Consider the following 72,089-nt stretch of genomic DNA (forward strand, 5'->3'; position numbering starts at 1 on the left):
GATTTTGTTTGAATGATGTGCTGTAATTTCATACACCAGCAGAGTGGAGCACAAATCCTGGCCTGCCAGCTTTCATTACTGGAACTCACTTTCTTGCCACCAAGTAACTTCTACCAAGCCACAAAATAAATCTGGATTTCTTAACTTACTGAAAATGAATCTCTTTAGCCCCAAGTAATTAATAGGAACTTCAGGACTATAGTAGATCTGCTTTGACGGGGAGAAGGGGCAAAAACCTGAATGCAGATCTGTTATTATTTCTCTAGTGTGCAATTATTCCCATAGCCAAAGATAAAGTAACATGCATGCAATTTCTAAATCTTTACTGTATCTGTTTGTCCCCTTGACATATTGTTTTTAATTCTTTCAACTGGTTTCACTGTACTAGTTTAAAAAATAGTAATAATAAAAGTAAAAAAAAAAAACACCAAAAACTGTACATCAAAACAAGAAATAAAAACCAGGTAAAATGTCAAAGTAGCCAGGTTTGAACACTGCATACATCATTTGGCTTCTGTTGTCACACATTCAGAGAGCAAAACCTGAAACCCAGATTAACTGTCTAACAGTTAAATTTTACTGACTTTAAAGGGGGAAATGTTTGGATGACAGTATAAAATCAACGTGCAAAGGGCATAACACGTCAGTTTATCCATGACAGAATCCTTATGTACAAAAAAAAAGTGCATTAGGAATCCATGTATAACTAAAGGTATATACTATGCAAGTGACAAACTGTCTCTGACTTACTTAAATGGCAAGAGTTTTGTAACACAAACAATACATACCAATGAAATTAGAATTTTACTCAATCTAAAGGAGTTGTGGATATAATTCCCCATAATGCTTATATAATTAAAGGGCATGTAATACTTAAAGTTTTATGCATTATAGTTTTTCTTCCTGCTCTGATGATATCTCTAAAGAATACATGTCTAAAGTATCAGAATTAACAATGACTAAAGATGGAGAGCTTACAGGGTTAGAGAAAACTGTAGAATTATATCACAAGATTCTGGATCTTTGGAAAATTTTATCAGAACTTGAGAAAGAGTGGTACATATGAAGACAAAAGTTACTAGTAGCTGAACAAATTAGGAATGTGCTTCTTTTACAGAACAGCAGGATGGCTCCTGTACTTTCAGGAACTGTCGTCCCTGAACTTGTCCCTGGAGAAAGCAGCCTCTATGAAACATTTATTCCTGTGGATGTAATTACTCAACAACCTGGAGAAAACCCGGCATATTAGAGGGAATTAGGAAAGACTTGTGATTAGAGAAAAATAACCAGAATGAAAAAAATCAGATATTTAGATTAAAACAGTTTTCGGAATGAGAAAATTTTTCATGGATATATTTTCTTTTCAAAGCATAAATTCCTCCCCCCACCTCACTCCCCAAAAAAGAAATCTTAGAAATTCTTAAAGAGATACATGGTATAAATTTATAGTCTTGGGGTAACAAAGGCATGGATAAATTATTTTATGTAAAATTCTTTATGGTAGAATAAATAATTATTAAAACTTTGAAGACCTTCCATAGTCTTTACACTGGTTATTTTTTTATTTCTTGTCTCTTCGCAGGACAGATTTATAATCTTGGCATTGCTTAAATACTGGGGGTGCCAAAAACTGTATACACATTTTAAGAGATGTTATCTCTGCTCAAGCAGTAGTTTGCCGTAATCAGAAGTGTCTGGATGCTGATGGTAACCATTTTGAGCACCTCTGATAACTGCAGAAGTCAAACGTGACTTGTATTCATCTTTTGCTATTGGCATATATTGAGTATTACAATTTTAATACTGTTTTTTCCTTTCTTAAAATATGTATACATATTTTTTTTTGGTAACCTCTGTAGAATAGAGAATAGAAAGTTATATGCTACTCTAATTTGGGCGTTAAGAACAATTTTAAAAATAGCATATTAGTTCTGAATTTGGAGCTGATAATGTCTCTTTTTTGCTATCACTTAAGTTTGTGTGAAAACTGGCACAACATAAAAGTAGATTAAAATACTTATAAGTACAACATGAGATAAGAAGAAGAGTAGTGAACCAACTTCTGATAAAATAGTACAAGATATAACTTAATGGATTAACCTTTCCACAAGACTAGAGCTTTCTGTGTCTTCAGACAAAAGGCCATGCCGAAAAGGAGTCCCGCAACAGGGAAGAGAGGTTTATCGTTAAAGCAGATGACTTACAACGTCCTCACCACCATGTGAGGTGCTGTATAAATCAGAGAAACCGCCATTTAATAAACATCAAACTAAGAGTTTGAGCTTTCTTTACCTACTAATATTCATGTAACGTGGCAGTTCAAATTGATGTTGTAGGCCAATATAATCTCAAGGTTTTGAAGGTACAAGAAACACAAGATGCAACAGTTTTTATGTGATATTTTATAACTAATATTGCTGAATGTTTTTTGAATTTCTATTTTTAGAATGAAATGGGAGTAATGGTGGTTCAAGTATTATATACATAAACTATTCATTAAGTATGCAGTATGTATTAATTGTGGATGGATCTGGAAATACAGACAAAGAAGATCCAGCCGCCAAGAAACTTAGCATGAGAAAGGAGAGGAAGAAAGTACTGAAATATTAACTATAATAAAAATATTACAGGTGCTTTAGCAGAGCCATGTGTAAAACTTTGTGAGCATGCAGATAAGGAAGTAGTTTTTCACTAAGATTTTTAACTTTCTATATGGCATTTTACATCTGATTTTTTTTTAAAAAAATTGTTTTATTGGGGAATGTTGGGGACAGTGTTTTTGTTTTTTTTTTATTGTGGGTTTTTTTCCAGGACCCATCAGCTCCAAGTCAAGTTGTTCTTTTCAATCTAGTTGTGGAGTGCGCAGCTCACTGGCCCATGTGGGAATTGAACCAGCGACCTTGGTGCTATGAGCTATGAGCATTGCACTCTAACCAACTGAGCCAACCAGCCGCCCCCTACATCTGATTTTTAAATGTATATTTCCATATACTTCTAGTATGTTACACAGTGAGTTAGTCACTTTCAGTTTGTGTTCCCAGTAGTTTCCATGAGTTGTACCAAGCAATCTACACATCTGTTCAATTAGTTCCCCTTGAGAAGAAGGTCATTAATATAAAACTACTGGCAAGCTGTGGACACATGGAGGTTCCTTTTTGAAAAACTGAGTGTCTCCATTTTTAAAACTAAACTGAATCATTATTTATAAAACCTCCCAAACTAGACATATCAGTCTTATCCTTGGCTTTCTCCATTTTCCTCTTTCTCCTCCTCCAAGTAATTAATTGGTCAATGGATTCTTGTCAATTTTACCTCAGAAATGTTGCTTTAAACTACGTATGTCCTCTCCATCCCTACTGCCATTACCTCAATCCATATTCCCAGCATACTTTCCTGCCTCCCTTCTCTCTTGTTCTTCCAGCCCCAGCAATCAAGATTTTCTTTCTAAAAAAACAAGGCCAATCGTATCATTTTCATGCATAAAAATTCTCTACTAGCTTTGTCTTCTGTAAGACGCGACTCAAACTTCTGAGCTTGCATACAAGGTCCTTTATACCTTAGATCCGATCTACCCTGCCAGGGTGCCACATGCCTTGACTCATCCAAGGTCCTATACTTATCTTCATTCCCCAGATACGCCATTCTCTTTCAAACACAGTGAAAGTGTTCTCGCTCTCTGGCATTTCCCTACTTTCTCCTCTGGTTGTTTCCCGGACATCCAGTTGTTTATCAGCTCCTAACTAAAACCTTTGGGGTCTCCTAGAGTTGGCAAAAGACTCTTTGCTGTCAGCACTCCCATAGTGCTTCGGTTCTTATCTTTTTAACCATCCTTACCATTTGGCTTAGTACTTTATCTGCTTGTGTCTGCTTCCTCTCATTTCTACCTTATTCTATGGACTCATAAAATCTCCAGATTCAATCCAATTCCTTGTACACAGTTGACTATATACGCAGTGATTTACATCCAGTAAATCAAAGTAAATAAAACTATGGCATTTGTCTCACTCAATAATAACACTAACAATATTACTATTAATAAATATTACCAATAGCAAATACTTAGCAAATATAACACAATATGACAGACACTGTTCTAGGTACTTTACATAGAGTAGCTCATTTAGTCCTCAAGCCAATAGGTATTATTATAACCTCCATTTATAGAAGAGGGAATTGAACTGTAGAGCAATAAAATAATTTGCCCTACGCTGTTCAAGCATCCCCTCCATTTCCATGAAAGATGTTCATTGGTTTTAAAAGAACAAACACATAAACAACCAAACAAAGATTTTACGTTCAAATTAGTTTTGGAAGTCCTGGATTAAATAGAGATAAAACATTTCTTTATTGCAGAACTTTACAGAGTCTTCACTCTGCCAACAAGTATTGTGACAATGTGAAACTTCACCTGGGGTTTACGAGTATATGCCCTGATTTTCTAGACAAGCATCTCGTGCAACCAGTGATCCATGAAACACACTTTCGGAGGGTATTTAATAAAATCTATTATCAGTTAATACTTGCATGCCACTTTCTTTTTCTTTCCTCCTCGTTCCTGAGATAGGGCAGTAAGTTCTGTGGTACTCCTGCCTAAGGCTAGAGGTGAACGAAGAGAGCAGCCGACACAGTAATTAATTTCCTTTCTTTCTTCTCTCTTTCTGATGTACAGATACTTTAAGTACATATTAATTCATACACATTCTTCATAACTTTTTTTTTACTGGTGTCGAATATAGTTTCTAATCTTAACCTACAACATAAAAGTTTTTATGTTATAGCTACAAAACTTCAGCAACTTTTTATGTCCAGCTGAGAAATGTACATTTGTATCAACCTTCAGGTGAGCTTCTGTGTGTGTCTAAAAGCAGCAAGCAGGATGTGTCCAGGTTAGAAATAACGAGATCTAGGTCTGCACCAATTTACTGTGAGGTCTTACTCTATGCGTCGGTTTCCCTATCTGTATACTGAGGATATTTAAGTAGCAACCGCTCAAGTACCATCTAATTCTAAAATTCAAATACATGCAAATTGCTCCTTCAAATTCACTGAAGCATAAAATAGAAAAATATTAACTATCTAAACTACATTGGTGGGAGTTTTTCCCCATATTATAAAGAAAGTTCTCTGATGAAATTAAATATAAATAGTAGGTTGTGGAAAGCATTATCAAGAGAAGTGAAGAACAGGAGGTAAAAGGAATAAAATTTTTACTGCTTCCTTGGTAAAGACAAGTTTTTTAGGCTACAGAAATGGCAGATTCTTATATTCTGGTGTACAGGAACTATATGAATAAAACATGGCTGTGCAAATGAACTCGCAACCTTATTCCAAAGCACCATTCGGGAATAGTACCTTTAATGTCTCATCAACTTCCCCAGAAAAGTGAGAGTAAACCTGTGCACACAGACAAAACAACCATCACAAAACCCAAGGTAGAAATAAATCTGCTATGGGGAACAGATTTGATCGACATTTGAAGGCTTTCAAAAACTCTAAGTAATATGCTAGTCACTTAAAAATATTCCCACATTTCTGTTTTCTCCCATCATTTTATGCCTTAAGATTCATCTGTCAACTTTGATGCATCTTTTTAAGTACCCCTCCAAGCCTAGAAATCCAGACCACAGAAGAGCCCTCTTTGCTTTGAAACTATCTGATCAATCCGTAGTTCATTTACCTGCAAGGATTATTTGGTGAAGCTAAAGCAGCACATCACCCAGCAGCATCTGAGGACCGAGGCGGCAGAACGTCAACAAATTGTCATTGGCATTCCATTTATGAACCTTCAAACGGCATCAGATCTTTTCCATGGGAAACCAGATCAGGTCAGACTAGAGCTGAATATTTCTTAACAAGCTAACCATCAAAAGAATTTTACGTTTTGAATAAAAAGGCTATCATTTGTTGATTTGAATATCAAAGGGATCCACTGCAAACTCCCAGTCTAGAAAAACCTCCCTAAGCTACACTAGACAGGTGTTTAATAATCTATTATTAAGGCACTATTTTAGGGTACTCGGAATTATAAAAAATAGCTGTGACTGTGAAGCTGCAAATGGGACTGCACAAAGAAATGAATGCTATTAACATACTATTAACAATTCAAAAGAATGAGTTGACATACCAATCAAACTTGTTAATTGACTGTCAATGGCCTGTCCCTGAATATACAACATGACTGCATTATAGATTTCAAATGCTGACAGGAAGACAGTTCCATTTGCATTAACTTCATAAACTGATCAACAACCAAACTGCCACATACATTTATAATGGGACGCTGAATCATTTCAATATTCATGGAGCTCTGTAATTGTAAATTAGGTACTGGCAAACAATACAATACGGTACATATGCTAAAATATCCTAAATTTCATTGACCTACTTTCACACTGATTTTGAAAGACACAGAAAAAAGTTTCATCTGGAAGTGATCATTACTTTAATTTATGGTTTGTGCCTTAAGCAAAATGTGTTCGCAACTCAATTTGCAACTGTGGTTTACAGTGGCCCTCTAGAAGCATCAATGGTCTAGAAAATAGGAGGTATAAAAGGTGATGCAAAAATGTTCATGCCTTACTTGGGGTTTTTGAAAACAGAAATATGAAACAAGATGGTATCATACGTCCTTAGATGACAGCCAAATGATCCATTATGACAAAATATTTAGCAAATAAACATTAACATAATAAAAAGGTTACACATTAGTATTGCACTGGAGCTCACGCAAATCTACTTAAATAGACCTGCTGCTCTGAAACCATACTTCAGAATCTTTAATCATCCATCAGTTTGGGAATCAATAGAGTAAAAGTGAAGATAAATGAGGGCTAAAGATTATGCTTAACAGAAGGCTTCATGAGAAATGGTCTGAAATTCAGCAGTTACCAGCATGGAAAGATTCCTTTCAAATGCTTCTATGACTTCTTCAAGAAGGAACACTGATTTTTTAAAAAAGTTCTTTGCCCCAGAGGTAAATGTGACTTTTGTCTCTGATGTTTCTCTATGATCATTATCTAGGCATCATTTCTCCAGCCACTAGAAATTTCTCAAACTTGGTAGAATAATCTTGGAAAATCTGAACGTGTCCTCACCAGTTTGGATGTGCCAACTGACTGTCATTAGCTTCAGAAACAATTGTTATTAAAATTTTTGTTGACTTTTCAAATCATTGTCTATTGTTAAATAGTTAACTAAATGAGTTTACCAATTGAGTGGGGGTACTCCTAAGTAATTTGAATGTTATCCTTAGAGTATTACTCATCTTGTCAGTTAGGATTTTTAAAAAAATTGTTGTCCAACTAAGCAATTATATATGCTCCATAAAAGTAAGTAATACACACGTGTGTGTGTACATAATATACATAAACATACACACGACTTTTATGGGGTATATACAATTGCTTAGTTGGACAGATATTTTTTGTATATATAATGTATATGAAATATGTAAGGTATATATATATATATTACATTTATATATGAATGTATATAATGCAAATAAATATGTCTGTGTATACATCCACACACAATATAGATATTTAATAAACTTTCTATTTTAGAATAGTTTTAGATTTAGAGAAAAGTTGCATATAGCACAGAGAGCCCTCGTATAACCCACATCTACTTTCCCTTGTTAACATCTAACAAGGTACATTTGTCACAGCCAGTGGACCAATATTGATACACTGTTATTAAGTCCACATTTTATTTGTATTCCCTTAGTTTTCACCTTGTATTCTTTTTCTGTTGCAGGATTCCATCCTGATCCCACATTACATCTAGTCACCATGTCACCATGCTGTTAGGCTCCTTTGACCATGACAGTTTCTCAGACTTTCCTTGCTGTTGATGATCTCGACAGTTTTGAGTAGTACACATCAGGTGTTTTATAAATTGTTCTTTGATTTGGGTTTGTCTGATGTTTTTCTCAGGGTGAGACTGGGGTTATGGATTTTGGGGAGACCACAGAAGTGAAGTGCCATTCTCACAAGTAATACAGTTTTATCTTTGAAGTTCTCAGGATACTCAATAGACTTAAATATATATTATTTGTTTATTTAGAAATAAAAGCAAATTAGTTAAGTCATCAGTAATAATCTACAAAAGACGCTGTGTGGCTCTAACAGTAAGGGAGGCTGTGTGCTCCCTTACTAATTAGTAGTGTAGCAGATGTTAAGATCTGTGTTCATTGGAGGATTTAGCCACGTCTGGGCGTGTCCGCAGGACCGGTAGTTTGGGTCCACCACGGTCCCATTTACAAGAGAGGGAGTCAGGAGGCAAGAGCTGCCAGTGGAATAATGACACACATTCTGACCAAAGGAAAAAGAAAGACATTTACGAGTTTGGTTTAGGGTCAAGGGGCAAGCTTGCCTATGGGCATGATGATGATTTTGACGCTATCATTTGTGAATTTTGGGAAAAGAAATGGGCAGAGACCATAAAGAAAAACTAAAAAGAGCCTGATGATAGACATTTGAGGCAGTGATGCCAGCTACTTCAGCACTGATAAAATATCAGTGGTTTGCTAGTGATACAGGAGGATGTTGATGACTTGGGGAAAGACTGAGTAGCATTACTATAAAATCTAGTGCCCTTATTTAGTGTCAGTAATGACACGGGCAGGTATCACCCCCTAAAGAGGACATCAGTATAGCAAACCAGGAAAGGAAGAGGAGAAAAATGGTAGAAGCCCCATAAATAGCTAAGGGTCCTAGTTTTTCATGTTTATGTAAGCTATTTCTTAGGAACATGTAACATCTTTAAGAAAAACTGATAGGGCTGGATATTTCTGAGAGGGTAAAAGATCTAGTCAGAGATATACCAGATTAGACAGTTGTTTACCGAGAGGCCCGAAAACTATAAGGTACAGGCAAAGGCCCTGGATGGTCACTTAGATTCTCTGAGGTTCCATAACCATGAAATGGGATCCAACCTACTTCAAAGGATTGTTGCAAGACTTCGTAGATGTGGGAGTGATTCAGAAAGTACAGCAACTTCTTAAGTAGGCTGTTTTGGGTTATATATAACTCAGGTTCAAGAAATGGGGATTTGTGTAAAGACACAAGCCACATTATAGGAAACAGAACTTCAGAAAATGTCTCATGAGTACTGGAACTAAATTCTTATTCTGGATTGAAGTTGGTTATAAGAACCTCAGCCAATAGTTGTTCAGGAATCTCCAATTCTAGCATTCATACAATGTAAGAGTTGTTTTCTAGGTCTCAGTTTTGTGTGTGTGTGTGTGTGTGTAATTGTGTTCTCATTTCTGCTATACTTACAGTGCATTTCTTGGTTGACTGGTGGTACACCTAAACAATTTAAATGTGTTCTCCTTAGAACATAAGTGCAAGCGATAAAGGGAACTCCACCAAATGACTACTTAATCCCCCATTCCATGTCTATCTGTTAGGTTCTGGTTTCTCATGAACTACAACTTCCAGATGTCCTTTGGACAATGGTCTTTTCTACTTTATCATCTCTTTCTTTTTATTCTTTTTCACCTTAGCAGTCAGACACTAGTCCAACCAATTTCTTTTTGGGCAGGATGTTATTCTTGTTGTCTTTAGTTTGTGCCCAGCCATTTAATAATGCCATTGGATTACTAAGGATTGTCTTTGAGCCTTTCTTGGAGAAAAAGCCACTGATGGTATGAGAGATGGGGGTGGGGGATGACACCCTGCACGAGGAGAGTCTGGAATCGTTTTCCTCTATAAAGCAGATGGGCAGGACAGTTTCTCTTAGAAGGGAAAGAAGGACAAGGCAGCTTCCAAAATAGTCAAGACTAGTGTAAGAAATGAAAAAAGACACTTTGATTGTGCTATTTGTTGGCCGTACGAATTCTAAACCAATACTCTAAAATTTGCTTCTCAGAAAGCCGTAGAATTTTAGAATTGGAAATGATATTAGAAATCATCTGGTCTAAACATTTCATTTCACAATTTTTCATCATATAAATATGTAATTAAGTATATGATTGTATAATATGTAAATTTTCATGATATGAGCTTTTTATTTCTTAATTTTCAGTGAGAAAACTAAAGTCTGGGTTAACTAAAGGTCAGAAGCCTCTTTAGAACAGAGTTAGGTTTAGAGCTTAATGTCCTTTCTTCTACCCAAGCTGTCTCAGGATGTTTAGAGGTATGTTAATGTAGCAATAAACCTTTACTGAGATAGGAACTCAATTTGCTTTGAAACATGTTCACTCTTTTTTTTGTCAGTACTTGGACATTTATCTTTTACATGGTTTCATAAGGACTCCCTTGTTTTCACTAGCTGGTGATATATACACCTATACTTTCTTTAGCTTCCAAATCCTTTCTCCTTTCCTTATATATTTATTGCCCCTAGTACTCCATATTCTTCTCCTTAAGATTCTTCTTATATGATCATCATTCCTTCCCTTTTCCCTCTTGAATTCTATTGTGTTCTAATTTCTATCGTATCATTGTAGAGGCAACCTTAAGCCTACACTTTTTGCTCCACTTCTCTCAAAACTCTATGAACAACCGAAAAAACAGTATTGGCTTAACTGTCAGTTATTCAAAGTGAAGATTTTGCTACAAATATAACTATGACTATGCATGTATACTACACTTCCCACGAGGAAAAGCTGTCTTTAAAACATAGCCTGTCATATAAAGAAAGGATATATTTCTGTAATTAATTGTAGTATTGATTCGCAAGTAATGTAAAATAGGTAATACAATTTCAATTATGAAGCCTGGCCCTATAGGATTCGCTTCTGAAACATGTTCTACAGCTCTCTTTTATATTTGCAATTGTGAAGACACTGCCAATTTCAAACAAGTTAGTTTATATACAGAAATAAGTCAGGTCACGATGTTTATTATCCAGCATGTAGTCAAGAGCCTGGCGGCACGGCCCTTCCCACCTTCTCCAAAATAAAGCCACTGAGCAGTCAAGCTCGGTCCAAAAAGAGACACATGTTTAAGCTCACACAGTTTCTCAGATGTTTCCTCAAAACTCACTTTAGTTATGGCTACACCAAGCTTCTTGTATGGTTTTTCTGCCTATAATAAATTGGATGCAACAAACTGAAAAGAGGCAGGGAGGGAGTCACGCTACACTCAAGCTCATGGATGAAACCAAGGTGACACCTAGTCAACTAGTAGCCAGAAAGGACACATAAGTACTACATAAAACAAGTACAAATAGAAAACCCAGCAAGGATAAATACTCCTATTAACCTCAATAGCCTTTGGGAGAATTACTACTTTAGAGTAAAATAATTAATGTTCACAAATCTTTAAGAACATGTAAAATGTTCAGTACATTCTTTATAATACTCAGGGTAAACTGAAATATGTTTTAGAAAAAACTTTTAAATTCAAAATATTTAAATAACATAAATAATTTGAATATTTCACTTATATAGAATATTTTTTTCCTCTGTGAATTTAGGATAAATGAAGTAGCTTTTTATACTGGTTCCTCAACTCACTAGCTGTGATGCAAATTCAGATACTAATTTTCATTTATTTTTTCCTCGTTCCTTTTTTTCTCCTTCCTGTCTCAAGAGCAGAATTCCTTTACAACAACTGTATTATCTCCTGGTGCTTACTTTTTAGCCTCTGACCTCAGGCAATCCATTTCAGAAAGCCTCTCAATTCCTTCACAGTATCCTTTTCTTTGTTTCCAGATGCACCAGGCCTAAGGACATCAATATAATCTACAGAGGATTCTAGCAAAATTGTTACTTAGTGATATTCATTCATTTTTGGGAAGAACCCTAAGTCATTCCTTTCACTTTATGTATTTTCCGTATAACATTTTAACACCTTCCAATCCTTTATTCATGCCTTGACTATTGATTTAAGAAAAGAAATTCCCAGAAGTCAAAGCCCACAATCTATTAAACCATTTCCTCTTGGAAGTCATTTCTGCATACCTCCATCCTTGCCCCATCTCCTACCCAGATGACTTAGTTTCCATCTTTAAAGGGATGTCCTGGATACGTTCCTCATGCAGTTTCCTGAGCTTTTTATAGAGAGATTTTTATCCTTCCTGACGCAGAGCACGACGCAGCATGGCTGAGAGCACGGCACCCATAATCACACCACTCTCTCTGCTCTCATGCAGACCTGGAAACATTCAGCTAATCTGAAATCCAGTATTATCTAGAGGTCTTCGTTGGCTTTAAGGATTTTTATTTTCCCTCCTCCTCTTGAAGATCTTTTTTGTTCTGTCTTTTAGTTCAAGTTGAACATAATTCTCTTTATGATGATTTTGCCTTATGTTGACTATCTTTTGAAGGTGCCACTTCATAATTTCTCTGTATTTAACGGTTCTACCTTGATCACTTATAGAGTCAAAAATATAGATTTGATTTCTCCAAATTGTTAAGCATAAACTTTATATATATAACATGGAAGTGCTTAGGTAAACTGATGTCTCAGGATATAGTAGGAAGGTAAATCTACAAAGTTAGTAGAAAAAGAAAACTTGTTCCTTTGAATTACAAAAAAAAACAAAAAAAAAAACCACAAAGGGATTCTTCAGTTAAAGTGACCCCAAACAGGGATTAAAATAGTTTTAACTGAATTTATAGTAGTGAAAGAGAGGTGAATACCATGTATATATAAAAGAGGATATAGGATGAAGTGATATAAAAGAGTGTCCTCTTGAGAGCTACCATGTAGGGCCCTTGTACTTTTCTCTGTGTTCACAATTTCTGGGAATTTTGCATCATACAGCTAAGGAATGTATTAGAAATACCATTTTTCACTCAAGATTCTATAACAGTCAAGAAGCTTATAGACATTTGTACCATTTTTTCCCATTTCATTAAAAATTTAAATTAGATTTATTACTAGAGCTCCTTCAAGTTTCCTATTTTAAAAGTGATATCAGGGCCGGCCCGGTGGCTCAGGCGGTTAGAGCTCCATGCTCTTAACTCCGAAGGCTGCTGGTTCGATTCCCACATGAGCCAGTGGGCTCTCAACCACAAGGTTGCCAGTTCAATTCCTCAAGTCCCATAAGGTATGGTGGGCAGTGCCCCCTGCAACTAAGATTGAACACAGCACCTTGAGCTGAGCTGCTGCTGAGCTTCTGGATGGCTCAGTTGGTTGGAGTGCATCCTCTCAACCACAAGATTGCTGGTTCGACTCCCACAAGGGATGGTGGGCTGTGCCTCCTGCAACTAGAAATGGCAACTGGACCTGGAGTTGAGCTGTGCCCTCCACAACTAAGACTGAAAGGACAACAACTTGACTTGGAAAAAAAGGCCTGGAAGTACACACCTTTCCCCAATAAAGTCCTGTTCCCCTTCCCCAATAAAAATCTTTTTTTAAAAAAGGAAGTGATATCAAACTTTTTCATGTAATCTCCAAAGTGCTTCAAAAATAAGATAAACACATTTCATAAAAATTGTCTAATTCTCTTTTGTTTGTCTTGTTCTTTTGTTGTTTTTGGTTTATATACCACACAAATGAGAAACAAAAACTCATAGACACAGACAATAGTTTAGTGGTTACCAGAGGGTAAGGGTAGAGGGGGGTGGTAGATGAGGGTAAAAGGGATTAAATATATGGTGATGGAAGGAGAACTGACTGTGGGTGGTGAACACACAATAGGATTTATAGATGATGTAATGCAGAATTGTACACCTGAAATCTATGTAACTTTACTAACAATTGTCACCCCAATAAACTTTAATTAAAAAAATACTATCTAATTCTAATAATGACTCAGAATACATTTAATCCACATTTAATTTAGAAAATTAAGAAACATTTTCTAAATGACTCTTTAGAAATCTTAATGCATAGCTTTTTATGCAAGATTTTCTTTACTTCCTAATTATATAAATATCTCTTTGTTTTTTTTCCAGACTCTGTCGAGATCTAGTACCAAGCTACCTTCTACGAGTCTGCCACTAGATTACTCTCATACTCACATGTCTTAAAGTGGAAAACTAAAATGGGAGAACCATTAAAAAATCTGCCCTCACAAATAATTAGAAAATTAAAATTTTACCCTTGAATAAAGAATACACATTTAAAATACTTAAGTCTTGGGGAATTTTATCTCGATGTGAATAATTAAGTGCCAAAGGTAAGATTTCTTTTGACCTGATAAGAAAAAAAGACATGAAAACTTTCTAACGAAGAGCGGCATCTCAATGGATTTGTACTTAACACTTTTTATAACCGAGGAAGATATTTTATTCACTAGTTTATCACACCAACTAATAATAATTATCGATATAGCACATTTCATGTAGCAATCTCAGACATTTTAATAAATATCTCATTAATCTTTATAAACCCTCAGTGAGACTATGGTACCTGGGAATATTATAGGTATAAATTAGCTCCAGAAAAATCCTTCCATATTGTCACTAAATTCATAAGAGAGTAATACCAAGAAATATTTTAAATGTAACAAAACAATGAGGAATATTTTATTGACCTTTTTTCTAGTCCATGCTGACCTTTCACTTATTTTTAAATTCAGGATAAAAGGAAGAACACAAATATTAAATAAGTATTTCTTAAATGTCATAATTATTATTTTCCTTTTAGAGCAAGGAGTAAACACTATTTCAAGAATTTATGTAGTGTGTTTCGCAAATGCCTTATCTAAACAAAGAATAAAGTTTTGGTTGTTTGCTTCAGTACTATCTACTCATTAAAAATTAGATCCCATTTGACATTCATTTCACCTAAATTTTTCTTTTTTCTACTACAGGCAATGTCACACTTTCCCTTAAGTATTTTCAAAGCTTTGCTTAAAATAGCACTTAAAATTTTTTCTCTGATCTGACCGAACACTTTAATATCTCTTAACACTCTTAATATCTCTACATTATTATGTGACCATACATAAACAAGAATGGACTGTCTTTGAATTTTAGACCTCTCTTTTACAAGTGTGGTTTGAAAAACAAAGAGGCTCACTATTTAAAATTTCAACTGTGGTTAATAAAGCCATTCTTTAAGTAGCTCCTGAATTTCCAAATCGTGTTGCTAAACTTACCATCAGACTCAGTGGGTGGGAACCGAGTAGTAGGCATGTGGAACTGCCTTTAAATGAGGTCAAAGAACAACACATATATTCATTTAACAAACATTTACTGAGTTCAGTACCGAGAATACAGAGATAAGTACAATGTAGGCAGATGTAATGCAATCCCCAATAAAATGTGCAAGGTGTTCTAGGAGCAGAAAGGCAGAGTACCAAACTTTTTTCGGGGTCTGGAAGACTTTATTGATGAAACATTTGGCCTCCATAGGCTGATTATGAGCATAGCATGAAAAGCAGTGTTTGGAGAATCCTCCTGGACATTCAGAAAGGATTAAATGAAAGTATAGTATACCTCCTTATCAGATGTATCATTGACTATCTTCTCCCATTCAGTAGGTTGCCTTTTTGTTTTACTGATGGTTTCCTTTTCTATTAAAAAACTTTTTAGTTTGATATAATCCCCTATGTTTATTTTTTCTTTTACTTCCCTTGCCTGAGGGGATATATCAGTAAAAATATTACTCAGAGTAATGTCTGCAAATTTACTTCCTATATTTTCTTCTATGAGTATTATGGTTTCAGGTCTTATATTTAAGTCTTTAATCCATTTTGAATTTGTTCTTTATATGGCAGAAGGAGGTGGTCCAGTTTCATTTTGTTGCATGTGTCAGTACAGTTTTCCCAGCACCATTTATTAAATAGACTGTCTTTACCCCAGTGTAAATTCTTGCTTCCATTGTCATAGATTAAATGACCATATATGCATGATTTATTTCTGGGCTCTCTATTCTGTTCCATTGATTTATGTGTCTATTTTTATGCCAGTACCATACTGTTTTCACTACTATAGCTTTGTAGTATGATTTGATGAAAGGTAGTGTGATACCTCCAACTTTGTTCTTATTTCTCAAGATTGCCATGACTATTTGGGGTCTTTTATGGTTCCAAAATTTATAAAACACTCACTCAGCTCAACACCAAAAAAAACAAGCAACCCAATTAAAAAATGGGAAGAGACATTTCTCTAAAGAGGACATTCAGATGGCCAACAGACATATGAAGAAATGCTCAACTTCACAAATCATTAGAGAAATGCAAATAAAAACCACAGTGAGATACCACCTCACTCCAGTCAGAATGACTATCATCAATAAATCAACAAAAAGCAAGTGCTGGCGAGAATGTAGAGAAAAGGGAACCCTTGTGCACTGTTGGTGGGATCGCAGATTGGTGCAGCCACTATGGAAATCAGTATGGAGGTATCTCAAAAAACTGGAAATGGAACTATTTTGTGATCCAGCAATTCCACTCTTAGGTATCTATCCAGAGAAATCCAAGATGCTAATTTGAAAAAATATATGCATCCCTATGATTATTGCAGTGCTATTTACAATAGCCAAAACTTGGAAATAACCGAAATGCCCATCAGTAGACAACTGGATTAAGAAGCTGTGGTACATTTATACAATGGAGTATTACTCAGCCATAAAGAAGAATGAAATCTTACCATTTGCAACGATATGGATGGACCTAGAGCACTCTCTGCTAAGTGAAATAAGTCAGTCGGAGAAAGACAAAAATCATATGATCTCACTTATATGTGGAACCTAAAAATCTGAATAAATGAGCAAAGTAAACAGAAATAGTCTCAGAGATATAGAGGAAAAATAGATGGTTGCTAGAAGGTTGGGGGTGGGGATGAGGAAGAAAGGGAAGTGATTAGACAGCATAAATTGGTAGCTACAATATTGTCACAGGGATATGAAAGACAGTTTGGGGAATATAATCAATAATGTTGTAAAGATTTTGTAGGGTGTCAGATGGGCACATGTCTTATTAGGGAGACCACTTCATGGACGGTGTAGATGCCTGACCACTGCACTGCACACCTGAAGCTGAAGTTGAATAATATTGAATGTCAAATATACATATGTATGTATATATATAGTCAAGGGATATGGAGTATAGCATTGGGAATAGAGTCAAGGGAATTGTAAGAGATATGTACAATGTCAGAGGGACAATAGATTGGAGAGAGGGGTTACCACTTTGTGAGGGGTGAACTATCTAACTATTGCATTGTTTTGTACACCTGAAACTAATAAAAACAAAAAAAGAAAGTATAGTATATTCCAATGTTCCTACTTATTATTGAAAGAAATAATTATGGTCTTCTAGATTGGAGCATGGTTTCTGTAGACCACACAGTCAAAAATAATCCATTTGGCTACTAAAAAAATAACCAAACATAAAAATAACCAAACTTATGTAAACATAAGTTACAGGCTCTAGTGGTCAGAAAACACAAAACAACAGTATTGCTTTTGACCATAAACATAGTAAGATAACATTAAATTACGTGTAGAATGTAAAGAGAATCAGGTAGGATATTTAATCCTAAAGTGCTTGAAAAGGAAAAAGGACAATACAAATGTAAGAAACCATCTTATGAAAAAGGCGTAAACTTTCAACCTAGTCATAGAAAGCCAAAAAATTCCCTTTTGATAATCCTTGAATTAAATTACATTTTTCAGAATGTGTCTCTTTTTGTTGAAGGCATCCACAATCTTCCACATGATGCTTAAGTGTAGCCAGACTGGAGTGACATTCTTTCGGCATTTCTTCAAAGAAAGCAGTAAGATCTGACAGATTCCACTGCACGGAGGGGAAAAGTCATAGAAGGACAAGGTCTGGTGGGAATCATAACATCACTCTCTCCATCTGCAAAATAGTCCTCTGCTACACTGTGATACTCACTTCTGAAGGTGTTAGCAGCCAGCAAGACATCTCTCTGAATTCCAAAAAAAAATTACGTAGCTTTTCCTTTAGGATTGAGACTAATCTATTATCTTTAAGCACATATACACTTAGCCTCATAATATGTTAGACTTCAATTTGGAAATACAAATCTTCACCACTTGACAGGTAAAATATGGAACCAATTCAAAAATAAACTAAAAAAAAGTAAATTGACAAGTTAAAAAAACAACAGCATCATCTCTTTTATATTGCAGTCATATGATAGTTGTGGCATTATTAGTATTTTGTAGGAACATTAAAGTGTGACTGACTTGATGTAAAAAAACACCTAAATTCCCTTGTTAATGTGGAAGAGTGAACATGGCTACTTCTATATCAAACAATTTGATTTACAGTTTTAGCAGGTTGACTCAATACAAGTACTTCAGGACACATGTAAGGAATATGTTTTTGTAAAAGCATTTGTGATATAAAAATATCTAGGCCCAAAGTAAGTTCTCCATAAGAAGTAATACAAAAGGATTTCATTATATCATGAAAGGCATGGACTGCTTATTTAATGGTGCTTGCACTATATCAACCGCACAGTTGTGGGAGCAGCCAAGGGAGATACTTATTATATACTGTGGATGGTGATATTCCAAATATAATGCTTATAGGTCAAAAAAAGTTTGAAACAGACAGTGTATGGAAAAGGCAATATCCTATAGTATATGCACATAGGAGAGCTATGGTAGCAGGAGGAGGAAGGAAAGCGTGGTCAGATTAAGTATTAAATTACTTAGATTGGCTTTATAGGGAGACCTAATTTTAAAAAATTGTAAAGGTATTAAGATATGGCTACAGACCAACTGTTAACCTTTGGCAAAGCAAGGATTAAACTTTTAGTTTACTTTAGATCTGAAGTAGTTGGAGTTTGCACTCTTAGTTGATTAATATAAATTTGGTACTGTACCAGTCAGAATCCATTCTGGTTGGTCAGTGCCTGTTCAGTAATGATCAATAAATATTTTGAATACTATTCTTTGTTGGTATCAAATATCTAAAGGTGGTAGAGCAGGCTACCTACTTTCATCATATATTTATTTAATATACACACACACACACACACACATATATATATATACACATAACTATATACACATAACGTAAGAATCAAAAACAATATTTCATCAACCAACAGTCCTTGGTAATTGTTCTCTATGGTCTTTTCTAGCTCTGTGTTTCTGCAATGTAATAGGTACTGTACTAGGAACTTTCTCTGAAAGAAAAGAAAGATACAGTTCACGCACTCAAGGAGTCTACCAAGATACATAAAATGATTAGAACACAGTTAAGTGCCAAACATGGTAGAAATCATTGTAAAAACCATAGTTAATCAGAAAAATTTATAAGCAATAGTAGATTTCAATGAAGAGGACAGTCATAAATGGGTCTTGAAAGAACATAAAGACTTGGATAAATGAAAGATGAGATGAAGGAACTGTTACAATCCAGGAAGTGGAAATGTGCATGGAGAGTATAAAGTACAGTGAAAAACAAAAACCTGAGAGCAGTGAAAAATAACGCTGCTGGGAGCTTTGCTTCCAAAGAGCCTTGTAAACTATAGAGAATGGGCGCGGGGGGCTGGGGGCTGCTAATCAGATTGGTTAAAATGCCTTGACCTGGACTGGGCCACTTTTAGTTATGTGTACCCAAAAGTCACATATAGGGGTACACGCTCTGTCCTGCTTTTTTTTTCTACCCTTGAAACTAGATCTGAGAAAAGAAGGAAGTCCTTCTTCTTGGGTCAGCTAGCTTGCTCTCTCTGCTGCTGCTGCTATTTTCTCACCTATGTGGCTTAGGGATAAGTCCTTCTCAAGGCAGGTACTTACTCTTACCTACTTATTGCCTGTCTTTCAGTCTGTCTGTCTTCATTTATCTTCCCCCAAAACCAAACAGTATTTAGCTTCCCAGGAGTTCTTATTATCTCAGACTTAGTGCTTTGTTTATGGCAATATCTGGCCTTTGCAGAATGGAGAAGCTGTGTTTAGGCCCAAATCTCGAATTGCCCCTCAGTTTTCTAGAAACATCTGAAGGTTTCAGACACCTTGCTATATTACATATAACTCATATTTTCATTTGCCTTTGCTTTTTGTGTGTCTTTATTTCCTGTGAGAACCTCATGAGGACAGGGGCTGGATGGTAGGACAGGATATGGGAACTCCTGCGTCTCAGCCCAAAGATTTAAGAGGATTCTAATGCTACTAATGTAATCTAACAGAAGCCAGACAAAATAATTTGAACTTGATTTAAGATATTAAAGGAAATCGAAGAATTTTGAACAATACAGTAGCGGTAACAGTGTTGTAACCATATTTTCTGTATACAGAGGGTTCCAAAAAATGTATATAGATTTTCACAAAGGAAAAACCTATTATAATGGTAATACTCAACATATACCGATAACAAAAGATGAATACAAGTCACGTTTGATTTCTGCAATTATAAGAGGTGCTCAAAGTGGTTATCATCAGCATCCAGCCACTTCTGATTATGGCAAACTATTGCATGAGCAACATTTACCAAAGTCTACTTGTGTACATTTTTTTGGCACCCCCAGTATATACAAATTAGTAGTCACAATATTGTCACGGGGATGTGAAATACAGTTTGAGGAATATAATCAATAATGTTGTAAAGATTATGTCGGGTGCCAGGTGGGCACTGGACTTAATACTCTTTCCCTTTTTTTTTTTTTTAATTTGTAACATTAGAAAGCAGGAAGTCATAAATGAAGTCATGCTATAGAACTGTAAGGACAGACAGATGAAGTAATAGAAGATATAAAAAACAATAAAGGTCTAAAAAAGAACAAAGGGCCAGAAACTGGGAGTAACCATTGCTAGCACAATGGGGACAAAAAGATAGAAAAAATATGGGGCTGGCAATATAGGAGGAGAGCCTGGAAAGGCCATTAGGTAAAGGAGAAGAATATAGAATTAAAATAAGGAATAATAAGTAGGTTACATATAAAACAATGTCACGATGGATAATATCAACATAAAAACTACTTTCGATTACATACATCTCTGAGCAAATAATTATATTAATGGATCATTTAAAATAACTCTTCAATATCAATCCCCAAGTCCTTTGCTGCTATTGAGACTCATTACCTGTATCCTATAAAAGTAGAAAACTCACTGCGAGGACCATCTAAATAAAGTCCTTTAATATGTTTGAAGACCATTAATTTTTCTTGAAGTCACTCCTTTCTAAGTTAAATGATGTCAATTCCTTAAGACCTATACTCTTTTCTTTTCACTGCTGTCCTATGAACTCCCCCATATTTATTAGCTATTGATTATGCTTAGGATAAAATATTTGATTATAGGACCTGTCTAAATCTATAGGCATAGGATGAACTTATAAAACCCCTAAAATCTTTGAATACAGTGAGATGTTTAGACTTATTAGAGGTTTTAGTCAGTAAGAATAAAGGCATTTCAATGAATTTCGGGACCTCATTTTTTTCTGTATTTTTTTCACATTATTAAGGCTGTGTTTCCAAATTGTTAAAAACATGAAATGAAATACAAGATGCAATCCATAGACCTGGAATTGCTATCTGTTAGCAACCAAAAGAATGATATTCATTGGCACCAACTAGGAAAATAAGAAATATGAAATAAAATCAAACAATGAAAATGAAAGCACTAGCTATAATCCTCAGTCTGTGCTATATTGATGTAGAAAGTCATTTTCAGAGAAACAACATTATGAACAGAGTATATCCAGTTCTGCTAATCTTGTTAGCTATTTTGTTATTTGTATTGTAAGTTACAGGTCAGATAATTTCAATGGTGAACAGAAATACCTGGGGCTTTGGTTCCCAAATCTTGAAAAGAATTATACAAGGTTGAATGTTACAGATTTTTTTTTTCAGGCTTCACAAATTGTCCCTCAAGTAGTACTATGCTGATAATACAGTTATGGCTATTTTTCAATAGTTATTGCTATACAGATTTTGGAGTTAATGCATTTAGTCCACAGTAGTGGAAACTTTGTCTATTTTATTTCTTTAAGGCCATCTGGGATAAATCTAAGTTATTGCTCCAATACCCTCTGATATCCTGAAGCACTACATGCTTCTTCAAAATGCTCTTGTATATGTAGGGAATGGCAACAGACTAGAAGGATCCAGCCCACCACATATTTTTATGATGGTCATATTTTCTTAATTAAGAAACTGGGAAACAAAACCAATATTGTGGAACGTTTAACACAGAGAAAATACTTAGATATATTTTCACTTAATGCTCATAGCAGTTTGATGATAGAAAGGATCACTTCCATTTTTACAGCTCAGTAAACAGACTCAGGGAAGTTCGGTAACTTGCCAAAGGTCCCCTCACTTGTAAAATGGCAGAAGTGGAAGCTGAAGCCAAGATTCTCTTCCCGCAAAATCTTTATTTATTGGTCTAATCAGATAGACAGAAGGAGCAAAACTTAAGGTAGAGTACCAACATGCCTGACACCACGGGCAGCCAAATGTAAGGCTTTGAAGGGGATTCAAGTTTTGCCTTTTGGGATATTGATTTTCAGTATGAAGAAACAAACCCTCCCCCTTTCCTGTCTGAGAGATTCAAAGGTAAAGGCCTGCTCCAGGCAGGAAATCTTAGGCTATTCGTCTGAGCTTACTTTTAATGAAGATAGGAAGGAAGGTGGCAAGAAGGGTCCTTGTCGCTAGATCGCCTGCACTGCGTGCCACTGAAGCAAGAATTTACTTGCCAGGGATGCTCTGCTCTTTCTCAACTACTAGTGAGTTCTACCAAACCATCAAAGAGGATCTAATGCCACTCCTGCTCAAACTCTTCCAAAACATTGAAGAAGAGACAGTACTCCCTAACTCATTTTATCAGGCCAACATGACCCTGATACCAAAACCTGGAAAGGACAACACAAAAAAAGAAAACTACAGACCAATATCACTGATGAATACAGATGCAAAAATCCTAAAAAAAATTCTAGCAAATCGAATGCAACAATGCATTAAAAAGATTATTCATCACGACCAAGTGGGGTTCATCCCCGGGGCACAAGGATGGTTCAACATCCGCAAATCCATCAATGTGATACATCACATAAACAAAATAAAGGACAAAAATCATATGATTATATCAATTGATGCAGAAAAAGCATTTGGCAAGATACAACATCCATTTATGATTAAAACACTTAATAAAATAGGTATAAAAGGAAAATATCTTAACATAATAAAGGCCACATGTGACAAACCCTCAGCTAATCTAGTAAGTAATGGTGAAAAACTGAAGCCCTTTGCTCTATGTTCAGGAACACGACAGGGCTGTCCCCTATCACCTCTGCTTTTCAACATAGTGTTGGAAGTCCTTGCCAGAGCAATTAGGCAAGAGAAAGAAATAAAAGGCATCCAAATTGCGAATGAAGAAGTTAAATTGTCACTCTTTGCAGATGACATGATGCTATATATAGAAAACCCTAAAGACTCCACCGAAAAGCTATTAGAAACAATAAATGAATACAGTAAAGTTGCTGGCTACAAAATCAACGTATGAAAGTCCATTGCATTCCTATATAACAACAATGAAATCTCAGAAAAAGAAATATAAAAACAATTCCTTTTGCAATTGCAGCAAAAGAAATAAAATACCTAGGAATAAACTTAACCAAGGATGTGAAAGACCTATATGCTGAAAACTGTAAGACATTTTTAAAAGAAATTTAAGAAGACACAAAGAAATGGAAAGACATTCCATGCTCATGGATTGGAAGAATCAGCATAGTTAAGATGGCCATATTACCCCAAGCAATGTACAGATTTAATGCAATCCCCAATAAAATTCCAATGGCATTTTTTAAAGAAATAGAACAGAAAATCATCAGATTTGTTTGGAACCACAAAAGACCCCAAATAGCCAAAGCAATCTTAAGAAAAAAGAACAATACTGGAGGTATCACACTCCCTGACTTTAGCTTGTACTATAGGGCTACAATAATCAAAACAGCATGGTTTTGGCAGAAAAACAGACACATAGACCAATGGAATAGAACTGAGAACCCAGAAATAAAACCACATAAATATGGACAGACAATTTTTGCAAAGAAGCAAAAAACATACAATGGAGAAAAGACAGCCTCTTCAAGAAATGGTGCTGGGAGAACTGGATAACCACGTGCAAAAGAATGAAACTAGACTGCTATCTATCACCATGTACCAAAATTAATTCAAAATGGATCAAAGACTTAAGCATAAGACCTGACACAATAAACTGCATAGAAGAAAACATAGATACTAAACTTATGGACCGTGGGCTCAAAGAGCATTTTATGAATTTGACTCCAAAGGCAAGGGAAATAAAAGCTAAAATAAACGAATGGGACTATATCAAAGTTAAAAGCTTCTGCAAAAGAAACCATTGACAAAATAAAGAGGCAACCAACCGAATGGGAGAAGGTTGTTGCAAACAGTGCCTCTGATAATGGGCTAATATCCAAAATATACAAGGAACTCTTGAAACTCAACAACAAAAAAACAAACAACCCAATTGAAAAATGGGCAGACGACCTGAAGAGACATTTCTCCAAAGAGGACATACAAATGGCAAATAGACATATGAAAAAATGCTCAACATCACTAATCATCAGAGAAACGCAAATGAAAACCACAATGAGATATCACCTCACCCCAGTCAGAATGGCTATCATCAATAAGACAAATAGTAACAAGTGTTGGAGAGGCTGTGGAGAAAAAGGAACCCTCATACACTGTTGGTGGGAATGCAGACTGGTGTATCCATTATGGAAAGCAGTGTGGAGGTTCCTCAAAAAATTACGAATAGAATTACCATATGACCCAGCAATCCCTCTCTTGGGTATCTACCCAAAAAATCTGAAAACATTTATCCATAAAGACACGTGTGCTCTAACGTTCAATGCAGCTTTATTTATGGTGGCCAAGACAGAAACAACCAAAATGTCCTTCGATAGATGAATAGATAAAGAAGTTGTGGTACATATACACAATGGAATACTATTTGATGGTAAGAAAAGATGATATAGGAACATTTGTGACAACATGGATGGATCTTGAGAGTATAATGCTAAGCGAAATAAGTCAGACAGGAAAAGCAGAGAACTATATGATTTCACTGATATGTGGTATATAAACCAAAAACAACAAAAGAACAAGACAAACAAATGAGAAACAAAAACTCATAGACGCAGACAATAGTGGTTACCAGAGGGTAAGGGGGGTGGGGGGTGGTAGACGAGGGTAAGGGGGATCAAATATATGGTGATGGAAGGAGAATTGACTCTGGGTGGTGAACACACAACGGGATTTATAGATGATGTAATACAGAATTGTACACCTGAAATCTATGTAATTTTACTAACAATTGTCACCCCAATAAATTAAAAAAATTTTTTAAAAGACAAAAAAAAAGATATACATGTGTCATATAAGAAGAAAAAAAATATATATGTAAACTTATAAGAAGTCCTATCTAGGAAGTATGGTGCTATGGACTGACTTGTGTTCCCCCAAAATTAATATGGTGAGTGAGGCCTTTACTTTCACTGCAACAGTATTTGGAGTTAAGGCTTTTAGCAGGTGATTAAGGTTAGATGAAGCCATTAAGGGTGGAGTCCTAGTCTGATAGAATTGGTGGCCTCACATGCACTGCGGAAAGGCCATGTGAGGACCCAGTGAGAAAGCAGCTGCCTGCAAGCCAGGAAGAGAGACTTCACCAGAAACCAAATAGGCTGGCACCAAGATCTTGGACTTCTCAGCCTCCAGAACTCTGAGAAATAAATTTCTATTTTTTTTTAAGTCACCAGTCTATGGTAGTTTGTTATAGCAGCCTGAATAGACAAATATAGATGACATAAACCTTTGTTATCATTATTATTCTGATTTTAGTTCCTGGTTCTAGTTCTAGTTCCTAGAAACTTTCTGAGAGCTAGTCAATTCCTACCTTGAGGTTCTAGGATCATAATAATTTATCTGTCTGTTTAAATAGCTAATATAGGCGTCTATAATTAATAACCAAAGAGTCTCCTTACCAATAAATGACATTGGAGGTTGGGGTCAACAAAGGTCACTTGCAGCTCATAGCTAGGATGCAAGTGTCATGGAAGACATGGGACTTAAGCTGGAACTTAAAAGACCTTTAAAAGGCTAGACTTTTAAGAGGAAGAGAGAGAGAGAGAGAGAGAGAGAGAGAGAGAGAGAGAGAGAGAGAGAGAGAGAGAGAGAGAGAGAGAGAGAGAGAATGCACTAATAACTGAGACCAAGGCATAGAGTTAAATGTGTTGTACATGTCACAATAGTACGCATCAGGCTCAATGTAATAATCCACATACGAAATCTGGATTATTCTATGTTAAGTTTTCATAGCTATAGAGGACTATTTACCAACGTATCTTAAATATATTAAATAGAGGAATAAATTCCAAATTTAAATATCTAGATGCTTTAATAAATCCTAAAGCATTGTCAAAATAGGTAAGGGAAAATTATTTTTCTCTCTTATGTTCAGTGAGGATGCAAATCCTATGAATTCCCTCAATTTTATTCATAATTCTCATAGCAAAGAATCAGTTTTTAAAAGTTCAATTTCTCTCAGATACTATAGCAAATTTGTTAGCTCTTCTAGGTCTTTGTTGGACAGATAATTCTATGCTTTTTACTAATAAATGCTTCTTCGAATGTAATACGAAAATAGACAGGTAACTGCTTGTCTATCTTTCAGTACCACTTCATTTATAATTCTGAGTAAACCATCCTGTAAAAATTAAAAGGGCATCTAACGTCTTGCTCCTTTAGGCAAACTATTGTTTACAGGAGCTCTCAAAGATGAATTTCATCACTACTTCCTTTCAAAACTTTAAAGATAACCCATTCTAAAACAAAATTATCAGGTCTATTCCCCTATATAGCTCATAAAATAAAGACTCAAGAAAGGCGTTGTCGGAAAACTGTTATTTAAATATTGTCATGTAAATATGCATTGACATGTCTTGACCCCAAATAATTTTTTTAATTCAGAAAACATGTGCTAATAACACATTTTTTAGTGTCACTTAAAATGATGGAGAAGAGACATGCCTTCTGACCTGAGCAGGCAGCTGGAAGGCAGGAAACTCATTTTCTTTTTTATGGCTTTTAACAAAGTCATGACCTCTCAATATCCATTCCTCTTTCCAAAAAATTGGCCCACTGTTCAGGTGTCATCTCTTTTAGAAAGGGCTTTTATGAATTCTCAGACTAGGTAGGAAAAGTACTCCTTCGGTCAGTCATTTGTTTATTCCTAAGACATTTACTGACTATCTTAAACTATGTTTCCCTGAAAATAAGACCTAGCCGGACAATCAAGTCTAATGCATCTTTGGAGCAAAAATTAATATAACATCGGGTCTATTCCCTTACCTATTTTAACTTATATAAGACCCGGTATTTATTATATTATATTATAGTATAGTATAGTATAGTATAGTATATATAGTATAGTATATTAATTATATTATATTATATTACATTACATTACATTATATTATATTATATATTATACTATACTATATTATAATTATATTATATTATAGACCCAGTTTTATTTTACTGTAAGACTGGGTCTTATATTAATTTTTGCTCCAAAAGATGCATCAGAGCTGATTGTCCAGTTAAGTCTTATTTTCGGGGAAACACAGTCTGTGTCAGGCAAAGATTCTAAGCAAAGACTCTCACAAAGCCAATACAGGAAGCATGGGCCGTGGAGACATTCTTTGTAGAATTCTCGGGTGGCCTATGTTGGCCTCTCAAAGTCCTTTGGTCAGGATAGTCTCACAGAAAAATTAGTTATTTATTGTTTGTTTGTTTTCACTTAAATTCATTTCCTTGTGTATCGTCTTCAATTAATAAAACAACGTTGACATTGTTCTCATGAAGACACTTCATGATTTTGAAATTAACAATATTCAAGAGAGTAATAATATTCAACTCATGTTTTTAGCCCTTGCTTCTCTAAGACAATCCCAAATTTTTCTGTTCTGTCCTCATTAAAAAACCTAACACTCTAGATCTTTACTTGCTTTTGTTACTAGTAAGGCATGATTCAGTGTCTGCCCTTTGTTTAAAAAAGCTTAGTCTTTATTTTTTTACTGGGTTTCTCCCTTCCCAAACTTGAGAAATAATGTATGATTAGAACATAGGTTTGAAGTCAGATAGAACTGAGGTTCATACCCTGTTTTATCAGTTACTAGCTGTGTGCTCTAGTCATGTTATGTGACCTCTCTGAGGCTGAATTTCCATACCTAAAAATGGGAATAATGATATTTATCTAAAAGGACGGCTGTAAGGATTAAGTGACACACACTTAGCTTAGTATGTGTCATATATTGAGTCTCCATGGCTTTTTCCCTTGCCCTCAGCCAGTTTATTAGGTCTGAACTCACAGTTAAGAACAGTGCTGCTATTCAGTAGAGCCAAGCATCTTTACTTCTTGTTCTCATTTACATTCAGGGTGTTCTCTGACAGCAGTCATACAGCCTTGGAAAGGAATGTCATCTTTCCCTGCCCCTCGACTCTATCACATTAGCTTCCTTTCCTGGCCGGAAGCAAGCTTTATGTGCCTTCCTTGTTATCAAGTAGCCCTGCTTTTTTTGGTGCTACTAAATGACTCATTACTCATCCGATCCTTCTATCTGCTCCCATTCCAGGGGAAGTTCCTATAGAATCCCATTATCAACACTAAAATCCTTTCAACCTAAAGTCAAAACCATGGCTATCATTTCTAGCAAGAAAGATGGTTTACCTTTACTCATTGGGCAGATAATGCGCATGTACAGAGTCTTAAACAACTTCTGAATACCTTGGAAAAGCTAGTTTTATCATCCTAATTTAAGATATATGCCATAGCAATAGAAATTCAGGGTGGGGAGAACTGGTTCATTAGTGATGCTTTTGGCTGTCTTTATCTTTGCTGTGGTAATTTCAGATGTTTTATTCTTTCATTAGGCATACATTTCAGAATCCATTAGTTTGAATCCAGTTCCCAGGGGCCAATAGGACATAGGAACACTATCAGAAACTTTAAGAGCTTGATAACATCTTACCCTAATAAGTGTACAGTATGATCTTAACACATGTTTACAAATAATACATTTCCCATATTATATATGCAAAAAGAAATCCTCTGAATCATCTACGAGGAATAAAATTACTGTGTCTGTGACAGGAATATAGTGATGCTTTTTTTTTTCCCTAAAGTAAAATGAGCTATTATTTGGCTCAGTTGTTATGTTGAAATTCTCCAAGGAGCCTTGTCTACGTCATGGACTAATAGACTTCCAAACTTTTCTGGGCAATAAAAATAGTGGTTTAAAAATTAATAAAGAGGAAAAACGTGAGAGAACTCATTTTATCTATTTATTTTATAACTTTAGAAATATTTTATAATATAAATTATAACATGTAAACTATTTTATAACAGCCAATGAACCACTGCTTATTTGGGGAGGTGGGGATGGGGAGGTTGGAAAAGTAAGAATGGATGAGGAAAGAAACAATTTATTTTTCTAACAGTCCTAGTAAAAGAATTTCAGGGCTTATATGGCAAGTTTGAGCCAGAAACAAGTACAATGACTTTTGCATTAGAAGAAATCAACCTATGGCAGATATAAAATAAAAATTCATGTGTGAACCTCCAAAATGTATGTACACTGAGGGGTATTAGAGACATCTACCCTGGAGTGGGGAAAAAAAAACCTACAAAACTGTATTTAAAATAAGTAGATTCTTTTCCTTGCCTTGATTTCTTTTTAGTTATTTTCCATTATCAACAACTTTTCAAAGACTTTATGGTAACCAAATATTTTTCCATTATTTTCCAATGTTTTACGTTAACTTTTAAAATAAAATGTCAATAAACATTAAGTAATTACTCAATTTGCTTCCTTTATAATTAGAAATAAATACTTAGTATTAAAGTCTGAGCATAATGGTTTAGCTAACATTCTCATTTACTCAAGGAACTTACCTGTTTACCCCAAAATAGTTACAATAGCTATCTAGATCCCATTCTTCCTTAAGCTATCCTGGCTCTGTGGCAAGCTCGGTTGATGCAATCATCATTTAATCTTTGACTTTCTTCCTGGAGACTACTTTTCCACCATCAAGAATCCTAAAGAACAACTCTACAACGATAGAATGAACAGAGGAAGCTATTGAAGCCAGGGCAAAATGGAAAAAGCATCCTAACACCGTTCATGATCCTTGAGGCATTAAGTTTATTAAAGAAGACAGGTTAATGAAAGAGAATGGCAAATAAGTATAGTTTGCTTCCAAGTCACCTGTACTGGACCAAAAAAAAAAAAAAATCACTTTATTCTCGAATGAATTGGTGATTTGGCTTGCATCACAGAATAGGTGGACAAAGAACCACAGATTAGATATCCTGCTGTTAACATGAAGAGTATCAAGTACTTTGACAATGTAATAAATTTTCCAGGCAAGTACCAAGCACTGGATCCAGGCTAGATGTGATGATAGCACGTTAATAAGCTAATTCCTATAGCTGCTTCTTAATTTTTTAGGTTCATTCACAGAGTGGCAATGCCATTAACTCTGGATGAGGTGCTTTGCCCAATAAATACTTCCTGATTAAAATCGCTGATTAAGCCTTCTTTGCTCATTTCACTGTCTATACCTATGGGAAATAAAGTCTCACACAGTATCCTTCACAGGACACAGAAATGGCACCATAAACAGTAGGAGTATAGAATGACTAAGTGAACAAATGACTAAATAAATAGTTCATAAGACATTGAGAGTTAAACTAGAATTGTTAGGTTAGCGGTCACCAGATAGAGTAATGGACTAATAAGGCTTAAAGACATTGCAAAATGGATCTATCTACTACCTTACCCTGTTTATTCAATTCAGAAAACTTTGTAGGAAAATATAATTTGAATTTTTATTTTATTAAAAAACTTGGGGAGGTAGGTAGTGAGATGTACACTTACTTGAAAATAATTTTTATCATTTATCATAATTTTCTACAAAGAAAGCTAACAAAATTTTTGTTGGTTCATTGGTTGGTTGGTTTCTCCCCTGAAGATTATCTAAGATTAATATGGCTTTGCCATTCAGGAGAAAAATGCTAAGAAAAGTTGTAACTAAGGCAAACCGTCTGGCACTGCAAGCACATTTCCTGTGAGGAAAGAAATTTCACAGGAGCAACAGGTGCCTTTTCTTTTTCTCCCACAGCAGTATTCATTGAAAAGAAGACAGTGGAAAAAATAGTTAAAATGTGGCACAGACAATAAACATGGAGTTTACAATTTCAACTCTTTTTTTAAACTTTTTTTTTTTAATTGGGGAAGGGGAACAGCAATATATTGGGGAACAGTGTGTACTTCCAGGCCTTTTTTCCAAGTCAAGTTGTTGTCCTTTCAGTCTTAGTTGTGGAGGGCGCAGCTCAGCTCCAGGTCCAGCTGCCATTTCTAGTTGCAGGGGGCACAGCCCACCATCCCTTGTGGGACTCGAGGAGTTGAACTGGCACCCTTGTGGTTGAGAGCCTGTGCTCCAACCAACTGAGCCATCAGGGAGGCAGCTCAGCTCAAGGTGCCTTGTTCAATCTTAGTTGCAGGAGGCGGAGCCCACCATCCCTTGTGGGACTCGAGGAATTGAACTGGCAACCTTGTGGTTGAGAGCCCACTGGCCCATGTGGGAATCGAACCAGCAGCCTTCGGAGTTAGGAGCATGGAGCTCTAATTGGCTGAGCCACCGGGCCGGCCCCCAATTTCAACTCTTAATGCAACAGATATTATACAGGAGATCCACTCATAGCCACAATGCTAAAATTGGGCTGAAATGTTACAACCCAGCAAACAGAGTTCATTGAAAAAAAAAGTCTTTTTAAGAGTCAAGAGATGATATAGTAAAGAAATAATGATGATAAAAAACCTAGTTTTTGACAATTGGCACCATAAAGCAGTTATTATCTCTGATTAGTAAAACAGTTTGTTTGAAAGCAATCAGGTTTGAAGAATACAGACAGGAGGGCAAGCTTAAAAACATATGAGGTTTATATAGAGGGCTATTATTTTACAAACAACAAATGATTTAAAATGGTCTGAACCAACAATTATTCGGAGTCACTTTCATGTTATAGAACTCAATAAATAATACTTTTTAAAAACTTCACACAGTTTTTCTTGATCTACTTGTAATTGTAGGGCATTATTAGTTTCATGTGTATCATGTTTCCAGATACTGGGTGTTGAAAGATTTATTCACCTTGAGCTGTGCCCGAAGGTAATTTTAGTTTTCATAAAACCTAATTCCACAATTATAACCATCTGAGAAAATGAGTATTCTTCCTATCTAACACTGTAGTACGAAGAAACATTTTTATTACAAGCTAGATCCTCGAAAGTGATTATTTTTTCATTTTCCTTAGACTACTTACTTAAATTATTTTTTTCTCATTAGACCCTCAACCCACAAATGTTCAACTGTCATAAAAGATCAGTGTTACTGAACTGCCAGCATTAATCTTTTGTTTGAAATGTATAAAGAAAGACAAATAAAGGGGACATTGCCAAACGTCTTTGTGAAGTAGAAGCAGATATTGAAATGACAAATAACATAACCTGCAAAGGCTAGTTATAATGTTCTTGGGTAAAAGAAATTCCTAAATATCAAAGACAGCGGCATCACTGTCAGGTTCTCCATAAATAAACCATGGACAATTCCTGACATTGGACCTTTCATTCTTGCAATGCTATGCTAAATAAGCATGATCTCCTTGCCTGTCTGAATTCTACATGCCCATTTCCAGAAATGCTGCTGCAGATAAGTAACACTGTCATGTTCGTTTTGTCAACTACATGCCGATTATCTTTTCCTCTTTCCAGTTTGGGAACATTGTTAAGGTCAGAAGCAATCTATCAGAAAACCTTTTCTAATGTAGCTGTATTTGCTAATTTCTGTAAGGGGCTCCCATCACTAAACTTTGCAGAAACACGTATGTGTTTCCCACGATTTGAGTCTTAGACCATGAGAAAAGGAGACTTACTAGTAAGGTTTTGGGAATTTAACACCAAAAAGGAGAATGAAGTCATTCATTCTGTGTATTTTCATTTACTCACTGAAAATGCGGTACTGGAGGATGACATATCCAATGCTTTGAGATGTTTCTGCAAAGACCCTACTTTCTCCAGCTTCCTCTAACCTCTTCCTATTTATTTTATTTTACTTTGACAAATTGTTTATGAAGCATTTGCATCTGATGCACATATCACAAAATTATTTCTGCCAAGCTTCCTCTGTGACCTGCCCGTGGGACATGACATGCTCCAAGATGCGTCGTTCTATCAACCCACATTTTTCCAGGACAATGCAAATTATGACAAATTCCATCATCCTGCATTATGTACTTCATGCTAATCTCACTAATTCTAAAGAATCAGGAAGTCCTGCTGTTCTGCTGAAGGGCATACTGTCTGATTGAATGACAGGAAAACCACATTTGCCACCCCCTTCTCACAATCTCAGCTGCCCCACTTCTGCCAGACAACTGCTCTTGCTGTGTAACTTCCAGAATTAACTTTACATCAACTAAGCTGTCTGACAAGAAACTACACGTCACCAATCAAGATAGTTCTTAAGTCCAGAAAATGAAAGCCATTTGGTGGCAAAATGAAACGAGGAAACAATATTTTTACTAACTGTTGGATACCCATACCTATTTTCAGCTATTTAAAAGGAAGAGTTAAGATCAAACTTAACAGGTACATGATAAAAACCAGAGAATTTCTAGATGCGAATACTTTGGATTGGTTTGTTGCTGCATCACTGCAAATGGCCACCCGAGAAGCTATGAGAGAGCTAAGCTTGTGACAATCCCTCTGTGCTTCAGAAGGTGGCAGTATGACTACATGAAAAAAGCCTGGAGTCTATATGCTCTTCAACGGCCACATTGCTGAAATAAACATGTTTAATTCCCAAAGAAACATATATTTTATCCGGTGGCATAATTTACTTATAACATTAAAACTCAAACATGGAGCAATTTGTAGCAATAACCATGATTATGCTGTTAGTGGTCCAAATGTCACTGTCTAGATTAGGCTAAATGATACCTAGTACCGAAGAGCTTCTATGATTTATTTTTTATGATCACGGGTAGAACTTGCATGCTTAAAAGGCTCACCAGAAAACTGCCTTCAATAAATAAAAATGGATGAAAAGATGGAAAGAATCTCGTAATATTGTTCAGAGATGTGATTGTAAAAAATTGTCACAGGAATGAGGTAAATTTTAAATCTCAGAGACAGTTCCCTGAGTCCTCATCCCCCCCCCACACCAAAGAGGTAAATATCTTGAGCATTTCTAATGTTATGTTTTAGATTTTAAAATATTTTGCTGTAAGCAAATAACTCGTCTTATAAAATAGTAAATTAAAATACATCTAAACCCCTCTTGTCCTTTATGTCTTCTGAAACTGTCAGAAATAAAGACTTTTAAATACATGTAATGCACTAAAATTGATTATTTTAACGACTTCTAGAAAATGCAGTAAATATAAATCTGTTGATAAGTGTTGGGAGTAAAATGTACCATTCCAAACCTTTGATAATTTACTTTTGGGGACTTCTGGTCTAATGCATCCTTTTACCTGAAAACCACATACTATTGGAGACTTTTTTGGTCCATTACCATACATCAAATTGAAATTGTTAAGCTTAATCAAGGGAAAAAAGGACGTAAACCATACTAAAGTTGAAAAGGGATTTTACAATAAACACATTTTACTAGTTACTGAAATAAGGGCAAATGTAAGTCAGCATTTACATCATCTGTGCTTTAATGTAATGTTAGTGCATACCTAGTTTCGTGTTTTAGTGAGCCCTCAGAGAAGCGTCATAACTACACCATACCAATCGACATTCAAGTACTACTAAGAAGAGACAGGAAGATCTTTAGCTTTCTCCGTTGCTCCCAGTGAGACCCAAGCCCTCAGAGGCTGCGACAATGTGAGCCAGGCTTCAGCAAAGGCACTGGGCACTCCCTGTGCGCGCTGTGGCTTGTTGACATGAACCAGGGCAGGCAGACACCAATAATACATGAAGTGCGGTTCAGAGGCAATTAGGATCAGTTGTCAAGGCCAGGCCATTAATGAAAGAACATGTCAGAGGAGCTGGAGACTTCAATGGTGGAGGGCAAGAAGGCGATTTAGTGTGACAGATCGAGTCCTTCCAATGTCCTCAGTGGTACATGCTAATACCAGCCTTAACAACCTTTTGTGGCAGTGTATAATGCGACTAACACAGACTTTGATTCAGCAAAATGACTGCTGCCACTGTTAGTCTGTCTCATTCGAATAACAGTAAAAGCATTGCTACAAATAATTATCCACGTCTGTCCCTCGCTTCTCCATGTAATGCATCCACCGTCTGCGCACGCCATAGTGTTTGTAGCTAGGTTAGGGTGTTTTCCACTTTTGGCTTATGGGATACCCCTCCCCCCTTTTTTTGGCAGCCCATGTAATAATCCCAACTAATTAATTACAATGGATTTTAGAAGGCAACGTAAACCATTAAACTCATCCCATTCTTATGTAGTTAACATGAAAAGTTCTCAGCACCAGTCGCATTTGTCTACAAGAAACAATGTCGTCCGCCATGTGAGTGACTCACACAGGCCATAAGGGAAGGTGCTGACCTAGGCTCTGAAACCAGTTGCAGGAAATTAACCTAATCCTCAAACAAATGAAATCAGGGGCAATTCAGAAAAATCACCTCATTGCCTTTTTTTCACTACAATTTGATAGTAATTTAAAATAAAAACCTATGTGCCCATAACCTGACATTCAACAATTAAGTAGAAAAAATATATTAAACACTGGTTAGCAATCCAGGTAAATGATAACAAGCTATTTTAACACAGTTCAATTTTTAGATTTTTTTTTTAATGTTATGATAAAAATTCCATAGTAGTATCACACTCTTAATTCTTTTTAATGTATAAACCCTTTAATGTGTCAATTTTTGGCTCTTCTTTCATAGTTTTGACTTATTTGGATAAGATAGTCTTATGAAGGGGAAACTGACTTAATAGAGGGTAAATGGCATACATTTTCTTATAATCTGTTAATGTCCGCACACCTTCTTAATTTTCAGGATTCACTTCCAGCATCCTAACTACCAACGTTGATATTGTGATATACTGGAGATTAAGGCAGATAGCTTGGCCTTGTCTGTTTATGAATGACCACATAGATGTGAAGAAAGGTGTCCAGGTAGCGATTAAAAGGAATCATGTTGGTAGCGTGGTAATTTCTTACGATATATAAAAAATTTTTTTCTGGATCTTAATTTTCCTTCTCTGCTGCAAATAGTTTTGACTTCTTTATTTCCTATATCATACACCACTGTTCTCTCTCTCTCTCTCTCTTTTTTTTTTTGTAAATTTGTTCAATTTTTTTTGCTCTTTCCTTTTTTCCTGACCTTAGCCAGTGTCACTCCTTTCCCCTAATAGTTTATTCATTATCAGCTTTCTTCCATCTTCATATGAACACCTTTTTCCTTTCTCAGGACAGCTTTCAGAACTGAGCCCCCAAGGAGTACTAGTATTAAAAGAATTGTCAGTACAAACATCTAAATGTTCATGCAGCCCCAAAACACATTTTCATAAACACTTTTTTGATAAAAAATGTATTTAGGGAAAAAGGTTATCGTGCTAGAGATATATAGATTCCTTAGAGTTGTATCCAAAGTAAACATGCTTTCCAAACACCAGGCAGTGTTATTAAATTACTATTACATTAAAAATACACTACAAATGTAAATTTTCTTCCTGGTCTTAACTGATAGTGAATATATTCCCTTCTAGAGAGAAGTTCAATAGACCAATGATCAGTCTGCAAGACATCGAGCTTAAGATCAGCCTTCCAACTCTGGGTCTCCGTCATGAGACGTGCTGTTTCTTCCTCTTAACTTGAGAATATTTGATACCTGTTTTTCCCCTGAACTGTTAGGATTAATATGATAATGCTACTGGTTCAGCTGGTGATGGGGACGTTTCCACTGTTTTTTTGTTTTTTTAGGTTTCTAGACTTCATGTCACACAAATAGACTTACTGGGCAAAAAGTTAATAGCACAAAATTAGCAATGATACTACCTGCTGGTAGGACTTCAGAGTTTGCTAAAATAATATGATCTTATGTTTATTCATGTGAGCAATAAAATTTTTTAAGTATATCAAAAGGAAATTTTGGGTAACTTCCTATTAAACAAAAAATACAGTTTTTGAAGTGAGCAACTTTTTTGAGATGGCCTTTGATACTGTGTTCAGTCTCTCTCCCTCTTTGTTTGAAAACCTGGCATTTGTCATCTGTCATAATGTGCTTACTTTGAGTATAACATTTTAAAGATATTATTTTGCTTTCTAAAAACTCCTAGAAGGTTTGTTTTCCTTTACAAGCATAATTATACCTGGTTTCTTCAATCAGTGCCTCATATTTTAATAATATGTTGCCATTTGGGTATAGCCATAACCATAATAATGAACACAGGGTTCAAAGATCACCAGATGTATAGATGGCATGAACCATTAGCTAGAAATATTCTACATCATAGAAATCACACATTAGTAAAACCTAAAATTCACTGTAGAATTTGCTATTCTGACTAAGGCATCGTCTGTGTAATTCACATAAATCTCTTTACAAAACATGCTAGTTTTAATAACAAATAGGGACATTTTACAGGAAAAATAAGGAATAGAATACAAATAAAATTATAATATGGATAATTTAGTTATCTCCTTCTCATATTTCATAATGACATTGTGTAGCTATAATGGACCTAAACCAGAATTATTTCCCTTAAAAAATAGGCTAGTCTCCTTTTTCTACACACCATTGAAATTCATATCATCACTTCTACACAAAAACACATAATTAATCCTAATTGTTTCCAACACTCTCAAGAGGAGAAATGGAATTCGTGGTTTCTCTCTTTTATGTATGTTAAGCCTTTCTGGCCACAAGGGCACCGTTTAGTAAATTACTTCCTTCAAAACTCTGACCAGTGGCCTCTTGGCCTGAAAGAGTCAATGCAGTTGAAAGAGGTGAGTCACTACATTCCTCTGTGCCAGAAAGATGAAAGTTGGTGATTGTTTAGAGGTGTCCTACTCTGCCGTTGAATGATGACCCACTAAGGAAAAAAAATCACTTCTCACATGCAGGTCCTAACAAGACAAATGAAGGGTATGCACTGTAAGTGCAACAGAGGGGTGGGTGTGAAAGGAATGGAATGATGCCCCTGACTGGTACAAAGTTAAAATGGAAACAAAATGAAATCTTCCCCAGAGGTGATTCGTCAACTTTGTTAGGACTTTTGATCAAGATGACCTAACTCTATAGTACTGTCTTATGATAGTTTTCCTGGGTGACTTGGTAGCATAAGGGAAGATCTCAGTTCCCATAAAACCTTTGGCATTCCAGCCTCTGGACTCGAAGTCCTTCTCAGTTGGGAGAGAACTCCATATCCCAGCTAATTGTCATTTGCTTCAAATGTGACTGTTTTTGGCATAGCCACATTCCCCAAAGTGCTCCAGTTCCTGAATCTACTTTAAATATCACCAGTTGCTTTCCTGTTTTAAAATGTTGCAATGCTACTTTCTATCCTCTTCTCCTCTCATACTCCCCACCCCACCTCCAAAGCATCTCTTCTTTCTTAGGTCCACCCCACTCCTTCAGACACAGAACTGTAGCAGTAGTTATTTCCTTAGTCAGGTCTAGGTTCTTGCAGGAGTTTTCTTTGAAGTTGCCTCCAGATCTTTGCTGTCCCTCAAAATTTACATCTGACACCCCTCTAGTGATTTCTGTAGCAATTAATATAGTCTTTCAATAGTTCTTGGCTTTCAAGTGTTAGGTTCACAAGAACCTCTCAAGAACAGCTAGGTCATGTCCAGGACGACTGAGCTGTAGACCTTCAAAAGGAACCCCACTAATTGTAGCAAGATGTCCTCCTTGCAAATTCAAATTATCTGCTGCTGGTTCTCTTTACCACCCTTTGCACTGTGGCAAACCTCCCCGACCCTGGCTTTTGGGGTCACCAACATCTGCTAGCTCTGATTTCATTAATTCATTGAAGTTATCATTGCACAGAAACTACTATATGCCATACACTGTGCTTGAGATGCAGGAGTGAAAAAAAGCAGGTATAGTCATCCCTTTTGTATGGTTCTTAGCCTAATAAAAGAGTCAAATTTGATTAAAAAAAAAAAAAGCAATCCCACAGATAGGTGTAAAACTGCAACTATGACATATAGATGAATAGATTTTGCAGGTGAAGTGCAAGCTGCTACAAGAGCCTGGTCAGGGAGGCCAGGGAGTCTGGGAAGGCTTTTCTGAGGATGTGAGGCTTGTGCGGAGATCTGAGAGAAGACAGTCAGCTAGCTTCCAGGCAGGGGATGAGATATGTGCAAAAGCCCTCTTGCAGGAAGAAGCATGGTGGGTTCAAGGGTCTCAGTGAAACTCCGTCTTCTCACAGCCCCAACCCCTTCCTATTGCTGCATCAGCTACCTCAGGGTTGAAAGGAAATCCCTGGGATTCCCCTGCTCCCACTGAGGTCACTCTTCCTCAACTGAAACACCACCCTCTCATCTTTACAAACTAGCTGCGAAATCAAACCTGTGAAGAAGGCTCATATGGACTGGCCACTCACCTTTCCCTGTGTTACCATCAAGATTAATCAGACCCATGTTAATCTTAGTCCAAGCCTCCGAAGTCATTTTCATTTGACCCTATCTCCAACCCATCTCTGACATCCCAAACCCTTTCCCTGGGCCGACAGAAGGCCCAAAGTCAAAACAATCCCACAGCCATGAAATCCCCCATATACACAATCCCTTCTCTCAACTTTCTCTTCGTCTTTTTGATCAGACTGAAACCAGGTTATATTCCAAATCCACACCTTCTCATGAAGCCTTTAAAATAGAGGCTCTTTTTTTTTATTTTTCTTTTTTCTTTCCTACCCTGGGTCTTTCCCAGGACCGGGGGATGGTGTGCCCTCTCTAGTTCCTTAAAACCTATGGTCTCTTAGAAGCACAAATCATCACCAGAATGTACCAATACTTCCCCGATATGGTATCGCCACTCACCTAGCTCCTTGGCACCGTACTTATTCATGCGCTAAGTTAGCATGCATTTCACTGTCTTCCACTATACCATTACTTGTGCCATCCATGGTGGCTTCCACATCTAGACAGATAAACTATCTGACCCTGTGGACTTTCAGGTGTTTGAATTCTACATTTCCAATTACCATTTTCCTCATTCCATTTCAATTACCCATTCCCGTAGTCATTAGAGCTGTTTTCAAATTGCAAGTTTTAGTCCTTTAGTAATCATAAAAATCAGCGAGTTTTGATTTGATTTAATGAACTATAACCAGGTTTTTTTTTCTTTTCAGTAAATAGGATAGATTTAAAGATATCATTTTATTACATTAAGTAAGTAAACATTATTTCAAGAAAACTCGATTCGATTACCAGATATGATAGACATACTAAGTTGTTTTGAAAATCGTATTATTTACTGTGTTCAGTATAGTAAGTGTGAGAAACACTAACCGACTTTGTCATCACCAGTAACCACCTTATTTCCAAAATCTGGATTTTAAACATCCCGTTTGCTAACTACCACCTTCTAATTTTATAGCCTACTTGTTGTAACCTTTTCCTTCTGAAATGTTTTAACCTCATTCGGACTTCAATTCATTGACTTCACCACATTTTCCTCTCCTCCCAGCTCCCCCATCGCCTACTTGGTACTATGGAGCCTCTATATACTCACATTGCCTCCTAACCTGGCTTAGGTTCCAGGCCCTATCACCTTAACCATACCTTTAACCCCTTTTCCGCTTGTTATTTTATTTTCTTGTCAAAATCCCCAAAGCTACACCCAATTCTCCAACTACTTTGTGCCACCATCCAAGCTGCTGAATGTTGCTGGAGAAAAACAACTGTGCAGACAGACATGACATGAAATTTCTGATCACAAATTTCAAGTAGGCCTTTATGGATGCCCAAACCTACTACATTACCCTAGCATTTTAACTTTCTCATTCTCCCGACAGTCATTTTATACCTCATCTTCTCCAAGCTGATGACCTGGCTTCTCATTTCATATTCCCAGTACTAACTCTACAAACAGATGAGCCCATAGGCTAGATCACAATGGAACAGCCTTGCTCCTATTTAAGGGTAACTACCCGATTAAAAGTTCCCATCCTTTTCTCCAACACAAAGACCTGGATTCTGAAATTACTGTTTCGTTGTCCTATGTGTTTAGTTTCATCATCTCATTTGGATTATACCCATTAACATAAAAATGTGCTGTGGTAACTTCCATCTTAAAAGCAATAATCTCTTGACCCCAATTGGCAACTACCCTATCTCTGCTCCCCTATACAGCAAAACTCTTTGGAAGTGTACTTTGTACCCACTGTCTATTCTCTTATGTGCACTTTATTTATTTATTTATTTTAATTTATTAGTTTCAGGTGTACAAGACAAGGTAATACTTAGACGTTCATCATTTATATCCCTCACACTGTGAACCCCCCTCCCCCCATCCACTATCCCTCCGACCTCACACTGAGCCATCACATTATATATATAAAATTATAGTTGGCATTCATTAATGTTTAGCTTCTGGTGTACAATGCCATGATCAGGCATTCACAGTATCCCTGAGGTGGTCTCCCAAATAGGACGCATGTCCATCAGATACCCAACAAAATCTTTACAACATTATTGAATACCTTCCCCAAATTAATTTTCAAAAAACCCTGAGGCCATCTTGTGTTTACCAGCTGCTTCCTAATCCCTTCACCTTTCCCCTTATCCCCAACCCCCCACCCCCGCCCATCTAACAACTCTCGGTTTTTTCTTTGTGTCCCCAAAACTGTTTCTGATTAGTTCATTCACATATTCTTTTCTTTAGATTCCGCATATAAGTGAGATCATATGGTACTTGTCTTTCTCTTTCTGACTTATTTCACTTAACATAATGTTCTCTAGGTCCATCCATGTTGTTGCAAATGATAAGATTTCTTTCTCTTATGTGCACTTTAAATGATAACTATCAGGTTTTTATCTCCACCAGTCTGTGGAACTCAGTCTTATCTAAGTTCTCCACAACCTCCATTTTGCCAAATCCAGAGGTCAGTTCCCTGTCATTATCTTATTCTACTCAGAGTAGCATTTGTCTCACTACCTAATTCTTCCATTTTCCCCCTTCTTTATTACTTTTTCCCACTCCCTTAGTACTTTCTTCACTTCTGAGATGCCACACTTCCTTGGTTTTCTTTGTATATCTAACAGGTCGAGATTAACAAAAGGAGATTAACTGAACCTATTAAGAGTGTTGCAGGACTTGCTCTATCTCTTCTTCACTTCTCTGTCTTTTCTCTACAGGTGACTTTATTCAGTTCCTAGATTTTAATCCCCAACTATGTTCCATGACTTTCAAATTTTTATCTGCAGTCCTGATCTCTCTCGTGAGTTCCAATTTCATATAATCACCTACCTGCTTTATACAGCCACTGGATACACTGTAAATCTAACCTACTCCAGACAAAACGAAAACTCGATTTTCCCCCACCTCCATCTCCACCCCACTGCTCCTTCCCTACTCTTCCCCATCTCCATTTATGGGACTAATGTTCACTTGATGGTCAAGCAGACATCTAGGCATCATCCTTAACTCCTACTTTTCTTTTACCCACCATTTGTAAATTCTGTTAGGTCTACCTCCAGACTAGGTTCCAAAGCATCCCATATTCTTTATCTGCTATCGTCATCTCCTATGTCCAACCTTATCTCTGACTATTTTCTTTTTTACTTACTATGCTTCTCCCCTCCACCCTCCCACCTCTTTTCCCAAATTTTCACATAGCTAATCCTTGGGGGAAGGACTTCCCTGACTCTCTAATCTAAAAGTGAACACCTTGCTTAATTATTCTCTATTTCTGTGTCCTAATTTCTTTTCCTCATAGTACTTAGCAGAATTGTAAGTTATTCTACTTGTTTATTTATTTAGTGTCTACTTTTTCACTAAAAGATAAACTCTGTAAAGCCAAGGGCTGTATGTTCAGCTCCTAGAATGCAGCTGAATTAATGAATGGAATCTGAAAGTGTGGTCAAGGTGGAAAGAGTAGTGATGGAGAAGGAGTCAATACAATCAAATATGCACTTTTAAGAAACTATCACTTTGACTAGAGAGTCACAGTTGATACCAAGAGCAGTGAGGAAGCTGCTAGGATGGTAAGAGTGAGTGATAATGGGAGCTTGTACTGTGGGGGCGAGAGATGGTGAGAAGTGAAGATTCCAGAGATATTTAGGAAGATCACTTGCTGTGCTATCACACTCGAATAAGAAAAATGAGGGTAAGGGAAAGGGAGCTTTGAAGGATGTCACCAAGATTTTGTGTTTGAGTCACTGACTTAGTGACATTGGGTGAGGCCAAAGTTCAAGGGACAAATCATGAATTGTGGTTTGGGCATGCTAAGTTGCATTCCTCTTGACACGTTTATGATAAGATAACAAAATGACAGTTAGATATAAAAGTCTGGAGCTCTAAGGAATAATCTAGATTAAGGATATAAATTTGTGAGTCACGTGTACACACGTAGGTGGTGACTGAGGTCATATGGGTGGATGAGGAAGGAATTCCAGCATGGAAAGAGAGCCTAAAGCTGAACTCACAGAAGGTAGAAAGGATAAGCCTGCAAAGCAGGCAGAGAAGAAATGGCCAATGAGATGAAAGAACACAAACAAACAAGAGCTCAGTGTGCCCGGCAGCCTGCATGCCGACCTCTGCTTTCACCCTCCTCCCGGTACCTGAAGACTCACCAGTTGACTCAGCTTTGCACTTGGCTGGTGCCAGTTCCTGCATTTGCTCTGTCCATATAGAATAGTGGCGATTCATGTATGTTATTTCTAGTCTTTTGTCTTTGACTCTTTACCTGTTTTTATCTTTTCTGTATACATGTTGGCCTTCAAACTCCCAAAAGACTCTCCTGACTACATGGCATGTTTCACCCCATTACATAGAAAGCAGCACAGTGTGGCGGTGAAAAGCCAGACGATCTGGGTTCAAATTTTGGTTCTGCCACTTCCTAGTGTGTTATTTACCCTTTCTGTGCTTTGGTTTTCTCATCTATAAAAACAGAATAATAATAGCATCTGTCTTATAGAATTGTTGTCAGAACAGAATTCACGTACAACTCTTGGAATAGTTCTGGAACAGATAGAGTAAGTGCTCAATAAATGTTAGCTGCTCTAATGATATTTACCAAGGCCACTGACCAAGGTAGCTTCAAAGTCATCATCACTGGTCTAGAACTAGAGAGGGTAAGATAGGGGCTGGAGTGAGGGGTAAATTGAATAATACTTAATAGGTTAGTCAGGGAAGGCCTCATGAAAGATAATCTGATGATGAAGAGGAACCAGACATACAGAGGCAACATCAAGCAAGATGAGCCTGGCATGCTGGGTGACCATAAATAAAAGATAGTGTGGCTGGATTAAGGTGAAAAGAGAGTGGTAGGAGATGGGGGAGACAGTGGTTATATCATATAGTGCTCATAGGCCACATTGAAGAGCTTGGGTTTTATCCTAAAATTAATGTAAACTACTGAATTCTATGATCAGATTTAAATTCTTTTTTTTAAAAAATAATTGTATTGTACTGTAGTAAGACCACTTAACACGAGATCAACACTCTTAATAGATTTTTAAGTGTACAATACAATATTGTTATCTATAGGCACAACATAGTGCAGCAGATCTCTAAAACATTCATTTTGCAAAACTAAAACTTTATATCCATTGAATAGCAACACCACTTCTTCCTCTCCCCAGGCCCTGGCAACAAACATTCTACTCTCTGCTTCTGTCACTTTGATTATTTTACATTCTTCATATAAGTAAAATCCTGAAGCATTTGTCCTTCTGTGAGTGACTTATTTAATTTAGTATAATGTCATCAAGGTTCATCCATGTTGTTGCATATTTTAGGATTCCCTTCCTTTGTTAAGGCTGAATAATATTCGATTATATGTATACACCACATTGTCATTATCCATTCACTCCCTGATGGACATTTAGGTTGATTCCACATCTTGGCTATTGTAAATAGTGTTGCAATGAACATAGGAGTACTCTCTTCAAGATTCTGATTTCCATAGGAGATTCAACATGGTGGAGTAGATAAACAATGTGCCTGCTTCTTTCCATAAACACATTAAACTTACAATGAAATTATAGAACAATCAACCTTGAGAACCATCTGAAGTCTAGCTGAACATAAGTTTTATATGTAAGGAAATAAAGAAGAAGCCACATGGAGACTGGTAGGAGGGGCAAAGACGCGAAACGGGCCAGCCCCAAACCTCTGTGCAGTGATTGAGAATCAGGAGGGATTTCTCAGCCATGGAGTTTCCTCCTTGGAGGAGTGAGGGACCCCAGCCTCATACCGGCTTCCCCAGCCAGGAGTACTGGTGCCCGGGAAGAGGTGCCCCCACATCTGACTCTGAAAAGCAGAGGGGATTCTGACCTACCAGGCGGGAGGGAAGGCAGCAGGAAGCCCAGTCATCCTCTTAAAGGGTCTGCACACATATTCACTCGCTCACAAGCACTTACCCTGGGCCCTGGAGGAGGGACGGTGACTTCAGGTGCGTTGAAGGCATGTGGGAGGGCAGACTGAGGTGTGTGACTTCCAGGCCAGGGCTGGAGGACAGTCGGCATTTTAGCATTTTCACTGTGTGAGGTCCTCCTCCCAAGCAGCCAGCAGGTGAGCTCCATCTTTCTTGTGTTGAACCCGCCCCCACAGGTCAAATCTGAATCTGATTGGTCTGGTGAGCTCCGCTACTCAGCCCTGCTGACTCAGGTGGGACCCTGCCATCTCCCCTAGTGCCAGAGGCACTGTCTCACAAGCAGCCGGCCCCACCTTCATTGCATTCTTTCTTGGAAAACTATCAGAGTCCACAGGCCCCAGGCAGGCGGCGACTGGCCTTGGTGTGCTCTGAGAAATTTGCTAAGTAGCTCCAGGCTCAGCACTGGCACCAAACCAGAAATCTATATTAACTTGGTGACCACAACACTTTCCACTCTAATAACGCCCCGAGGCCCTGCCTCATCCACTTGTGTACCGCATGAGGCTTTATTACTGGCTAAACCGTAAGGGAGCCAACAGGTGGCGTTGGAGTATCCTGGCTTTTTGCAGAGCTACCTCACGCCCAGTACTGGTGGCAGACGTCCTTGGTTTGAAACGTGGCCTCTCCCACATGCCTCCAGGGTTAGCACAGGAAGTGAACAACTGCAAATCATTTTGTAGCTCCTACCAGGTAGTCCCCAGCCAGTCACAGGTATTGGGTGACCTGGGCCTGCACCAGAGCCACTCTCAAGAAGCCCCATAACCAACACACTTGGAGGTTGGCTTCTGACCACAGCAGAGCACCACGCAATTAGCCCCAAAAGCAGCACAACTACGGCAGTCTCGATAGGCACCAGAGCCTGCTGGGGTGAATCCCACTCAGTGGAATAAGCCCCCATACAGCAGCCCGTAGTCTGTGAATGTGGCCAAACCCCATAGCCAGTTATCCTAAGGGTCAATCCCACCGATTGACGTGCCAATAGCAATAAAGGCTCAACTATAACAGAAGAGCACACACAACCCATGCAAGGGACACTCCTGGAGCACCTGGAGCAGGTGACCAGGGAGACCATTCCAGGGCCCCACAGGGCACCAATTACATACGGCCACCTGGCCAAGATGGGGAGACATAGCAGATCTCCCTAATACATAGAAACAAACACAGAGAGGCAGGCAAAATGAGGAAACAAAGACATACATCCCAATGAAAGAACAAGAGAAACCTCCAGAAAAAGAACTAAATGAAATGGAGGCAAGCAACCTACCAGAGACAGTTCAAAATAATGGTTATAAGGATGCTCAAGGAACTTAGTGAGAACTTCAACAAAGCGATAGCAAGCATAAAAAGGACACAGAAACCAGAAAAAAGAACCAGTAAGAAGTGAGGAATACAATAACTGAAATGAAGAATACAGGAGAAGGAATCACTAACAAACTAGATAAAGCAGAGGATTGAATCAGCAATTTGGAAGACAAAGTAGCAGAAGAAAAAAAAGCAATCAGAACAGCAAAAAGAATCCAAAAAATAAGGATAGTTTCAGAGACATCTGGGACAACATCAAGTATCACAAAATTCACATCATAGGGGCACCAGAAGGGGAAGAGAGAAAACAAGGGATTGAGAACTATTTGAAGAAATAACGACTGAAAACTTCCCTAACCTCGTGAAGGAAATAGACATAAGTCCAGGAAGCGCAGAGAGTTCCAAACAAGATGAACCCAAAAAGTCCCACATATAGACACATTATAATTAAAATGGCAAAGGTTAAAGACAAAGAGAGAATCCTGAAAGCAGCAAGAGAAAGGCAACTAGTAATTTATAAAGGAGCTCCCATAAGATTGTCAGCTGATTTCTCAACAGGAGCTGTGCAGTCCAGAAGCAAGTGGCACAGAACATTCAATGTGGTGAAAAGCAAGGACCTACAACCAAGATTCTTCTACCCAACAAGACTGTCATTTAAATTCAAAGGACAGATAAAGAGCCTCACAGACAAAAACAAAACAAAACAAAAAAACCAAAAAAACAAAACTAAAGGGGCTCATCACCACCAAACCAATTTTACAAAGAATGTTAGAGGGACTTCCTTAAGATGCGGGGATAAAAAGGTCAAAATTATGAATAATAAAATGGCAATAGCTACATATCTATCAACAATTATTTTCAATGTAAATGGATTAAATGCTCCAATCAAATGGCACAGTGTGGCTGAATAGATAAGAAAATAAAACCCTTGCATACGCTGCCTACAAGAGACTCACTTCAGATTGAAAGACACACACAGACGGAAAATAAAGGGATAGAAAAAGATATTTCGTGAAAATATAAATGAGAAAAACAAAAAAAGCTGGGGTAGCAATACTTTAATACCAGACAAAATAGGCTTTAAAACAAAGGCTATACCAAGAGACAAAAGAGGAGCCAGTAATCCCACTTCTGGGTATTTATTTAAAGAAAACCAAAACACTATGTCGACAGGACATGTGCACCCATTGCAGCATTGTTTAGAACGACCCAGATGTGGAGGTGGCCAGGTAGTCTGTTGATGGATGAATGGATAAAGAGGAGGTGGTACATCTATAAAATGAAATATTGCTCTGCCATGGAGGGAATGGGTTGTTGCCATCTGTGACAGCATGGATGGATCTGGAGGGTATTTTGTTGAGAGGAGTACATCAGACAGCGAAAGACAGATGCAATGTGATTTCGTTTATATGTGGAATTCAAAGAACAAAATGAACAAACAAACAGAAACAAACTCATAGATATAGAAAACATTTCGATGGTTGCCAGATGAGACGGGGTTGGGGTATCGGTGAAAAATGAAGAAGGGATTAAAAAGTACAAATTGGTTGTTACAAAGTAGTCATGCGGATGTAGGGTATAGCATAGGAATACAGTCAATAATATTGTAATAGCTATGTATAGTATCAGATGGGTACTAGTTTATCAGGGTGAAAGATGGGGGGGGCTTGTGGGACACGGTGAAAAAGGTGGAAGCATTGAGAAGTACAAATTGGTAGTTACAAAATAGTCATGGGGATGTAAAGCATAGGGAATATAGTCAATGATATGGTAATAACTATGTATAGTGCCAGGTGGGTGATAGACTGTCAGGGGGATCACTTCTTAAATTATATTATATAAATGTCTAACCACTATGTTATACACCTGAAATTAATATAAAATAATGTTGAATAAAAAAAATTCTGATTTTAATTCTTTTGGATAAAGACCCAGAAGTGGGATTGATGGATCATATAGTAATTCCATTTTTAAATTTTTGAGGAACTTCTATATTGTTTTCCAGGGTGGCCGCAACATTTTGCATTCCCTCTAACAGTGTCCGAGGGTTCCAATTTCTCCACATTGTCACCAACAGTTGCTATCTTTTTTTTTTTTTTTGATACAGGCCATCTTAATAGGTGTGAGGTTTGCAAAACTAATCTGATGATTAGTAATGTTGAATATTTTTTCATATACAGTCTTATCTTGTTTCATTGTGCTTCATTTTATTGCACTTCACAGATTTTTTTTTCTTTCACAAATTGAAAGCAAAAACCCTCCATTAGCAAAAATATTATGACTCACTTTACTGTGATATCTGCTCTATTGTGGGGGTCTGGAACCAAATCAACAATATCTGCGAGGTATACCTGTACCTGTTGGCTATTTGTATCTCTTCTTTGGAGAAATGTCCATTCAAGTCCTTAGACCGTTGTACACATCAGGTTATGGGTTATTAGTCAGGTTATTAGTCATAGGAACTCCTGGAAATTAATCCCTTGTCAGATATATGGTTTGCAAATATTTTCTCCCATTCCATAGTTTCCCTTTTTACTCTGTTTCCTATGCTGTGTGGTAGCTTTTCAGTTTGTTGAAGTCTGACTTGTCTGTATTTGCAGATTTACATTTTTGAAAGAATACTTTGAGTAGCACATAGAGAACGAATTGTGGGGGAGGAGGCAAAAGAAGTGGGAGATCAGATACCATGGCTATTGTAAAACTGTGGAGAAGGATGAAGGTAGCTTGGATTAGGATTGTAAAGGTGGGGATGAAAAACAGCAGGTAGGTTCTGACTGGCTTCTGGAGCAGAAGTGGAAGAATCTGTTGATGCAGATAGTGGATGAAAGAGGAAACATGGAAAATCCTTAGGTTTGGGGGTTGAACATCTGGGTGAATATTTATAATGTGTCCTGTGATGGGGAAGATTAAAGGAGAAACAAGTTTAGGAGGTGGGTGGTTAACAAACAGTTGCTTGGGTCAGGTTACCAAACAGTTGCTTATTGTCTTTTACCCCACATGATAAACCTAGATATTACTCACATAATTCTGGTGACTATTTCCTTATGTTAGTACTGAGGACCAGGGCTCTCAAATATTCTTTGCAACATTTGAGGCCTAAAGAACCTCTTTAATCATGATCTCTTGTTCCATTGTAAGACCACAGGCATGTGCAGTATCATTATGCTGAGTCCTGTACTTTATTCAATGGCATTACCTGCTTCACGGAATACCACTAGCATAATTCAACAGCCTATTCTATCACTAGCCATTAGGGTATGAGAAAAATCATCCACTTTCCAAGTGTTAGAATTGAATGACTACAGTGGAGTTATTCAAGATTATTTCTTGACCCGGAACAACAACAAAATGGTCGTTTCCAAGTTTTTTTTTAAAAAAAGAAGAATATAAATCAAGAACTAAGGACTTTTCCGAATTTAAAATTAAATCCCACTAATTTTTTCAGATAGCACTATGTAGGTTGAAAGAAGTTTAAAATTAAATGTATTACCAAAACATCCCTTCCAACATTCATTTGACAACATAGTTTAATAGGTGACCATATGCTTTGTCATCCAAGCCAGTATACTTTTGAGAGTGAAAGGAGGTACTGAGAATTATAGGTAAACACTGGAACTGTCCAGGCATTTGGAGACCTATGGTTTCTCATTTTATAAAGCATGGTATCTTAAGAATAAAAGTCCAGAACTAAGTATCTGGTCTCATTTAACTAAATTGGGTGAAGAATAAAATGAAAGGAAGAGCAAGAATTCTGCATCTACTTAATGTTCTTTCTCTTCTTCTTTTTTTTTAATTTGGTTGACTTAAACACATAATAACTGACTAAATTTTAAAAGTCAGTTTGTTTATATACTTGTGAATTAAATTTGTGTTAGATAGCAATTCTCATTTCATTATATCAACCTAGGTCATATATGAGACCTAGGTTGATATATCAACCATTATATCAACCTAGGTCATAAAACATATATGTTTTAAAAGTACAAAAAGGATGCTACAGACTTATATCATCTACACATTAAAAGAAAAATTAAACTGATTTCAAAAATCAAAATAATAAAATTATAAAGATTAAAAAAATAAATTTCAACACCAATTATATTTAATACATAAAATACCTATATTAATAGGATTGTTAAATGTGTAAATACAAAGGAAATGTTGTTTACATATAGAATAAGACTATCATGTCTAAGCTAAATCAATCTGAATATCAAATCTTCAGTAACCAAAGGGAAATGGTTCCCCAATGTAAATATATACTTGGGGATGTTTATTTTCTCATTTCAGTTTCATTTTCAAAATATGCTGTATTTTCTCTGTAACCCATTTTTCATCTGCCCAATTACTAGCAATCTTTTTTCTACTATCAAAAATGATCATTTGTTTCTTTATTGTAGTAGATAAAACATCCTTTCATTGTTTCAGCTCACAAGCTGTGCAGATCCTACCCACTGTTCTTGCCTCCAGCACTTCACATTATTGGTGTATTATTTCATGCATGCCCTACTCTTTTATCAATTGCTTTTGAAGTAATGTTAATAGACTAGAAAATTGAGACATTTATGAAGTATAGGCAGTGTTTATGAAAAAATCCATAAAATATGACACAGGCAAGACAAGATAAAAGCAGCATTTTAATAGATTATGGCAAAGAGATCCTGTCAGAGTTGACAACTGACTCCTTCGAGATCACTAATTTTTATGGGATTAATTCTGTGGTATAAAAAATGAAGTTAAATGTCCTAATTAATCTGTAAATAGCACACCCACAATTAAACCTTGTGGCCCCTTCTTTGATTGAGGCTGCAATGATTTTTGAAAAGTAATTATCTCATACTCATAATGAAGAAGGTTTTTCTTTTTTCATTTTCTTTCCTTCGTCGCATTTCAGCTAAAAATCTACCTGGATTTGAACATGAATAACAGTGTTCTGATAGGCACATCAGTTCACCGCTTGGTGTGGAGCTACATCCATCAGACTTGTGAGCTATAGACTTATGAACGGTTTATATATGAATAAAATTTGCAGAAATGGTACGGGCGTGGGGCGGTGGAGGAAACTCTGGAGTTTCTCCATATTCGAGCAACTACTCTTTGTCCCACAATTTAAGCACCCAGAGGTATAGATTTCCTTCTCTCATGGAGGTGGTAACATGGCAAGGCCCTGTCTCATTGGAGTTAGTACATTATGTAAGAGTTAGAAAAGAAGTTACTGCCTGGCTTTTCCTGATGCTGTGGCAGGGTGCTCGAGAAATGTTGGTTCCATTTCCCTTCCTTCTTTCCACCTTTAATATTTGAGTTTAATAAGACTTCCTGTACAGAACAGCGAGCCCAGAAATAAATCCATGCCTATATGGCCATTTAATCTACGACAATGGAAGCAAGAATGTACGGTGGGGTAAAGACAGTCTATTCAATAAATGGTGCTGGGAAACCTGGGCAGACACATGCAAAAAAATGAAGCTGGACCACCTCCTTACACCATATACAAAAATAAATTCAAAATGGCTTAAAGACTTAAATGTAAGACCTGAAACCACAAGATTCCTAGAAGAAAATATAGGAAGAAACTTTACAGACATTACCTGGAGTAAGATTTTTACTGATGTATTCCCTCAGGCAAGGGAAGTAAGAGAAAAATTAAACATGTGGGATTATATCAAACTAAAAAGTTTTTTCACAGCAAAAGAAACCGTCAGTAAAACAAAAAGGGATCCTACGGAATGGGAAAAGATATTTGCCAATGATATATCCGATAAGGGGTTAACATCACAAATTTATAAAAAACTCACTCAACTCAACTGCAAAAAAACAAACAACCCAATTAAAAAATGGGCAGAGGACTTGAAGAGACATTTTTCTAAAAAGGATATACAGATGGCAAACAGACATATGAAGAAACGCTCAACTTCACTAACCATCAGAGAAATGCAAACAAAAACCACAATGAGATACCACCTCACCCCAGTCAAAATGGCTATCATCAATAAATCAACAAACAACAAGTGCTGGCGCCGATGTGGAGAAAAGGGAACGCTTGTGCACTGTTGGTGGGATTGCAGATTGGTGCAGCCACTATGGAAAACAGTATGGAGGTATCTCAAAAATCTGAAAATGGAACTACCTTATGATCCAGCAATTCCACTTCTAGTTATCTATCCGGAGAAATCCAAAACTCTAATTCAAAAATATTTATGCACCCCTATGTTTATTGCAGCACTATATACAATAGCCAAGACATGGAAACAACTGAAATGCCCATCGATAGATGACTGGATTGAGAAACTGTGGTACATTTATACAATGGAGTATTACACATACTCCAACACAGCCATAAAGAAGAAAGAAATATTACCATTTGCAACAACATGGATGGACCTAGAGAACATTATGTTTAGTGAAATAATTCAGACAGAGAAAGACAAATACCATATGATCTCACTTATATGCAGAATCTAAAGAAAATAATAATAATTCCTCTATGTCAGAGACATAGAGGAAAAACTGAGGGTTGCTAGATGGGCCGGGGGGTGGGGATAAGGGGGAAGGTGAGGGGATTAGAAAGCACAGTCAGTAACCACAAGATGGCCACGGGATCATGAAAGTTAATTTGGGGAATGTAATCAATAATGTTGTAAAGATTTTGTAGGGTATCCGATGGACACTTGTCTCATGAGAGAGACCACCTCAGGGATGATGTAGATGCCTGATCACTGCACTGTACACCTGAAGCTGAAGCTGAACAACAATGAATGTCAACTACAAGTTTATACATATAGATATATGTGTATGTATATAGTTACAAGAAGCGGAGTACAGCATTAGGAATAGAGACAGTGGAAATGTAATGGCTGTGTGCGATGTCAGAGGGATAGTGGATGGGGGGAGGGGGTTTTATACCTCTCACAGTGTGAGGGATATAAATGATAAATGTCTAACTATTACATTGTTTTGTTCACCAGAAACTAATAAAAAAATACTTCCTGTAAATGTATGATGTTATTATCTTTATGTGGTCAGATGGAAATAATACAATTTATTAAATATAAAATATTTAAAAATATTTTTGTGAGAGTTAATGTTAATAATGCTTATTAGCCTTGATGATTCACATTCATTATTTTATTTCATCAAGACAACAGCTCAAAAGACAATACTCCTGTTACCACTTGCTTAAAAATAAGGAAACCGAGGCTTAGACAGTTAGGTTAAAGAAATTACCCTAACCATATCTATATTACTATATGGTAATAAAACATATTCTTGAAGCTAGATATCCTGGCTTGAAATACTGTTTTCATTACAAGTATACTGTGAGGTTATGCTTTTTCAGTCAGAAATAACCTGTTGATATAGTAAAATATTCTATCTGTTTTGGAGAAAATTATGTATATCAGTGAGCTCTTAAGTCAAAAAAAGGAGGGGTTAATGACTACTTACTTTTCATTTGGATGTTTACTTTTTGGAGGAATGAAAATATAGTTGTCCTTTTTTAAAATTAAAGTTTATTGGGGTGACAATGGTTAGCAAAGTTGCATAGGTTTCAGGTGTACAATTCTGTAATATATCATCTATATATCACATTGTGTGTTCACCACCCAGAGTCAGTTCTCCTTCCATCATCACTTAGTCGACTTTTTTTTAAGGAGTCCCATAAGAAAGTAGGGTTTTTCATGAGGTAGTAGGATTATAAAAGTTAATAATTTTTTTCATTTATACTCTATGGCCCTGGCAATAGGTAAGCTGTGGTTATATTATAGAAGATAATACTGCAAGAAAATGATAGACTACTATCGTTATTTAAGAGAAGATCTTTTTAAACTGCCATTGGTTGGCAAAGTAGTATCAATATTAAGAAAGCAGACAATGACATTCTCAAAATAGAACAATGTTGTTTTTTCATTGTTCACAGTCATATTATAAATGATTTGAATATTTTGGAAGAAACTATCAGTTCATATGGTTAACATGATTAAATGACTTATTTATTTGATGCCTAACTGATGGAATGTATTGTGCACTGGGGGAGCTCACAGGCTAGCTCAAAGTGCTCACATTTCACATGAGGAAATAGACACTAAGTTATTTGCTCCAGTTCATATACAAATTATGTTGCAGATTCTTGACTAGAACTCATTACTTCTGATTCCAGGTCTAAGGTCCTCTTCCAATAAATTATCTTACCTGATTTTTTTTCTGACTATTATTCAGTCAATACCTTGGGTCCACACATTTAAGATTTTAGCACATCCTCTGATGGAACACTCTTCAACAGGTAAGACATTTAAGAACAGAAAGGCCTAGTACTATAACACAATTGCAAAGAGAAGTCCTAAGCTGACAGAAAGAGAAAATAATAAATGGCACCTTTTTCATCTCTAAACTCTCTAATACCAAGAAAACACCTTAAAGCCCTTGCCTTGGGTAAAAAATATTTGAGATGCCAAATCCAGTTATCAATTCATCTCTGTGTGTTGGGAAGGATTACTACAGTTAAGTATCTTCTAAGCCTGCTTATACCCAGCATTACTCCTGAAGTTCCAATAAGAGTGCCTATTTTTATTTTTATTTTTGAAGTGACACAAACCTGAGAAGAAAAAAAAGAATATGATTAAGCTATTCTTCAAGGCTCATCTTGATGAAGTTATTTTGATGGTTTTAAAAACAGGAAGCAAGCTACAGCTAAATTAGATAGTCTTACTCTCACAGTCTCTGAATACAAATAACAAATGAATGTGATGTACTTACAGAGTTTGATAATCAAATGTGAAATCCTGCTTATTTATACAGTTACTATGTCCTAGAATTGAAAATAGAAACAACTAGTCACAGAGGAGCAGTTTTAATATTTTGCTCACATCTTCATACAAGAACAAACAAGGAAGTCTCCTTGCATGCATAGTGCATACAATAAGGGATTTTCACATGGTCAACCCATGTACTCAGTAATGCTGCAGAGATATACATAAAGGTTTTTTATTAAGTACTTAATAGTACTTGTTGAATAAATATAATTGGGTACTTCCGAGTCAGGTAGTATACTGTTGATTCTACTATATACGGTGGGTGCTTCATTCTAAATATCTTTAAAGGGTATACTGTGACTCTTTTCTAGGGTATATAATGCCTACAAATAATTATCAATAGCATTCCTTGCATACACAAAGTATTCAATATCATTGAATATGAAACAATGGTCACCATCTTAAAGTACATAGACTTATTTTTCATGAGTTTAACTGCAACATACTCTGCAACAATAAAATTAACATTTTCCAAACCCCTTCTGTTTTCAGTTCCTAATTACTCACATGACTCAAACCACTTAGGTTTTAAGTTTTAGATTACTTCTTTCTACATTCAATTACCACATCAGAAGGTTCAGAATTGACTTGAGATCCACCATCTCTCTACTTGCCACAACACCACCTGTGTTACAGTTTGAGGAATTTTGATGCAAGCATAGAGGAAATTATAGATTCTTGGTCATTGTGCTTAAACCCGTTTAAAAGAACTGAAGATCTCACATCAACAGAATTCTATACATATGTCTAAGAAAGATCAGTTACATTTGATTTTTCAGTTTTTACAAAAATTTCTATTCTTTCTTATAGACATCAACCAGAAGATACAAAATGACATCAAAATAAGAATAGAAAATTAGCATGATAGAAAAGAAACACACATATAATCAGACTTCGGGGGGTCAACAAGGTAAATCAAGTTTTGTAATTTTTCTAATGGTTATTCTGTTATTCTTGTGTTAGGTAATAGTATTGTTGGAACAGTAAGCCTTTAACATCTGTGCACTTTGGATCACCTTAAGCCAGCTGGTTCCTCTCAAAATTGCTCATCTTTTGTTCTTACTATGTTCTGACCTGGGCCTCTAGCCTTAAGACAGCTATGTGCTTTCTGCAGCCAGGATATCCTCTTCAAGACTGTCAGACAATTTCCAATGATTGATGTGCTATTCTGGTGTTCTGGTATTTTTCCCTTTAGTAAGTCTCCAGTAAATCTATAGCTCATTCTCTAAGAATGCTAATTTGATCTACTCTTACTTAACTTCATGCACATTTTTCTTGTTTTCCTGTATCTTTGGAGGCAAGCTTGACATTTATAACACAGCATGTTTCTAAAATAATTTTTTACAATATTACGTATAAATAAAACACATTCCCTACGAAAGGAAACAGTTCACACATTGAACTCAGTTGACTCTCTTCCCTATAGAATTGTGCCATGTATCCATTCTGCAAACCTGAAGCATGATTTCTGAGTCTATTGAAAATTAGATATCATTGACCCACTTGCCCTTTACTCCTTTTTTCTTACTACTCCTTACTATGCTTACTTTTGTTTGGATTCTGCCCTATACCGTCCCTCATGACCAGAGGCAGCCAGTATAGGGAGGCCTGGACACCCCTACTTCTGAAAGCCATTTCAGGTTCTGCTCCAGAGGATCCCTGATGGGAACACTCATCTCACATAACCCGTGTCCCGAACTGAGTCATGGTCTTCTGTCAATCAAAGACCAACCAAGGCACCATCTGGCTCTTTTGGGCTGTCAAGCTTGTTCCTTCCTATAGAGATGTTTTCACATAAAGACAGACCTCCATGAACCTCTCGACATTAAATCTAAACCTCTTGCCTTAACACATATTGTACCATGTTTTCCCACCAATCTCATGATTGATTGCCATTTGGGGGCCTTATATGGCCTCTCAGTATGAGGCTTAGAACTGAGTTTCTGGCTTCAACTTTTTGCTTTCATTCTTGACCATATTTGGACTTTTCCTCATCACACCTCCCTCAGTAAATTGCTGGGCCACTATGGTTTCTTGAACCCTGTAACTACCTCAACACAGCCCCCTGCAGGAAACACATCAACATGTCCAATCTGACTCCAAAAGTAACACCTGACTCCCAAAGTAAGACCTAGATATCCTATGAAGGCTAGCACTGGGTCAACTGACAAAACTAGAAAAACATGTCACTTATATGTATGTAAGACAATACTACTTGTATATAAGACAATATTCTTATTCTTAGAAAAAAATACACACTGAAGTAGATAAAAGGCCATGCAACTAACTCTAAACGGGTTCAGAAAAAAACATGTGTATACATGTATATACACATACATAAAATTACACATAATATATACATGTTATATATGTTATATATATATATATACACACATTTTATATATACACACATAGTATATATGGGTATATAATATATATACACATACATATATGCAAAGAAAGTGAGCACATTTATTTGATAAAGTAAATAGGGTAAAATGTCAATGACATGTGAATCTGGATAGAACATATATGAGTCTTCTATGTACTATTCTTATTCTTGCAATTTTTCTGTCAGTTTGAAATAATTGTAAAATAAAACCATGAAGAAATGAAAGTTGTGCTTTAGAATGCCAATAGCTTCTACCATATCAGAATATAGTCAGCTATGATGAGGGGGTTGGGAAGACCTGAGGCAGGCAGGGGAATTTGTGCAGCAGACAGAAATCTCTTAATTGAAGTGCCTGGTGGTCAGAAGGCGAAAGAAAATACTTGGATCAGCCATAATTGGAAAGGCAATTCCTAAAGAGACGTGAGTATATACATATATCCAGAGAAGATTTCTTTATTCTTTATAGATCATAAACATTTAAGAGTTGAAATATTTGTATTTTATGGAGATGTGTAAAAATGACTCTGTGTATTAATGTCTATGCTATTTGTATTTCTATCCACTAAATGTAATAAATGTAACTTGAATGTAACAAAAAGAGGATTAACACTATGGATAGAGTTAATATGCGCTTATCTGAAACTTAGCAGATAAAGAGATTCTGCCAAAATAAACTAGCTGAAAGTGAGAATGGACATTCAAAGTACCTTATTGTGTTACTGGAACATCTGGTACTAACACTGTCAAGTTTACATATGTTCTCAAATACTTATTTATGTAACAATCAAATGCTAAGCATTCCAGCTGCACTTGTAAACTTTTTATGAACTGAAGTCATATGCACAAGCTCAGCTAAATATACTTGACAGAGGGAGGAGCGTGAGGAAACTATTAACTCTCAAAACTGAAGTTTGATTGCAGTCAGCCTTCTGGCAGTCCCATGAACCAGTGTTTGGTAGGAGAGCAGAGCTGCTGGCTCATGTGAGATTCATTTCACTCTAGTAGATAGACTCTGAAATATCTAATCAATTGGTCAAAATCATGATTTGGCATCTACTTTTTTTGTGCTATAAAACTCAGAAAATAAAATCATATGTAGATTAAAAAAAATAGAGCAAAGGACATGATGATGTAAAGTCATTATGAAAAGAGTACTAAAGTAAAAAAGTATTTTCCTCAACATATCCTAGAACTAGCACAGGTAGCCTGCTTCATAGGGGCAATGCATACGTTATAAAAGATAGCATAAATAGAGGAGGTGTTTTAGTACCGTGATCATCTAATATGACTCCTAATGAAAGCTAGTGTGAAACTTGCCTCCTTAGAGGTTTTCTCTACATTCCCATAAGTGGTCATGTAGTATCATCTTTGAAAAACATAGCAGTTTTCTAACTCTTTTTTTCTATACAAACATATAATTGAAGATAATTACAAAATAATTTTTATCTTCGAAATATCAGAGGGATTTGTGTAATGTAAAGATAGTTTTTTAAACATCATCAACTAGATAGCTTTCCCCACGATTATTATCCAAGTTTAGCAATTTGTGTTCAGTGCTTTGGGACAAGAAAGAAAAAAAAAATTAAAAATTGAAAAGACAGAAATGACATTTAGATCTGCCTAAAGTACAGCTATCTGAAATGTTCTCTTGTTTTGACTTATTCCAGAAGGAAAACTTGAAACAATGCGTAAATGAGTATAAGTTACAAAAAGGCATATTTTAGCTCAACATAAGGATTTTTAAAATAGAGTTGTCCAACAGAATGGATTGTTTCAGGAAATGATGAGCTCCTTTGCTAAAGATATCCAAATTGAGACCGGATGAGCATATGCCAAGGATACTGCAGGAAACATTTCTACACTGTGTGGGAGGTTAGCCAACAGAAGATGATGTCTTAGGCTCCTTTCAACGCCAAATTTTATAATCTTATGACTATTCCAACATGAATAACTGCTGTAATGATACAAACTCTGAGGCCTGCTTAAGTAAATGAAAAAGAAAAAAAAAATACAACAAATTGTCTTTACTTGGGTTCCAGGGAAAGCAGACTAGATGAAGAAGTTTTGTTTTTTTAAAGCTGAAATAAGGAGTTACAACATTGTACAAGTATATACTTTATGATGCATGCAATTATTTTATAAAATCTAGTACAAACGATGAAGCACGAATTTCTAAAAGATACCGTGTTTCCCCGACAATAAGACTTAGCCGGACAATCAGCTCTAATGCGTCTTTTGGAACAAAAATTAATGGAAGAGCTGGTATGTTTTGTTGTATGTTATGTTATGTTATGTTATGTTATGTTATGTTATGTTATACCCGGTCTTATATTATAGTAAAATAAAACCGGGTCTTATATTAATTTTTGCTCCAAAAGATGCATTAGAGCTGATTGTTTGGCTAGGTCTTATTTTTGGGGAAACAGGGTAAATAACCTAAATAATAAGAAATAATTTGCTTACTTACTGAATTATGCAAGACGGGAGAATAAGAAGCTAAGCATAAAGCTAATGAAGAATAGATAGATGATCGGATAAAGAAGATGTGGTATACATACACAATGGGATACTATACTGCCATAAGAAAAGATGAAATAGTACCATTTGCAACAAGATGGATGGATCTTGAGATTTCTATGCTAAGTGAAATAAGTCCGACAGAAAAAGTCAAGAACCATATGATTTCACTGATATGTGATACGTAAAACTGGAAACAAAAGAACAAGACAAATTAAGAAACAGAAACTCATAGACACAGACAATAAGGGGACACCAGAGAATAAGGGGGGGAGGGGTTGGTAGATGAGAGTAAAGGGGATCCAATATATGGTGATGGAAAGAGAACTGACTCTGGGTGATGAACACACAATGTGATATATAGAAGGTGTATTATGGAATTGTACACCTGAAATCTATGTATCTTTACTAACAATTGTCACCCCAATAAACTCTAATTTAAAAAAAGAAAGAAAGAAAGAAAAGAAGAAAGAAAGAGCTGAAAAACAGAAAAAGGAAAAGAATTGAGCAAAGTTTTCACCAGTCTCACAGTACTATGGAGGAAAAAAAAACACACTAGAGTTCAGAAACTTGCAAGGGGGAGAAAGATGCTGATTAAAAGCCCCAGGATCTCAATTAGAAAACCAGGTGCTCATATATTAGAAAAGCTGAGACAAAAAGAGGTAGATTGAGCATTACCAAATCTGCAAGTGAGTCCCAGAATTAGAATAAGGTCATCTGCCACCACTCTATTGGCCATTAAGATCCATAGAGAAAGATAACATTATCCAGAGTCACCATAGTTTAGCAATCAAGCAATCATATTTGGCATTAACACCAAAAAAAAAAAAAAAAAAAAAAAAAAAAAAAAAGAATAAAAAAGACAGAAGACAAAACCAAATCAATAGATGACAGATTTATTGGAATTATCATGTTGGATAAAAAGAGCTATAATTAATGGGCTCAAAAATAAATGACATGAAGAATTTATACATGCTTGACAGCTAGAATTAATTTTAAAAAATCAAATAGAAATTCTAGCACTAAAAATGTAATAACTGAAATTAAGACTGCAATAGGTGGGTTAAATAGAATATTGGAAGCTGAAGAGAGGATAAGTGATCTGGAAGAAATACCAAAAAGTATTTGGGCTGAAATTTTATAAATAAAAGGGATAAAAATGCTAAAAAAGTTTGTAGCTGTAATATAAGACTGATAAAAGTATACCTAATTCGTGTCCCAGAAGGTGGAGAAGAGAAAAAAAAAATAGAACAGAAAAAAATTGAAAAAATAAAGGCAAATAATTTCCAAAGTAAAAGACATCAAGGTAAAGAAAATCACACCACATCACATCATAGCAAAATTGCTTAAAACTAATGACAAAAGGGGGAAAACACATTGAAAATAGACAAAAAGAAAAAATAAATCTTACCTTCACAGGTAAAGAAATAAAAATAATAGTTGACTTCTCAACGAAAATAAAGACATATAATAGACTGACATTTTCAAGCTGCTGAAAGAAAACTGTCATGCAAGGATTTTATACCCACCAAAAATACCCTTCAAAAGTGAAGGTGAAATAAAGATAATAGCAAACCAACAAAAAGCAAGTGAAATTGTTCCAGTATATCATCACTAAAATAAATAAAAATGTGAGTTCTGCTGGCCAAAGGAAAATGATTCCAAATGGAAACAGAAATTCAACAGGAAGAGTAAGCATGTGGATAAATATAAATAAATACTGACTATACAAAACAGTAATTATGATTCCTCTGGGCAATAAAACATATGTAAGACTAAAATGGACTTAAAATATTCCAAGGTCCTAGCATTGTCCAAGAAATTAAAGGATGGGAAAATATATAACATAGAAACACTAACAAAAAGGCTGGTGCAGTTATTCTACTTTTAAAGTGGATGTATAATAATAATAAAAATCCATCAGAAAGATTAAACAATTCTAATTTTGCTTTCATATACCTTCAAATATTTGAAGCAAAATTTGAACAAACTTAAAGGAGAGGACAAATACATACAACCACCTCTTTCAATTACCGGTAAAGAAAGAAAAGGAAAAAATCAGTAAAGATACAGAAGATCTAAAGAATACTTTTAATAAACCTCTTTTAATTGCCATATATATATGCAACATCAAGCTCAACAATGATAGAATACACATTATTTATAAGTGCATATGGATAATTTACCAAAACTGATCATGTGCTGGGGCATAAAGCAAGCTTCAAGAAATTACAAGAAAATAAAATCATATAGAGTACATTCTTTGACCATTTAATTAAGCTAGAAATGAATAACCAAGAAATCAATATTGTTGTTTCATATCCTAAATTAAGAGTACAACAAATATGAACCACCAGAAGTTTTCCACTGCAGAAACTGATGCAAAATTCATTTAAAATGTTTAAAACTGTACCGTAAAATCAATGCATATTTATTTTTAGTTAATTACTAAAAAAAGTCTGTATAGCATGTGTTTTGATTAACTTTTTACATATGAAACATAGAAATGCTTTTCTTAATTGTTTTTGCCTATAAATCAATTTCCCCCCATTAAAGCCATCACTATACATACCTGGGATCACTAATATGATTAAGATTATAGTTGGATTGAAAATTTTGTTATTGAAAAAGAGCCAACTTGCCAACTTGCTTCACATATTTAGTCGATTGCCACAAAAACAAGAACACCTTGAGCATGTTCACTAACCTTAATAGACTGACTGCATGATCCAATGGTAGCAGGTGCCAAAGGAGAAATAATCTGAACATACAGGATCTCTTTGGGTTGACAGAGACCATCACCAATCTTTATGCTACTTTGGTTGACAAGGCAATCTATTGGGAGAATTACTTCTTCTGGTAACACAGTTTCTACACATCCTCTGAAAAGTAAAGAAAATTTAAAGGAACAAGGTAAAACCCAAACCCAAAACCAAGGTAATCAATATGAAAAGGATCCTCTGTCATTGTTGAGGCTCAAGGTCACTGATGAAACCTAGATCTCTCCAAATTCTACTGAAGTGACAGTGGATGTCACTTCAGATGAGGGCGCAACTCACAGTGGCCCATGTGGGGATTGAACCAGCAACCTTGGTGTCATTAGCACCATGCTCTAACCAACTGAGTGAACTGGCCACCTGTAGAAATATACATCTAAAAATATTTCTGTAGTCATACTGCAAAGTTAGGGGAATGCTACTAGTATACAAGAATAGGAAGGAAGTTTTGAAAGGTATAACACAGGATTGGGAAAGAAAAATTGAAAAAGCATTGCAACAAAGTTGAGAATTTGCAAACCCAAAGGGGAAAGAAAGGACATTACGTGTAACAAATTCTTACACATTCCATCTCTTTGTCATTTTACGTGGGGTCAGGTGAAAATTAGTCCATTCAACCTTTCAGTTCACTAACCTGATCTTTGGCCTGTACTTCCTACTATTTAGCCTGAATAATTTTTTTTTTTTTTTAAATCACTAACCACTTAATGTTCACAGCAACTTTCTAAAACAAAGCTATTGGCCACCTGAATGTCACCAATAATACTAAATAAAATAATTTTTAAGTTTTCTATTTCCTAAATTAACTTTGTTTCCACAGAGTTTACATTGCTTTATTTGTTGAGTTTGATACTTCTTTTGCGTGTGTTGAATGTTTGGTTCTTACTGATCTATTTATAGTTATGAGCAAAGATCTTGATTACTGAATATTGTTACTTGGAGTGCATCTCAAGTGACCATGATCACCTGGCTCTGAGAGCAGAAACGGTTAGATGTTGCAGGCCACAGTGTCAGGCCGGCTTGCGTATGTAGCATGTCTTTTGGGTGGGCACACTTCCTTGCTTTTTGATGCTTATTAATCAGGGAGACCCTACCTTATAAAAATCTCCCACATCATGTTTGGGGTTCTCATTTGAAAATCCCATATTTTGGATTTCCACATGTGTGGCTTTATCTTGTACATAGTAGAGTCAGAACTTGGAAGGAAAGGTAGGAAAACAGGACAAAGACTGAGAAAACCGGCTGGAAGCAATATGAAGAGAAAACTAGTCAGTTGGGGAACAAAGCAGATATAATACTGGGTTTCAGAGCCATGGTGTGTGTGTCGGATGTTGTAATCTTAGCGTTGCCCACATAGTGGAATGGCTGGCAGATGTCAGGCGCCTGAGCCCCTAAGGGTAAAGAACCAGATGAACATTTCTGATCTCATCTGCCTAATGGGAAAAGAGCTTCTCATAGCTTGGGTCACTGTCCTCCACAGGTTCTGGGGAAGATGGGGCAGCCTGCTCACAGTTGGCTGCTGCTCACTGTGGCCAACTGGAACGGGCCTCGGGCAAGGCAGACATCCTGGAGAAAGAACCAGTGTCCCTTGCTAATGCCCCAGTACTCTGACCATTGCTTTATCTCATGCCTATTAAGTATCAAAGCATTCTCTTATTAGTAAATCATGTTCTGCTATTTACTTGCAATGGGCCTTGGATTGTTAAAGAATTATTTTTCTCTCTAAGCTTGTCAAGGAAAAAGTCTTTTTGCTTTATTTCTTCTTAAAAATATATCTCCCCAGTAGTGTTCCAGATAAAAATTATAGATCTCTTTCTAGAAAATTTCCTATAAAATTTGACTTTTCTGTCCAACTACTGGAATGCTCTGTAAGCAAACGAGACTGTTTTTTCTTTTCTTCTTTCACTTTTTAATCCGAAGGTTATGTATTTCAAAATAATTGGAAAATGTAATTAAATGTTAGTAAGTTTTCTAGGTTAGTCTTGCGCAGACAAAACAACAAAACATCTGGTGTTTGGTTATTTAAAGTTATGTATGAATCCATTTATTTTAAGGATGAGGAAAACGAGGGCAAATTAGACCATTTGAAAATGACCATAGACTGGAGGTATAGAGGTGAACTGAGGGAGTAAGACAAAGAGTGTTCTAGGTCCACCAACATTCCTTCTTTACCTCACTGCCAGTACCACTTCCTGATATCAATTATCCTCTTTTGATATCCCAGAATCTCTCCTTCTCAAGCCTAACCATGAATGGGTTCGCCATTTGTGGATTACTGATAAGCATTGTTAAGAAATAGTAAGAACAGGTAAATAAGAGAGGGAAATTTAAAACACACACACACACACAAAACACCTGTGATAATAATACACGTTAGGGAAGATGCAGACCACATAAATTGGAAACACAGTATGACCACTATATCAATGGGAGAGACCATGATAAAGGGCAGATAGATTTCAGAGCCAGAGATATCACAGCATGAAATGAATTTGGGAGTGAGGATTACAGAAGACAACCAAAAAAGTGCCTAGTATCAGGCATTCAGGCAATTTCCCCTTCACAGGACAGTAACAGGTACATACCTTGCAGGCAGGCAGAGGTTGGACATGGTCACATATGCTGAGTTAGTAGCTGAGAAATCTTCCATGTTTTGCAGATAGAGAAAAACTAAAATAATGTCTTTCAAATCCAATCTCTTAGGTTTAATAGTAACTGCAGAAGAAAAGATATGAATTTAGAAAAATTATAATCCTGCTGAGAAAATTATGAGTGATATCTTGAGTAGGCTTTATAAAAAATAGACTCCATTTATGTTGTTTATATTATGCATAATGGATTAGTGTGATTGTAGTATTTAGTGATGGAATAATGCTGAGGTTGGCAAATTTTTTTCCGTAAAGAACCAGATAGTAAATATTTTAGGCTTTGCAGGCCATGAGGCAAAATTGAGGATATTATACAGCATATAACAAACTATAGAAAATCTAACAAGATGGAAAGCAAACTACTTTATTAACAAAATTCAAAATATAATGATTGAGAACATTTAAGAAAATGCATGTCTACTAGAATGTTCACTCTCTCTTTTTTGTTTTCTTCTGGGATAACATTTCACTTAACAAGAGTTCAAAGTATTCTCTGACATCAAAACATCTGCAAATGTTTATTTGTAAAAATTCTTCTTAGCTCGTGGGTGCTACCAAAATGGCAGTAAGTTGGCTTCGGTCTGTAGGCATTAGTTTATTGACTTCTACAGTAATGGGCTTTAAAGCTGTCATGATCTGATCTTTTATTAAAGAAAATGAAGTGTGACTTTAAACTGTGCGTTTTATGAAATAAAGCAACCACAACTCATCAAGGTTTTGTTTTTTTATAAACTTCATGTTAATAAGATTAAATCAATGAATATACTTTAAAATGTTACCTTGTGGAAGAAACAATCCATTGCTTTTACTTCAGAATTAATACTTCTAATGAGTCATTACAATAATTTTAATACCGTGCCCCACAGACAATAATAGCCAGAGTAAGGAAAGAAACCATTACCTAAATTTCTATTAAAACAAATTGATCTAATTCTTGACCTCTGATATTGCTTGTAATGTTCTCTACTTGAGATCTGAGATTGGGGCACTGCTCAGTCAGATCCACTTTAGATGATAAATTGTAAATATTAAAAAGTCAAGATAAGTACCATTTTCTTAAAAGTTGTTAATTGTTTTCATATATTGTTATTCCTTACTTTCTCCAAAGTTCTAGAAAATAATGAGATAAATCTTCATAAAACCAAGAAATCAAGAGGGTTTAACATGATAAAGAAGCAAGAAGCCAGAATTACATTTGAGGACACTGACCATTGCTAGTAAAACAAAAAAGGGCAGTAAAATTCTTGGGATGAACTGAATCCTGGGATGATCACTGACTTTACAGGAGTTGACTGTGAAAGAACTTGAGAGAAAGTACCTCTCTTTAGAGATGTTCAAGTTAGAATTTCCAACAAAGAATGCTTAGAAGATAACTGAACAGCTAATCATCAATAAAACAGATAAAAGTAATAGGATTTAATATAGACTACATATTCTGAATGAAGATGATAGCTAGAAAACAAAATAACTTACAAACAGTTTCATTGGAGGATCTTAAGCTGCTTTTTAAATTAATATTATTTTACTCTTAAGTCAAATTTAATAACCAATTTGCCTTGTGCTAGCCAACAATCATTGTTGGATGCCCGATCCATTTCTTTTGGGGGTTGCTGAATTCATTTGTTAAACATTCATTGGCTGTATTCTTTCTTAAAGTATTGTGGAAAGGAATTAAAATTATTCTGATTGTTATAGCTTGACATGCGTGCTAATACTTAAAAGTGAACCAAAGATAAAAGGTTAAGGGGAAATCCTTAAGCACATATTAAAGATTTCTGCTTAAAATCTAAAAAAAAAAATCCATTTATAAACAACTTCATGCTTCAAGAATTATGAAACATCTGACTATCAAGAAGATTTTGAGTTTCATCCTTTGTATATTTTAAAGAAAAATAGTCTATTTTTCTGAGTTCAAGTAAAATTCTGCTAGAGTAGAGATTTGACCAGATGCGCTCTTCTGTTTGGTGATCCTCTGATAAATATAACCCTCAATAGTATTTACATGTAGGAGACCGGATAGCACTAAGAGGCAAGGGATTTAAAGCTCCCATGTCAGAATCTTTCTAACTACTTCTCTTAGTCTAGTAGTAACAAAGACAATTGGGAACATTTCTCACTCCTATCTGTGGCTTAATGTCTGGTGGCTGAAGAGAGATCTGGATTTGGAATTCATATGTTATACAAAATGCTTCCACTTTGGGGACTGGGGTTCTCAACTCAAAGCTACTTACTCCCTGAGGAGAATGTGCAGGTTATTAGGGTTTCCTGTCCCATTTGCTGGCAACGTCAGCTGGTTTGCTTGCCTACTAACACTTGGGATGGAGCTACTTCCACTCCTGATGTTCTAGAGGCTCTGATGTCTTTGCACTGCCGTGCTGGGAATACCAGGTGCCCTGTTTACCTGCAGCTACCCCCGACATTAGTAGATAAGAGATGATCTGAAAGGTCCACTATTATCCACAGCTTCCCAGAGGCTCAAGGCGTCTATTACTGTGGAGAATCTCTTTTTTCTGAGCAATTCTATGCTGCCAAGGAATGCTACTCAGGGAGCATCAAGATACACTCCATTGCTTTTTAATTCTTTGGAGATTATATCCTTCCCATTATTTTACTGGACTACCTAGGTTCATGACACGAGTTTTAAACTGGGGGATTTCCACCTAAAACATAATTTTCATCCTAGAAATTAATGCAGAAGAGAAATTTTATGTGTTTGTGCACATATAAACCTCTCCTCCAAATGATTTGAGGCAGCCATTTGTGAACAATGACCTTGCTAATGACTTTGGTAAAATCTGTTATCACACTAAAAACAAGAGATAACTGACCACAACTCCCAAAGTGCTTGGTCTCTTGAGTCTAGAAAACTCTGTTCCAACTAGACTCTATATGTAAGAAGAAAAATCTAGGTTATGGATACTTGGGATGTTGTTTATATATAATATTTTTGATCATTCTTGTGTTTTGACTATCTCATAAATTTTAGTAACAATAAAGAGTTATATGTCATTTACCACATTGGTAAAAAGACATTAACGATAGCCAGTTTGGGCAAGCTTGGGCAAATGTGTGAGGGAGTTGTAATGCTCATGCATGTTTTTGTAGGCATATAAATTGGTTCAAACTTTCTGAATAGCAATTTAACAATTGCTCATAGGAAAATGTTCATAGGTCATATTTGGAATCTGAAAGATAATACAGCTTTTGAAAGTTAACATGGTCTTCATGACCATGAAATAGGGAAATATTTTTCTTAAATGAGATACAGAAAACATTATTTAAAAAAAACACAAACGCAATTAATTTATTTTTTAATTGGGGAAGGGGAGCAGGACTTTATTGGGGAAGAGTGTGCACTTCCAGGACTTTTTTCCAAGTCAAGTTGTTGTCCTTTCAGTCTTAGTTGTGGGGGGCGCAGCTCAGCTCCAAGTCCAGTTGCCATTGTTAGTTGCAGGGGGCACAGCCCACTATCCTTTGAGGGAGTCGAACCAGCAACCTTGTGGTTGAGAGAACGCGCTCCAACCAACTGAGCCATCTGGGAGCTCAGCAGCAGCTCAGCTCAAGGTGCCGTGTTCAATTTTAGTTGCAGCGGGAGCTGCCCACCATCCCTTGCGGGACTCGAGGAGTTGAACTGGCAACCTTGTGGTTGAGAGCCCACTGGCCCATGTGAGAATCAAACTGGCAGCCTTCGGAGTTAGGAGCACGGAGCTCTAACCTCCTGAGCCATCAGGCCGGCCCTGTAAACATTAATCTTAAAAGACTAGAAAAGGAATAAATTGTTCATCAAAAGATACCATTAAGAGAATAAAAAGGGAATCCATAGCATAGAAGATCATATTGTAACACACATATCTGATAAAGGGCTCACATCTAAAATAGTGGAAGAACTCTAACCAATTAATTAAAAACTATGACAGATAATCCTATAGGAGACCAACAGGTATTTTACAAAAGCAGATGTCCAAAGCACTAGAAAACATGATAAGAGGACTACAAATTAGAAATACAATGAGAAAGCCTTGTGTACTCACTAGGATGGCAAATATTAAAAAGACTAATAACACAAAGTGTTGGTGAGGCTATGGAGCATATAGAATTCTAATACACTGCTGGTAGGAGTGCAAATTGTTTTAACCACTTAAAAAAACCCCAGCAATTCTACTCAATAAAAAATGCATACATAGTTGAACCAAAGATCATACAAGTATGTTGATAGCATGATTATTTGGAATAGCCATAGAACACCCAAATGTCCATCACAGAATGAATAAATAAATTGTAGTACACCCACACAGTGAATACTCTTCAGAAAAGAATTTAAAAAATTTTTCAAAAGAGAAACCCAAACTATACAGAATCATAAATTAATTTTATAACTTTACCATTGTGAAAGAAGCCAAGCTTTTTTACATATTCTTTTATAACAACAGAATATATAAAAATGAGTATCAAATATTGTCCTATACTATATAGAGTTTGAAAATAAGTAGAAGTCATTGTCTGTGGTATTAATTGGGAGAGTGGTGGTTACTTTTAGGAAAGGGGGAAGGAACAGTGACCGGGAAGGGTACAGAGCCGAGGGAGGACTTCTGCAGTCTTCATAATTTATTTCTTGACCTGGATAACAGTTACACTGGTGAGATAACTTTGAAAAAATTCATTAATCTGCATATTCTATGTGTGTATTTTTCCATGCATTAATTCATCAATAAGAAGGCAAGAAAAAAAAGAAGGCATTCATCCCAATATTATTTCATTTATTCAGAGGTAGGTATATTTCTTCCTACTTTTCCATTTACACTGCCACCATCTTCTAATAAGTTTCGGTCACGTCAGACCTGTATTATTTAACGTTTTCTCTCACTACCATTTCTGCATTACTGCATTTCTCTGTTTCCTCAGAGTGCAGAATATAACTCTGATAGCATCAAAAAGTTGTTTTGGGTGGGAGTTTTAATAATTAAGTCTTCTTTAAGTACAATTTTATTCTTTTTTTCAAAAATTATCTCTCCTTCATCACCTATTTCTGTTCTGTTTATTTGAAAGAAGGACCTCCCAGAGTTTTCTTCCTTATCTTTCAATTGTTTTCCCCCCATATTTTCCAAACTGCTATATATTCTGGGACAAACCCTTGAGTGGTAGGAAGTTATCAGATTATTAATTTACTCTATGTTTTGAACCATATTATATGCCTGCAAACATCATTTTCATCTCAGGTACATATACTTGATTGCAGGATTCCAAGACTTTTCTCAATGAATTTCTCAATGTCTTTGACAACATCTGGATTTTCACTGAATTTTTAACATTTTTACTCAAATATGTTATTTAAACATAGTGAAAGAAAAAAGGAAAAATAATGAAGACAGTGCTCCTGGAAGAGCTTGAGAAGGATTTTAAACTCTCCCTCCTCCAATCTTATATAGTATAGACATAAAGCAGTTAAGTTTGATTTTTAAAAAGTTAAGGTCAAGGTCTGAATATAGCATTTAAAAAACACTTATTTAAGGATGATGTTATTAAGGCATAACACGCTTTAGACATATCATTTCTTTATGAATGCCTTTAAGTCAGCTTTCTTATAGAGAATTTTGGTTTTATGTTTGGCTTCTAACTTTTTTTTTTTTTTTTGGTTTTGTTTCAATGAACATATTTGTGGGACAACAGCCAAGAAAATGTGCCATTTGGGGAAGGAGGGAGAAACATTTTGTTTCCTTTTTTCCCTGGGGATATTTTTGTTTACAGAGTGCACACGGGTTGCCATCAAACTTCTGAACAGTAGAGGTGACTTTCTCAGCATCACTTTGTTCTTACAGTCAGTAGCTTCCCAAACCAGTGCAGTTGCCGGTTGACCTCTTTAGTTACTGGTACATTTAGACACTTGAACAAAAGCCTACTGTTCATCTTAAGTGATATCGTTTCGTTTTGATGTATTGTTCACCCAAGGTAAATTTATTTACAAGTAAGGGTTAATGGTGCAAAGTTCTTCCACCATCGAATTGCTTTAACAGCACTGAGAAATTCTTTTCACAGTCACTAATTAAAAACTAAATGCAGCACCAGAATACAGTATTTGCTGTGCTTCAGCACTTGGAAACTATTGCTATTACAATTCCACTGAAAGTAAGTTATGATGTGAGA

The sequence above is a fragment of the Rhinolophus hipposideros genome (assembly GCF_964194185.1).
Source record: "Rhinolophus hipposideros genome assembly, chromosome: 5".
Classification (NCBI taxonomy): domain Eukaryota; kingdom Metazoa; phylum Chordata; class Mammalia; order Chiroptera; family Rhinolophidae; genus Rhinolophus; species Rhinolophus hipposideros.